At 41.3% G+C, this 72089-nt stretch overlaps 2 protein-coding genes across 2 annotated transcripts; one reads left to right on the top strand and one right to left on the bottom strand.

The window, feature by feature from the left end:
* Window positions 1-29275: 29275 nt before the first annotated feature.
* st3gal2 (ST3 beta-galactoside alpha-2,3-sialyltransferase 2) lies at window positions 29276-51895 on the top strand. Its single transcript, XM_020653067.3, has 8 exons — window positions 29276-29297; window positions 30159-30835; window positions 39699-39758; window positions 40188-40321; window positions 42585-42764; window positions 43379-43424; window positions 45047-45166; window positions 45314-51895. The coding sequence occupies exons 1-8, from the start codon at window positions 29276-29278 to the stop codon at window positions 45485-45487; spliced, it is 1413 nt and encodes a 470-aa protein (XP_020508723.3). The 3' UTR covers window positions 45488-51895.
* A 2254-nt stretch (window positions 51896-54149) lies between these two features.
* aars1 (alanyl-tRNA synthetase 1) lies at window positions 54150-72065 on the bottom strand. The gene is given in 19 exon segments (XM_065956565.1): window positions 54150-55296; window positions 56330-56443; window positions 57388-57594; window positions 57678-57791; window positions 58397-58505; window positions 60034-60218; window positions 60315-60521; window positions 60694-60807; window positions 62989-63167; window positions 63257-63401; window positions 64676-64800; window positions 66478-66628; window positions 67801-67909; window positions 68236-68381; window positions 69563-69707; window positions 71875-71936; window positions 71938-71964; window positions 71966-72013; window positions 72015-72065. Coding segments are annotated over 19 exon segments (2418 nt in total). The 3' UTR covers window positions 54150-55116.
* Window positions 72066-72089: the final 24 nt, after the last annotated feature.

The raw sequence follows: 72089 nt of genomic DNA, 5'->3' as shown, positions 1-72089 counted from the left end.
AAATGTCAAGGGGCCTTAAGGTGAAGAGCCTCCAGTCAAGTAGAGTTTACAGGACTATGAAATAACTGAGAAATCAAACGGAACCAGACAGATTTTTGCATTGTTGTACTGAAAATGTTAATAATGATGCAAAAGCCTGGCAGCTTGTGAATCTACACGCTGGACGCTCTGAAAGAAAGAACACAACAACTTGACATGATGCAGAGCCCACGGTAGGAAGGCACCCATACATACAAACCCACACATAATCCTATCATTTTCAACTACTTAGAGTAACTGTATTGCTCTCCACACACATGAACAAATAGAATCCTATTAGTGTAAACTACTTAACCTTCTCAACACACATTTAGCTCTTTTATCTCTGCTGCTTCTTGAAAGCAAGCCAATAGGTTCACTGTAACAGTGAAGAAAGCCATGAACCTGGCATTCAACTGAACTGTTTATGATATAAATCACTGGAAATCAATCCACTCTGTATCGTTTGTGTTAATCTTTTGTTTGCCATTGGCATTGCTATTTATCTGGCACTGCTGTTTATCTTTAATCATTTCTCCAATAGAACATTGCACGGTAACTCAGACCATCAGTTTAGATAACACAGGCAGTATCAGTCCATTTATTTCCACACCGTTTGCCTAGTAGTCACTAATCAATGGGGTCTGACTGTTACCACTGATAATAGCCCCCAATCACAGGTGGATTAGCAAGGATCACTGTACAGCGCTGTGCTCACAGAGTTGCAAACACATTTTGAGTCAATGTCTCAGGTTAATTCATGTGTCAATCAATCAATCAATTATAATTTGTATTGCGCCAATTCATAACAACTGTTATCTCAAGATGCTACAAAAGAGCAGATGGGATAATATGCAGGAAGGATTTGTAATCTTTGTAATCCTAACGTTCCTGTCCACACTTCCTCTCCGCTGAGGTGGAGGTCGCTGCAGGCCGTGCATGAATGAGGACGGCGTTGGTTGTGGGGACAACACAGTCCGATGGTGGAGGCTGGGCGTTTGTGTCATGTACATTAGGGTTGTCACAATACCACATTTTGACACTATGATACGATACTAGTAAAAATGAAAGAATATTGATACCCGTTTTGACACCAGGGGTACAAAAACACAAGACCAAGGCACCCAATATTTTGTAATTTCTTTTTTTTAATCATCCAAACTCCTGCACTGCTACTCTTGTTGCTCTCTTTTCTTACGGCAGCTTTTGGTTATAAGATCTTCATTTAATTTTTTTTATAAAGCTTTGGTTCTTTCAGATACTATAGATAAAGTTACATTTATAGAGCTAGTATCACTTTAAAACATCTGGTTTCAAAAATAGCTGAAGTATCGAACACTAACAACCTTCAATGAGCAATTTGTAGGTCTGACACCTAGTGTTTAAAATGGGTACTGCAGTCCAAATTCAAAACATTAGCGAGAGCTGTCTCCCCCTGCCCCCTTCCTTCCTAGAGTCGATGAGCAGCCAGGTTTCCATGTCGCAGACGGTCCTAGTTTTATCACGTTTCTGGTCGTGGAGCATATTAAACACAACCCCTCCATTCTGCCATTCTTCTGTGTTATACTTTGCAGTGTAGAGGTCTCAATATCCCCCCTTGAAGTGGCAGTGAGTCACTTTTTTCTCTCTCTCCTATATTTAGACCACAATGTTCTCTAACTTTACAAAATGCTTTAGCTGCCTCACATTAACCAACCAAACTGAAACCTCACTGTTCAAAACCAAGAACACTGTGTTACAGAAAACTTATTTTCTCTGTTCCTTGTTCTGTGCTATTTACCTCCTGCTGCCATTTGTTCTCTGGGGTTTTCTTGAAGAGGGAAAAAAAGCTCTCACAACTAACAAGCGTACTTGAAAAAAACAAAGAGTTCTTCCTGCCTGAAGTGTGTTAATGCAAGGATGCACTCTACCCTTCCGGCATTAAAATGACAAACCTTTGTTCACAAGACTGTTTCATGGTGGATTTTTAAAATATGCACATTGCTGAAATCACTGAGTAGCCTGCATCATACGGAAGAAACAAACAGATCTTAAGCTTGTTAGCATGTTTGCTAACCCAACAAAATAATATACCCCGAAAACAGATTTATCCGACCCATCAACCACTGCCTGTTAATTGATTCAAATGTTCCTCTTTTGTTGAGCAGTTTACTTCACCGACAGAGCACCCCGCCCCCTCGTCTCTCTAGAGCCAATGTGCACACAGGTCACTGAAGCTTCAGTGTTTAGCCAGCTCTGCATCGGTCTCGAATCCTTTCTGTGTTTTAACCTCTCTCTATTTTCAAAATAGTGATGTGTAGATCGTGAACGATTCGTTCAAAACGAACGAATCATCTGGGTGAACGAACTGAACTGAATCACTTACTAAAAAGAGTCGTTCATTTCTCAACTTCAGTTGCGCTCTCCTCTCTCCCGTCTCGTGTCTCTCTCTCTAGACGTAAGAGTCGCTCAAAGCCCGCTCTCCCTTTCATGTCAGTGATACGTACTGACTGAACCAACAGGAGGAGTCGGTCGGGAGCTCTGTGTCGCAAAAGCCCGCCCCTACTTCTCCCTCTCATGTCTCCAAAATTGAGGAAGTAGCAAATATATTATTTAACATTTAGGTGTCGCGAAAATGTATGTAATGTATGAGCTGCTGTCAGTTTGCAAACGGCTTTTATATCCAACTCAATTTCACTCAGCTGACTGTTTTAACATCCACTAACGATCGTGTTTCAGTCAGTACAGTGTGTGTGTGACTGAGGCTGGTGACTCGCAGTCTCGCTCGTTCACGTTCAGTCAGTGTTTCGTTCACTGAACGTACTGAGAGGAAGAGAGTGACTCGGAGGCGGAGCTCTCGTTCAGTTCGTTCATTGAACGAACTGAACGAGAGCTCCAGCGTGAATCACTGACTGACTGAGAGGAAGAGAGTGACTCGGAGGCGGAGCTCTCATTCAGTGAACGAACTGAATGAGAGCTCCGCCTCTGAGTCACTCTCTTCCTCTTATTGTACTGAACGTACTGAACAGAACAGTCGTAGAAACTAAATGTGATTGCTTTAGCAGCTTTCAGTTTGCAAACTGTAGCTTTATCCAACTAAATTCTCAGCTCATTGGCTTATTATTCACCACCGGCTGTTCTCAGTACGATCGCGAGCAGAACTAAACGTTCAGCCATGTTTCAGCTTATTAAATTCTGATTCACAGGCAGAGCTGCGGAGAAGTACTGAACGATTCAGTGAATGAGTCTTTTGAACAAATCACTTTACTAAACTGATTATACTGATTCAGTACCCTGAAAAGAACTGCTTTTCACATCACTATTTCAAAAGCATCTTCAATATTTATCCTAGTTTGACCACGTTTCTGCTCGTGGAGCATAGTGCCTCATGGCTTACAAGCTACAATAGCGTCCTAAAGTCCTGTTCCCCTTCAAAGATGAACACTGTGACGATGACTTGCTGTTTGGTCAAGAATATTTCACAGAGTAAATTTCCCTATATTGGAACCCCTGGCTCAATGGAAATCAAAAAAGAAGTAGCTCATGGTCATTTGTCTAAAATGAATGAAACCAGTGTGTCAGTGCTGTTCTACCAAGCTGCACTTTTCCAAACAGTGTTGTGAATTAGAATTGCATCAATGGGTTTTCTATTTGCTCACATCCCTCTGTCTCTCTCTCTCTCTCTCTCTCTCTCTCTCTCTCTGCCTTTTATAAACAGACTTGAGGAAACTGCAATGTTTACACTGTGATGTATTTCAAGTAGGTGCCAAAAGCACCAGTAAATACAATTAAAAGTCAGTCAATTTACAGCCGCCCCCGAAGACCAAACAACACTGAAACTCTCAGCAGAAAGCATTTCAGCATTTCTGGCTTTCTAAAATCAATACCCAAAAAGCAGATTAGATTTCTGGGCAGTCACATGCTCTGGACTGCAGAGGGTAATTGGAACACAGCTGAGTAATATAATTATAGATCAGTGGTCCTGCTCTAGCGTCTAAATTTGAGAGTGGTGCCGTTGATGTTCATCATATCAGTAAGAATCTGCAGTGGGAGTTCTCAGAAGCGCTGGCTGATTAATGTTGTAGGGAAATCTTTAACTAGGTTAATCTGGTACCCGGGGAGCCGAGTTTTAATAGAGCTCCACAAACCTAACTGGCTTAGCCTTTTTGGTTTCACCACTTTTCTCCTCTGTATCTGTTCTCTGAGATTATTTTGTGATGCTACAGCTCCTGTCACTTCTGGTCCAGGGGGACTTCAAACTGGGATAACACACAGGTCAATTCCTCTACCATTCGTTTGGATTGGTGGCCTGCCACCCCAACGCGACCTCCCGCCCCTCCAAAAGAAAGGGACGACATACTTTATTAGGGGAATTTAAGTTATATATGTGCACTCGTTTTGTTTTTGCTGAGCATGAAATTCTTCTATGCATTTCACTGTCCTGAGCAACATCTCTGCTCTGCTCACGTGTTCCTACTTAAGATGAGTTTTCCTCTTTGACGCAATCCTACTGACTGACACATCTCTTATATGGTTTGTCTTAGACTCAGCGCCGGGACATAAATCTTGGCTGATCTAATTACCTCAAGAAGAACTCTTTCCTTCTCATATACCATATTCTATTGGCTTCTTTCAAGATATTTCTCTGAAACATTTACGATACCGAGACAGCTTTTATTCACCCACTGACTTTTCATATTTTAATTAACAAAGTATAAAGCGTGCTGCTCTTATAGTGCAAAAATGGTATAGTCTTCACAGCACTGTCATTTGATTTCTGTGTAAGAAAATCCCCTCTTTTTAAAGATCTGAATTGATGAATATTGGTTTATAGCTGGGAGGGAGATAGACCGTTGTTGAGCATTGACTTTTAATGAGAGGGATTCTTAATGAGAGTCACTGTCTTCTGCTTTGTTAAAGTCAAGATTGTAATGTTTGAGGAGTTGTCTGACTTTTACATGGGTGAAAGTTCAGTACCCGTCTTTGCCTTGTTGCCCTCTCTCTTAGTGGTATTTAGTTTTGTCTTGTTTTGTTATTTAACCAGGTAATGAACCCATTAAGAACAAGACCTCGTTTCCAAGGCTGACCTGACCATTAGGGCAGCAGCACAAGTCATAATAAATATTACATGATTAAGAAACAGTTTACAAACAGTAAATTAAGAGCAGACAAAAATTTCAAAGTGCAAATCAGTTTGCAGATGAAGTGAAGTTCAACCTTCCTAAAAGAGCACATGTCACTCCGCTGTTCATCTCCTTACACTGGCTCCCAGTTACAGCTCGTATCAGATTTAAAACTCTGCTGCTCGCTTACAAAACAGACACAGAAACCTCTCCTCCTTACTTTAACTCTCTGATCCAGGTCTACACTCCCTCCCGCCCACTACGCTCTGCCAATGAAAGGTGTCTGATCCAACCTTCACAACAGGGTCCTAAGTCTCTGACTAGACTCTTCTCCTCTGTCTCCCCCCGGTGGTGGAATGAAATTCCACACTCTATTCGATCTGCAGAGCCCCTCTGTACCTTTAAGAAAAAGCTAAAGACCCAGCTCTTTCATGAATACCTACTAACTTAATGATGATGGTCTCCATATTATTGATGATGATGATGATGGTAATGACGATGGTTTTTGTTTGATAACGACGACTTATAAGATGGTTTCTATACTGATTAGAGCTCTCAAGGACTGTAGAATTGCAGAAGTGCAGAGTTGTGTTCAAAAACACAGGCACTGTTGATTGGTCTCGCGCTTTTTGTCTTTAAGATCGAGCCAAAGGCTTTAAGTGAAATGAGATCTGCCAGTTTCAAGTCAGTGTTACGAATAAAAAAGAACAACAACCTGCGAGACAGTTGGAGGGGGTGACCAGTGCAATGTCCATTCATGTAAACTGCATTAATTATGTTCATAATGTTTTCTGGTGGCCAGCATGTTCTTTTAATGCTATTTACCTATTGTTGATACTGTTAATATGTCAAACTACACTTACCATTGATATAATGGCTAAACAATTCAATATAATGCCAGCTTCTATTGCTTCGTCTGCCGTGTCCAGGTCCTTCTTTGTACATCTTGTCCTGCCTTCTCAGATCATTCATACTCCACTGAAGAATCAGCAGGAGCTGTAATTCGGGGTTTAGTGTCTTGCCTCAGGACCCATCGGACATGTTGATGCAGGAGCTGGGGATGGAGCTCCCAACCTTCCTGTTGAGAGACGGCCTACTCTCAACAGGAATGTAGCTTCTGAGAAAGTAGCTTTGTCCGAGAAGCAATGGGGGGAAAATTAACTCTTGTATCAGTTTACAGCTCAGCCAAACAAGCCACACATAGAACCTCTTATTTCCCCCAAATGCTTTCACTGTAATCTAATCTCATGATGGGCATGAAAAGTATGTTCTCAATAGAGTTGGGCATTAATGTTTTCCACACGTCAGCAGGGCATTAGCAGGGCATGTCACAAGTTGTGCACGTTGTAAAGACACAGTGACAGTTTTTCATATATTATGTGCTGTGTGATGGGATTTTTTTCCCACTGATTATACTTGTCTGTCGTTGAAATACTGTTGTGGCATGGCAAAGAGAGGAAAGTGACATTTATCAAGATGTTAAGGACTGCCCTTGGCTGTGTGAGTCACTTGTGGTGACAGTCTCAGATTGCCTCAGGTTGCCCCTGAGAAAGCGCAACTAGCAACTGTGTACCAAGCAGCTGAGAAAATCTATTTTCTGTAGTATGTGCCAACATGTCACTAGATGAATGTTCTCTATAGAGTCAGGAGATTAGGCTCTTTTTAGAGGGGCTGTGTAAAAGGTTAAACAGGACTATGCATCTCCATTTTGGCGTATGTAGCCTCTGGCATATCTTTCAAGTTTATGCTTATATGAGCATGAATGAAGAATGAATGAGCTAACCTCTATTTCAACCCTGCTCACAACTGTTTCTGTGTCTGTACCATTAAATGCAAATGAGTTGTTTCTGACCACGCCCCCTCTCTGGAAGAGCTTGAGTGGCTCGGGCTTTCTTGCACCATGCCCTATTGTTTACGATTAGAAGGCTAGAGTGTCATCCACATGGGGGAGGGGTTACTACCGTTTGTGATGTCACAAAGGGAAAATCTCCAAACGGCCTGTTTGAGCACACATTTTCTGAAAAGTGGAGCAGGCAAAAGACGGAGAGGATGGACTTTTCTTATAATTGGGGGGTTTGTACACAGACTAGAGACACATATTAGTGTTAGAAAAAACATAGTAAAGTGTGTCTTGCCTTATGTGTGACTTTTAAGGGAGGTAGACAGAGCAATCCTTCACATTGTTAACCGGCCACCTGAGAGTTAAGTTCTTGCAGGAAAATTCTGCCTTCTTAAATAACCTGTCTTCACTTGGGAACACACGCACAGAGAGCCATCATATCTCCTTCACTTCACAGATGTTCAGATTCAGAGGCTTGAAAACGCCCCCCATCCTGCAGCTCCAGCTAGCAGGCAGTTGACGTAGCTGTTGCTATTTTGGTCGCAGATCTACCGTGGCAATCATCACTGGTACCATGAAACTCACTGATCTAAGTTACATGCCCTGTAATGCTCATGTCACTGATTTTTCATGCCTTCTTCTACAGTATTTTTCACTCTGACTCTTAAAGAACAGGCTCCTGTTCCTCAAGTTTAGAAAAGTCTGTTTCTGTCTGTCTGTCTGTCGCTCTGTTGTACGGTAGGAGCAGTCCCCCCAAGCTGCTGTCTGTCAAGTGCTCGATTCATCTCATCTGTCTCCCAGAAACCATCTCATCTCGTTCTCTCTTCTCACACTCTCGTCTCTCTGTGGAGCGGGACACAGCACCCAGGGGAGAGTGTGAGGTGGAGCAGCTGGATCTCTCCTGCGCTCTTTTTAAGAAACAAGTAGGGCTGAGGTCTACTTAATCAACTTCCCCTTGAAAACAGAGAGACTCCACACCCGGTCTGAACCTCCACCTGACTGGAATATAAGCTGCACTCATTTGTTGACAGCTCGGGAGCATGCACAACATGAAAGCTGTAATGGTTTTCACCATGTGTCATTGGAATTAAAACTTGCAGAGTCTACAATTAACTTTTTGACACACTACCAAGGTGGTTGATAAATGAAAAGATCCACATTTCTTTAATTCATCGCTGGCATTTCTTTGTGTGCATGTGTTTCAGATCCCATTAACCGAACATTTGGCTTTAACATGACGGAAAAATCTGAAGGCTGTCCGTCATCATGACGCGACTGTGGCTCAGTCTGTAGAGTTGTCTTGGTCGAGGGTTCGATCCCCGGCTCCTGCAGCAACATGTCCGATGTGTCCGTGCACAAGACACTTAGCCCTGAATTGCTCCCGCTGCTTCGTCTGTGGTGTATGAATGGGATTAGTTACTTCTGATGGTCTCTTTACATAGAAGCCTCTACCATCAGTGTGTGAATGGGTGGGTGTGACCTGCGGTGTAAAAAGCACTTTGAGTAGTCAGAAAACTAGAAAAGCGCTATACAAGCTCAAGTCCATTTACCATTCACTAATAGAAAACTGAGGTTGATCCACCATAACGTTCTGTTATTACAAAAAAGATTAGAATGCAACAGAATGACACTCAGCAACAACATCTGCAGACCTTTGTAGCCTCGATACAGGACGACCAGAAGCTGCATGAGTCTGGATCACTTACTTCCCAGCTCGCCTTCTCCTTTTTCCGACACACGTCAGTGTTTCGCCTACCATTATATTAGGGGGCAGGCTGCCCCCCTAATATAACGGCCCCAACGGCCCCCTCTGCACCCCTTGAAGGTCAAGTTAATAAAAAAAAATTGAGATTTATTTTTGTGCTTTTTGTGCCTTTATTGTAGAGATATGATATCATTTAAGGATACCTTTCCGATAGAAAAGGACAGCTGTCATTAAAAGTAACACATGAACACCAAGATTCCTTCAAGTGTTTGTGTCAGGGTCCGTCTGCCCGCACCTCCCCCCCCCCCCCAAAAAAAAAAAAAAAAAAGCTGTAAACCTAGGGGAAACACTGCATGTATTTGGGCAGTTTCGACGGCAACGAGAAACATGTCGTGTCTGTCATGGCATCCGCCGCGACAAGACACATTATATTACAAATATGAAATTAAAGTTTTCTCTGGGTCTGATAACTGTTGGAAATATTTAAGGTAAAAAATATATAACATAGGTTAAGTCAATTTGAATTAATTTAAATAATTTTGTGTTTGAATTCTGTATATTTTGTATCTTTTATTTGGGACCCTGACAGGTTGGATTTTCTAGACTTCACCTGATTTAAACTAACCAAGACGTGTTTTACTTAACCAACAGTACATTAAAGCAGTAACTTTACTTTCTGCAGATTAAAACCCATATGGTGTGCTGAACGTAGCTTCCTTAATGTCATATTGTTCATCAGAACCCAGTAGTTAGGGTAATGACACCCTTTGGGAGCCAGGCACCTTGTTCTTTCTTTGATGAAGCTATTACTAAATAATGTTAGACATGCTTTGGTGTATAATCCTGCAGTTTGCCTGAGGTGCATGTTTTGTGCATTGCCCTCTGTTGACACCGGCCTTTGAAATGTGTTCTTTGTTCAACATGCACACAACAAAATGTTGACTTTACCTCGTCAGCTCAGGTTGGCAGATATTCTGTCACCAACCAGCGCTGCTCCTGGCAAACACAATGTATTCTTAGTGAATTACAGAGGTTAAATCGAAAGCCGCTTTACTCTTTTGTAATCTGTTTACTGTAGATTGATCGTATCCAGCTGAGCTTTGTTAACAGCTGTTCTGTTGTTACCTTGTAACAGGGAGCTGACAAAAGATGATCAACTTGAGTAAATACCGAACATGGTCACTGGTTCTTTTTAAATGAATTGTTGTTTGGACAGGATGTGCCATGCTGTGTTACCTAAAAGACACTTTGATGAGTTTGATGAGTTATGCATCAGTAGCCGTTTTCACATATGCACTCTGGATAATATCTAGATATTTACAGGAGGACTTCTCCGGAGATTCTCCCGACCTAGACATTCACATATGCTCCTCACAGCGGGGGACTTTCCCTGTCAGAGGGGAGGGGGGGGGGATTTCCCGACGTAAGACGTGACGTAAATAAACAACGCGGAAGTAGCGGCCGTAGCAACAGAGTCCGCTACACAACATTATAATGAGAATATTTGACTTTACATCAATGCTATGTGTAATCCAATGGAATGACAACATCCACAAAAGAGAGGAGAACAACATACTGATGAACAGAAAACATAATGCAGCCGTTTAATTAGAGCACGGAGATCGTAGTGGTCGCGTGCAGACACTTTAGCCGGTCACTGTATATAGTACTGTATATCTGCCTCAGCTCTACCTCTTTGCCTGTTTATCGATTGAAAGTTAGCTTGAGATCGTATTTCCAACATGGCAGCTGCCATCGTAGGGCTTCATTACACCTCTTTAGAAAACAATCGGTGATGTCACTGAGACTGTATGTCCATCTCTTATACAGTCTATGGACTACAACAGACCTCTTGTAAAATGAAAAACAAAAACATTGTTCCATTTACTTCATTGAGCCACCCAGTACTACCAGTACATGAACTCCATGCTCCATGCTCCAACTACATAATATACTAATATTAGTTGTTACATGAAGAAAAAGGGAAACAGGGTTTAGCCTTTTGAGTCGGGGTTGTGTTATCACATCTTCTGTTCTGACAGGAGGAAGTCAAAAAGAGATAAGATAAAGTTGTGTATGTTGTAGATAAGAGACAGCTTAACTTGTAAAGTTAAGTGTATTTATGGAGTGCAGACTGAGGTACCTTCTGTTATTACTATTGCAGAGCTCAGAGTGTTATAGAGGCAGGCCCACCGACTGAGTTAGCATCAGGGCTGAATTCCAAAGCAGTGTCATCTCTGCTTCCCTGCGTTTGGATGGATAGTCTCTGCAGCAGGAGCAGCTGGCACTAGGCCTGAGGACGCAGGACTCTCCCTCTCGTCTACCCTTTTGTATTCCTCTCGCACTCTCTCAGGACTTCAGACTAATGGAAGAAAAGGAAGTGAAGGAAAAGCTCCGAGATACTAGCGGGGCTGGCAGGGAGACGGGAGGGGAGAGGAATAAGCGGTCGGTTCATGCTTTCTGTTAGTTAAATAAAGAGACTTCTTAAAAATGCAGACATGTCATGTGTGTACTTTGGTAGTCTCGTTTGTTGCACCACCTTTGACTGAATGCTTAAAAACGTAATAAGTACGTGGAGTAAGTCAATTCACTCCTGCACGTCCTGCATCTAATAAAATCATCAAACATGCACTCGGCTGAAACACTCATCCGCTACAGTTCTTGGACCTGTCAAGCTTTGTGCTCTCACACATAATTTCTAACCAAATACTGAGATTTTGAAGACAAAAGTAGGCTTGTCATATCATATAGAAATTTACAGGTTTAACACACGGTCTAACGCACGGTCAAAAAACTGTGTAGCTTCCATCAATATTGGACTCCAAACTGCTTACGTCACATCCGTCACAACTTTAACTACGCAGTGCTGTCATAACATAAACATCCAAAAACATAAACAATAACCTTTTTATCATTTATAAATGACTAAATTATGCCTTTAAAACAATTTTAAACATTATGAATTTACATGAAATTACTGTTATTAGATTTTAATCATTTTTAACTAGATATTTAGTATTAATCAATAATTTGCATATTGGCTCTTACAGTAACCTTTATGTTTTGTATGCCTGTACATTAGGGACCGACCCATTTGAGATTTTCAGAACCGATATCGATATCAAGATAGGGGAGAGAAAAATAAATCAGTTCATGCTATATCAGCCAATATGTTTCTTAGATCTCTGTTCCATCTGTAGAGATAGATTATACACATTTATTGCATTGGTCATGGTCCCCAGAATGAAGTTATCAAGCACTTGTGGAAAAGAGATACGATAAACAGTATAACGAAGACAAGATGGTCACTCAACTGGAAAGTAACTGTGCATGTATATGAATCACTGTTTGACACTCTGGAGAGTGATAATGCTTTTTGTGATTTGTTTGTTTACGAAAGTAAAGTGTGAATGTGAGCAGTGTTAAAAAAAATCTCTAAAGACAATATATGACAGATGAAAAAGAGATGGGTAGGTAGCAGAAGATGCAAGAAAGTTGGCAAAGGAAAGACAGTCATAGTTTTTCTGTAGCACTGTTGATTTATGAAGCATACTAAACAATAAACCAACTTAAGCTCATGTTGATATACGGCTCAGTGGACTTTCCATATATGCTTACAAAAAAACTCTATTTGTGTAGTATTTAAAGTCCTGCCATATGAGGCATCAGACGAATGAAAGGTGTTATGGAGCAGTTATGGGGAGATGGATGATAAAAGGTGGATGTGGTAAAAAAAAAAAAAAAAATGGAGGGAGGAGATGAAAGCGGGAGAAGGAGGTGATTGTTTCTGGTGATAGGCTACTTCACTGCTTCCTTTATTCACCTGTCGGGAAAGAAATATTGTAAGTGCTCTTTAAGTGCTGCCATTTTCTTCCCACAATGATTGGACAAAGTGATGCTATCTCATTCACATACAGGATGTTAAGACTCATAAATCCAAATAAAAGAAAGTTGAGTGAACAACTTAGGTGGGAAATGCGGATCCTTTTTACCCCAAAGTAATGACTTGGTGGTCAAGTATATATTCTGTGCCATCAGATTTAAGACTGTGAGAGGCAGGAAGGAAGGAAGGAAGAGAAGACGAAACTTAGACCAGAGTAAGAGGTGGTGAGGAGGCAGCCAGGCGGACACATTTCCCCTAAAATTGTTAGACTGAATAATGAGAATTGATGATTGTTGAAAGAAGAGAGATTGAGACGGGAAAGATCTGAGAGCTTCAGAGTAAAATCCTTGAAATAGACGATTGAAGTTTTTCACAATAAAAGGAAATTAGGAACCCTGAATGATATGTAGCTATCTTTTTGTTGACAGTCAGTCCGGTTATAACTTTTGTTGTGTCATGTAACCTCTTTCTAAGGTCTTGATAACTAATTATTGTATAATTAATTAATTCAAACTTTAATTGTCTCCCATGGAAAGAAACTAATTTTGGCCGCTTGTATCTTGTTCTTTCGGTCACTACCCATAGCTTATGACATGTTGTGAGTAACGTGGATGATAATGTCTGGTCTGACTTGCAGATGAAAGGATTCTTTGTGCACATATCAACAATTAATTTGAGCAACTTATCCCTGCTTTGATTGGCACAATTAGTAAGATAAAATACCTCAATATGTCATGACTTGGAATTCAAGAACTGATTAGCCAAGCTAGTCAAGTGAGCTAGCTTTGTGTAAAAATTGTTCCTCCTCACTCTTTCCATTCATGCCTTAGAGATGTGAGGATCCTGTGTTTTTGGCTTTTTCTTTTTTTGCATTGTGCCTGTGCATGCAGTTGATGCAATCCAAAGTCCTGTCATCTGTTTCCTCCACTGACCAACCACACACTAGTGTGCTGTCTTAAAATTGGTAGCTTGTAGTGAGTTGATGGGCTTAAATCAAAGCTTATTTGAAGACAAACTTTCAATGTAAATAGTTTAATCTCCTTATCTCTTAGTGCCAATTCCTTTTTGTGCTGCAAAATGATGACGTGTGACATGACAAATAATACAACAAATGAAGACAAAAGTCCTTCTACTGCTGATAACTGACTGGTTGTACTGGGCTTACCTGTTTACTGGCATGCCTGTAAGAAATGTAACCAAGCTCCTGCTTTGTTTGCCTTTACAGACTTTGTCGTTTGTTGCCAAGTCGCCTTGGCCAGCAGACCAACTGTCCCTTGATGGAATAACTTTCAACAGTGAGGAACTATTCTGTAAGTACACATCTCACTTAAAGAGCTCGTTAAATTTTTAAAAACACAAACTAAGTGTCAATTTTATTGCATTCATTAGGCTGCACATAGAGTTTCAGTTGACAGGTGCTGCTATGTCTCATCACTACTCTGCATGAAATTTGAGTTGGACTTTATGCAATGCTGACACAGAATGTGATGGAAACAGTATCTGTTTGATGTGAGCAGAAAACACTTGAAATGGTAGAACGAGTTGATAAAAGCAAAGTGGAGAGAAATATTTCATCCTATGTTTTCTTTTCTCGGGCACACTGCAAAATAAAGGAAGCAGCCTGTTGGGTTCTCATTAGGTTAATATGTTGTTGGTTGTGTTTGTTACCTTTGATGAGGCAATCCAAAACGAGCCATGATGCAACCGTTCATAACACCCAAACTACAGATCATTTCAGCACAATACTTCACCTTGTTGAGCCTGAATAATTCACCACATTTCCATTCTTTAATCATCAATTAGTAATAAGACCTAATTCAATTTAATGAAAGTCTCAAAATGCATGCAGGTGTTTGGGGATGAAGTTCTTCGTGCTGCACAGGTTGGGTGAAAGTTGCTTGGGCTTTTATTTATAGATTATTGTGTGCAGAAAAAAAAAAAAGAAATCCACTATAGTGCAGGCTCAGGGCGGCTGTCTGCACACAAAGGCGACTGAAGCTATAAGACTGCAGGACCTCATCACAGCTTGTGTTTTGAGGAGGCCAGTGAAATGTTCTTGCAGTATATATTGGGAAAAACTTTTTTCATATTTTTGAGAAAAGTTAACTGTTCACCTGCAAACAAACTGTGCTGCATTGATTATGTATCTTACAGTGTGCCAGCTGTTCTTGCGGCAAGTTGTAAACAATGTTCAGTAAATGGGGCATCGCCTCAGAAGAAACATCTCATATTCAGCAGCATGAGGCATAATTGTGGCCTAAATTCAAACTTAGTGTGTAAATGTCTCCTGTGTTTCAGGTCTGATGTGTGTGTGTGTCGGTATGAATTGGCTTCAGGCACGCAGCCACAAGCTCGTCCTTAAAGGGATATGAACAAAAAATGCTGATTTAAAAAAAAAAAAGGTCTGTCAATGCTGTGTTGGTCGCACAATTTATCCTCCACTTCTTGATTTGAATGTTCGATTTCCAAGTGTGTAAAAAGTGCCACAAAGAAGATTCTCACCAGAATAAAAAACGTTCCATTTTCATTTTACCTTCATTTTGAATGAAGCCCGGAGATCTTCCAGTGAGAAGCTGAGTGACATGAACACCGTGTCTCTTCCAGTTGATCCCTACTTAGCAGATACTGGTTCTAAATTTGAAATAAGTCAGCACCTGTCACACTTTGGCTTCATCTTGCCTGCAGGAAGGAGGCTGAGGCATGTTGCCATTTGTATATACAGTGTACGCTCCAAACAAATTGCTATCATCAAACCTTGATATAACATATGCTGATGAGAGGCCTGTCTGTGAATTTTCTTTTATTTTCTTTCTTCATAATGTGTTTAGATTGAACAAGAAAAGTTCAGTTGTGAAAACAAATCCAAAAGAACGAACAGAATGATGAGCAGAACCCTGCAGAGTTGATTATCATGGCCGTAGGGTTTGCAATACTCAAAGTCATTTGACCCCTGGTTGTCGTCAAGATTATGATTTGCTAATTGTTGTTAATGCGGATGTTTGCCTTCACTGTAGCTTGTAGTGACCAACATCAGACTTACTTCACTGTCAGCCTTTCGGAGAACACCCACAGATGACCCAGTGGTCCAGTCACTACTCTCAAAGTAAACCCCACAGTCTGAACCCGACCTCTAAAACAATCCACCAGTGTGTCTCGGAGCCACCATAAGTGTATTGTTGTCAGCTTTATGTCAGCATCAGATCCTGTTAGCTTCTATTGGCTCGAGGTGAATTCTCCGGAGAATATCCTGCTGGGTTCTCACATCAGCCAACTTCCACTTGCTGTGGAAAAAATACTAGGGGTCTGGCAGGAGAAACTCCGGGTGAAGTCTGAGTGAAAAATGTAGCTGTTTGCGTATCAGCAGTTTTCCAGGAGTTTTCTGCAAGTGTGAAATATAAACACATTCTGTTCTTGTCTCTGCACTGTTTGGCACCTTTTTATTGATTCACAGTTTATTTTTTCAACTGGTGAAGGATCAGTTCCATTATTTCTTCTTCTCTAAAGTGGCTGCGATGTTATAACTGTGCTAGTAGTAAAAGAAAAGCAGCAATAGTAGAGGCAGTGTTGTCACCATAAAGTTGAGTTTAGTCACATCAAGGCTGACAGAAAAATGCAGGGCTTGGTTCAGGGATTGGTCCCTCGTCAGTCGAGAAAATGAATGTGTGACCCCCTTTTGCACCTCGTAGCTGCTCAGCAGGGGATGCGAGGAGTCGACTCACAAGTCAGATCACACATTTATTCTCACTCGCCCTGCTTTCCCTGCTCGTCTTACTCTGGCAAAATTACAGATAAAGCCAGCTTATGATCTCTCTGTTCTCTCTCTCTCTCTCTCTCTCTCTCTCTGTGTACTTCCTTGTCTTACTCTTTCTGTATCTCAGATTCTTCTCCCTCACATCTTATATTCAATATCTCTACCTCCCACCTCCCTCCGTGTGAATACTGATTAAATTCCAAATGTCGGCGAAAACAAAGATTTTGGATTCCGACTCACCACGTGTGATTCTCCCCTGCACAACAACGCATAACACAATATTCAGAATAAGCTGACATCTTCAACTTAATCATTTGTGGAATTTCTCCCTCACTTTTCATTTAAATATTTCACTCTACATTTTACTGGAGCTATGTTAATATTTATCTCTGCACAATATTTATTTTAGACCCGACCTGACATCCACTTACTCCATCCATGACTTCAAAGCTTCTGTGAGGAGTTTTAATCTTATGAAAGAGACTGCAATCAGTTTAGATGTCTCTTAATGACCTTAAAAAGCAAATAAAACCAACAGCATAAAGATGGAGTATTTCTATAAATGTATTTTTAATGTCAAAGATTTCTGCCGAGGGCTAGGTGTCAATTTCAACGTCAAAGATTCTCGGGCTTCTAAAAGGAAGTAGGATGAGAGTTTTGTTTTTTGCATTCGAAAGATGGAAAAAATTTGGGGCTGCATAGACAGGGCAATTACAGAAAAGGGGCTGTGATATTCCCTTCTTCCCAAAGGGTTCAAGTACTCCAACACCCAGAATGCACTGGGCTCGTATCCTTGAATGTCTGAAGCCAGCACTGCAGTGTTAAAATAGTTTTCTTCCAAATCCACAGTGACACTGTTTTCTGCCATGTTCTTTCAACGTGAGAGCGGTGATGCTCCTTAGGCAGGCACAGACAAGATGCTACAGGTTGTAGTTCAACAAGCATCTGCAAACTCTGCCCAATAGAGTTTTTCTACATGCAGGGAGCTTTCCTTGCACACACCAAGGGCAGTGAAACCTTTTTTAAAATAATATATATACTGTACATTGTAGCCATAAGCACCTGATGAAAAATCAACAAATTTTGCCTTTTAAAAAAAAAACCCCTACTTATACCTGGACAAGACAGAATCAGCAAAAAATAATTTGTCCACAAGGGGGCGCTAAAATCAACACAGCAAAAAGTTCCTCACAGGAGTTTTAATGAACAGACGCCTTTATTTTAAGATAAGATACACACATTGAATTTGTCTCCTCAATATATCAAAGCAGATGCATCTTTTTGTAGAGGTCAGAGTACTCTTTCAGTGTTCTTAACAATGCTTTGGTGCTGTATCAGGTGCCCTGTTTGTGATGCTAAGGATCAGAAACCTCACGGGCAATTAAAGGAAGTAAAAGCAAAGTAATGATGGTAAGGAATCAATGTCAGCAGTTCAAAGTGCAGCACTACTTTTGGTGTTGACTTTAATCTGAGGGGACAGAATCTCTCCTAATGAACTAAATGAATGACCCTTGACCCCTGTTATAAAAAGTAATTAACTATGTCATTGTTGTGTGTCCTCCCATTCAATAATTTGCTATGCTGGGAACATGTCTTATGAACCTCTTGCATTATTCCTCCCAATGCAAATTCCCATCTGGTGTGATTATCTCTGTGAGTCTTTGTCAGTTTCTGAGACCTCTGTTGGTGCATTCATCTCTTATGCAAAAGAAAAAGTTTCAGACTTATAACCTCTAAGAACCCGAATTAAACAGCCCTGCCGAACTGTATAATAATTCCTAATTATAAAGTATATCCACAAAGTTTCCGAAGACTCAAGGAGTGTGTTTGAAATGACAAAGTTCAGAATATTATAGTAACGTTACACAATCTGATTGACTGTACATTTTGTATGATGGTATAGCACGTTGGAATTGGCTGTTTGGCAACATTCAGATTGAAGGCAAAAGGTCACATGGTAAATGTATATCGCAGTCTGAATAGGGCTTTAGAGACCATGTAACACCCGTACTCCCTGACTTCTACTGGTGTCTCTTGTGTCAGATAGTTTATTTGGAAGTCCTTTTATCTGTGAACATTTTAGAGGATAAACTTTCGTCAAAGATTTGTGACTTCCTGTGGTTTTATACCTCAGGTCTCCCTCTCTTTGTACCCAAATGGAAATTGAAAAACCTGAATCCATTTCTCTTTTGGGAATAAAGCCACAACACTAAAGGAGTGAGGCAGACACAGTTTATTGAACAGCTTTAATTGAATTCAAAATAAACACAAGATGCTTGTTCCCTAACGAAAAGGATAAGCCCTCTGTAAGGTCCCACTCCCCCAATTCATCCCAATGTTCATTTCCTACTGATGAGCTACATGAGTAAACACACAACGTGTCTCTAACATCATGGAAATAAAGTCTAATAAAACTCTGGTCTTTCAGGTCATAGTCTAATGTAAATAAGGCTTCAGGAATGCAGACAGACGTATCGAGTTTGAGGAACTTGAATTAAAATTGAGTAATAAAGCTTTTTTACAGTTTCTAAGGTCTAGATTTTGACAGTAAATTGAGAGTGTTCAGACAGTCTTAGTGACTTAATTAACTAAACACAGGAGTAAAAGAATAATCTCTTTCCATGGGAAACAGATAATGGGTTTCCATGGTTACAGCCCTGTTGCAGAGCGAGGCTTTTTCTGCTTGCAGTTTTATAAAAATGAAGACACTTGAACTCAGTGATAAATAACCCATTATCTTCTTTTGGAATAGGCTGCTCTTTGACTGTGGCTGGGATTATTTTCCCCTCATGCTATATTTCATTTCACATTTTCATTTTCTCTCCTTGTCGTGTCACTCCATGCTGGTCAGGACTTTTTTTCCCCCTTGTTTGCCATTTTTGCAAGTACAGTCAAAGTTGGGGGTGTGTTTTTCTCTGATAGAGTCGATCATGATTGTGATTCAAGACAAAGCGGTAGAGGTCTTACTTATATCGGGCAGTAATAAAGAATCCCTCATTGTTTAACTTGAGCAAAGGGATCCGTTTCATTTTCAGAAATATTTTATTAATCCCAGGGGGACGTTTGGTTATACAGTTGCTCTAAACAAGATATATCAATAAGAAATATAGACAGAAAAACAAAACAACTGGTGCCTGGTTTTCTTGTGCTTATGGTAGCAGTTTCAGCGGCCAGGAGGGTCACAGACCAATGCATTCTTCCAAAATCGTCAAATGTGACGCTGCCCAGCCAATCAAGTTAAGTTAAAACAATACTTCCAGCATGGCGACCGCCACCGACCAGCTTCCAATACCCTCTACAGTAACAGATGGTTGATGCCTCTCAGGCCTCGTCCTTTAGTATTTACAGTCTGTGGTGTAAGCTCACCTCTATCTTTTTGTTTCTCTTTTTCAGCAGAGCAGTAGTTTTTCTTATTACTTAAGCTGAGGTTGTTAAAGCTGCAGGGGCCCCGTGGGCAGTATAAAGGGATGTGAGAAAAAGAAGAAGTTGTCACATTTCTAAAACATTAGATAGCTGCAGCTGTGGCACCGTTGTTAAGCGGTTACACATTTTACTCAGAGTATTGATGAACAGCGACAGAGGAGAGGTAATGCTCAAACAAACAAACATTTGTAGATGGAAAGGAGACAAAGAGAGAATTTGGTAAACAGACTGTGTGGGCTGTGTAGGTGCAGACAAGGTTGAGAAGTGAGGATTGTGTAACGAAAACTATGAATCACACTTTATACCGTGTGTGTGTGTGTGTGTGTGTGTGTGTGTGTGTGTGTGTGTGTGTGTGTGTGTGTGTGTGTGTGTGTGTGTGTGTGTGTGTGTGTGTGTGTGTGTGTGTGTGTGTGTGTGTGTGTGTGTGTGTGTGTGTGTGTGTGTGTGTGGAACCTGGGACAACCAAAATGGCTGCAGTTTATTGTGTCTGTCTGGTACCATCTGCAGCGATTGAAATGGAAAGTGAGCAAGGGCTGATGGAGGGGAACCGTGAAAAACAATGACAAATGAGAGAGCGAGGTTAGGAGAAAAAATGGAAGATAGCAAAGAGAGAGGAGGGATGGGAAATTATCAGAACCTGGTCGAACCTTTTAAAAAAAAAAAAAAAAATCAATGACTTCAACTGTTATCCACAGATGCCTCGACTGCAGGGATGGACGCTGGGGAGTGAATAATAGAGACTGAATGTCTCACAGTGCGGGCGCTACACACCTGTAATGTGGACATCAAACGTTCATGCTCATAAACACACTCTTGTTATAGTCATGATTAGAAAAAGAGGATGAATGAGGTGACTTCAGGAGAAATAATCTAATCAATGGAAAGTGCAGGAGATGGAGGGAAAAGCAGGAGGTGGGGGGAACAGATTATGAGAGGGTGATTGAGCAAAGTAATTGAAAAATGCTCGGTACAACCGTGACAGCTGCTAATAACAGATGCTTTCGACTGCTGGATTGTGCTGACGCTTCATTTTTAAAAGTGATAATGAGAGAAAAGGAGACAGGAGACGGGGGAAAAAAAAACGAGACGCAGGTCGACCGGAACGAGCCTCTACTCATCCAGGTGGGTTAATGGCATGCTGCTGAGTACGTGCTTTGTGACAGCAGCAGTTTGGGAAAGTAATTAGAGTAATGAAACATGGAAATAAAAACCTGGAAGAGGGGTCCAACAGATCTAATAGATATGCACCCCGACACAGGCTGGCTGGAACATAAATTGCTGCTGGAGAAAGTGACCATGCAGAGACCAAAACAGTGGATATTTCCTCTCAGGTTGCATTCATCAGGAATATGTGCTTGCCTGTATTTGATTGATCAACGCAGCACCTTGTCAGGCACAGTTGTTTTGTGAAGCTGCCCCCACTGTGCCATTGGTCAGGCCTCAGTCAAATGAAAGAGAGGGCTGAATTGTTGTCGTGCAGGGCTGAAGTCAGTCTGAATGTAGCTTTTGTCTTGTTAGAAAACAGTGGAGCTTTATGGCACAATGGACAAATAATCTTACTCATACATTTGTAACACAATCTTTAAATGTAAGTTCAATTAATTCATCATAAACTTTAGTCTTTTCATTAGATGGGTTGACATGAGGACGTGGTGCAAGAAGTCATTCTGCATTTATATATTTACAAAGTGTGGTTTCGTCTCGGGGTGTAACAACAGTTTGATGCATTTGAATACTGAATCAGTTCCCTAAAAACTATAAATGGGCAATTTTTTTACGCCAATTGAAGAAGACAGTAAATGGACTTGAGCTTGGATTGTTGCTCAAAGGCACCTTGAAAGTCCTCAGGAAGTGAACTGTCACCTCTAGGACTACCAGTGTAACAGAACCACAGGTAATTGAACTCAAAAGCACGACTCAAAACACAGTCTTTGGTAAGGGAAAAAAACAGTCTTTACTTTTGACAAGCAGACAGAATCCAAAAAAAGGGAACAGGCAAAGTCAACGTCAAAAACACAGCAGAAGTCGAGTCCAAAAAGTGATCCAAGAGGAAACAAAAGGCTTGTACGCTTCACACAGAGGTCAAAGATGAACCGGCACAGAAGGAAGGGAAGCCACAGACTAAATACTAAGGTGAGGGGGAAATTAGAGGAGAGGTTAGTGACCCAAAACAGGAAATAATACAAGTAGAAATTAAAACATAACTTAAGACACAGAGCTGGACATGACAACCACCCCAATTTCTAGTATTGGTCTTGGTTCGTAACAGGACCGGCGTCCCTATGGACTGAGCTGCCGCCATCTGGACCGTACAAAAAGCAATGAAAAGATGTAGCTTGTTACTGTGTGTGATGAGTTCAAACACTGATCTCGTGGTTCTGATTGTAAAAGAAAACCGATGTTTGAGTTTGGCAGTGTCATTCATTTGTATTTTTACAGTTTTCCTTCAATACAATTTAGATAAAAGATATTACAGATATATGATCTGGCTTACTTCTAACTCAGTTAGTAGCATCAAACTTTGTTCTGTCGGTGTTTTATTATGAATGATTAAATTGGTACCCAGCATTGTGATACACACAGCCCTAATGACTACACCCCTCATTAAAACAGATTATTTGTCTGTGCCTGTGTCAGTGATTGAAGAAGTAAAACTCTCTTTATCCTCATCCTGCTCTTAGTCTGACAAAGGACACTATCTTTGTTCTTTTCTGTGTTATTCCTTTATCTCTGCACATTTCCATTTATTTGGTTATTTCTTCTTACATTTTTCACTTTGCTCTTTTATTGTTGTTTTGAAAAGCACATTGTGTTTCCCTGCATATGAAAGGCACCATACAAAATAAACTGTCTTGGTTCATCATGTTGTGGAGTGCAGACCTGTAGCAGTGCTGTCAGTTTCTAAGGGCATGTTTCTTGTGTCAACAGTAATAATCGTACTCACTGCAGCGAGGAACAGAAATGTGAGGTGAAAAACTGCTGCTTGGAGTGTCAGAACTGTCTTGCCATAGACGCAGACTAAAGCATGAGGTCTGGGTTTTAAACCGAGGGGGGGCCTGAGAGCTGCTCGCTTGGGGATGGACTTGTACTTGAGTTATTCATTGTTTTGTTCACTTTTTCTGACACAATGAAATGTGGAGGTGAGACCAGACAAGAGCACTCAACAGGAGGCTGAGTGAGAGAAGATTGAAATGTTCCAGCACCTGTTAGCGCCTTTGTTACAGAAAGGAGACTGGCGGGGGGGGGCTACAGGTTGATAATTGCTAGTTGTAAGTATTTGATGGTATCAAACTTGCAGAAGAATGACGGGATAATCGTTGGACCTGAGGCACCGAAATGGAGAAAGCAAAAGGTAGGGAACATGGGGGAGGTGATTGGCAGTTAAAAGTGTTGAGCTCCAGTTAAAGTTGGACTGTGAACGGTGCAGGAGAAATGTTACAATGAGCAGAATACAAAACCTTTGCTGCTGTAAAAGTGATCTCTTGGCTGGTGGAAAACATGTAGCATTACAGCTGCAGCATATGTAGGATTTTGCACTATAGATTAACTCCTGCCCCGCAAAACAATGAACCGTAATCTGTGTAGAAATGAGCTTTGATTGGTGGAAAAAACCTGATGCAATGAATCATTTAACAGAAGATTTCACTGACAGCTGTGTGGACTGTAAAGGACAGTTAGGATAACAGTGGAAAATACTGACAGCTGTTCCCATAAACAACTCAAATGATCAACTGTGATCTGCATTTGTCTTTGGCTTTCTTGAAAAAGACAAATGAATCTGCCCTCAGTTTGCACTGGATGCACTTCTTATTATATCTGAAGGGACAGAGACTGGCTTCATGCTCCAATTAATAATACCCTTTGGCTTTAATGACAACAAGAAGAACACAGAAGTTTCAGTTGAAAGAAGTGCAACTGTGTGGAAAAACCGACCAGCTTGTAAATCTGCAGCTTGTTAGGCCTCAGATGACAGCTGTAGTAATGTCACAAACCACTGTTTGTTACTGTGGTTTTTATACCCAGAGGACAAACATCCAGTGACAAACCGTAAGAGTAATGAGAAACCACCAGGACAGCTCCGGGAGGAGGAGGACATGTGTGTCTTGGAAGGCATGATATGTTTGCAGCTTATATAGAAGCCGAGCATAAAAATAAAATAAAAAAAAGACAGAGAAAGAGAAACAGTTCTCTCACTTTGGGTCAAGGTTGGGAACTCAGTGGTTTGCGTTGCCGTAACAACCTTCCATTGCTTGCTGGCTGCCATGGCAATGTATCAGAAATAGATATGCTGGATGGGTTGGTTTCTGGGGTGAAAGCGAGGAATGAAGCAGATTATTGATGTATTTAGACAAAAGATTTCTGGAGCTTTTTGTCACTTGAAGCCTAAATTGCTTTTCACAGAAGCAGTGAACCAAGGTTAAAGCTCCGGTGAATAGTATTTAGTGGGTTATGAGACAGACTACAATCAATACAGATGAAAGCTTTTTTATATACTCGAGGATATTTCACAGACACAATATCCTGGTACACTTCAAACCATCCAACACCTAGAGGCAGAAGTTGGTTCACCCCAGGGACAGAATGCCCAGGCATGAGCAAAGCAATGTTGTTAAATGCTATCCAGCGAGGAATGCAGAGATTTATACATTTAACAACCACTACACAAACACATTGCACAGCAGAGGCAAATAACTCTCCTTTGAAGATGACAAAGTGCACATCCTGGCCTCAGAGGGGGTCTCAAAGAAGCCATCTGTGTCAAGGTGGAAAATCATCCCTTAACCAGTCTGTGACAACATCTAGCACCAACCTACAATGCTGTTAATTCTCTTTGAAAACAACTAAAGTCTCAACCCAGTGGCAACCTCCGGTCTGGAAAAATGAAGCCAATGCGGAATTGCAAAGTCCTGCAGTTCGTTGAGTGTCTTGAAGCTGCTGCAGAAGCACAGGAAGTCAAATACACACCACATGCCAAAGAGCCAGTTTTTACAGCATAAATAAACATGTTTACAGCCTGATACAAGAAACAAAATAGGTCTGATTAGTTATTGTCTTCAGAAGCACACACTGTATGGGGTGATTTTGACGCAAAGCTGACATGATTGACAGGTGGGCGCCATGTAACGGTTCGACAAGGGGCTTAAAACCTGCCTCAGCTCCAGCTCTCAGTCTGTTGTCAGTTTGACTGAAAGTTAGACTGAAACAGGATTTCCAGCACGGCGGCTGCTGTCGATGAACATTCTGAGCCATAACAGATGGCTGGATGTCACTCAGGCTTCGTCCATTAATATTTACAGTCTATGTACACCGTGGAACATGTGACCCCAATGACCCACAGACGATGGGATTTTAACAACTGTAGGCAAAACTAGTTCTACAACTCAGCCAACGATCTTCAACCAAGTCCAGTTGCCTTTGGATCAAGCGTCACAGCCTTTTTAAAGGAAAGCACCATACAGATGAAGAATCTCTTTTTAAGAGTGTCCTGGTCAAGACGGTCAGCAGAACAATTGAACTAGTTACAGACGTACAACACAGATCAACCAATCCTGAGTCAAAGAGCAGAAAGTCATTAGTCAAAGCATCTACAACCGGATGCATCTTCTTCCAATGCCTTCAATCTACTTTTACCATCATTTTAATTGGTGCCTGGGTAATTATTTGAGTGTCAATTACAATTTGGCTTCCCGAGATCATGAAAACAAGATAATTGAGACTTAATGACTACTGTGCAGCGTGCCGTGCTGCGCTTGTTTTGTCCGAAGGTTTTGTCCTGTGTGTCAAACGTTTCAAAGCATTTATTGTTTTATTTACGCCACAAGAGTACATCAGCACTACCTCAATTACTTTTTATGTCATTACAATATATATATATATATATATATATATGTATTTATTCAGTTATTTATTCAGATGCATTTCTTGTTCTTCAAAGTGTTCAGTATGTTAAAGGGTTTAAGTTCGATCAACGCAGGTGATGCGAAAAATCAACGAGTAATCATGTTGAATATCAATCAATATCTATCAAAATAATAATACAATTTTGATTTTTGCCATAATTGAGCAGCCCTAATTCGAAGATACCAGCTTCCCCAGCATACTTTTCAAACCTTTATTTATTCTCCCTCATTCCCAATGCAGTCGAGGTTACAAACATAGTAAAACAAGCAAAAATCACAACAAACACTCAGAATCAGTGACATTATGCACTGTGATTCATTAAAAACAGTTAGACTTCGAAACAAAGTGGCTAAAGATCTATTTCCTAAATTCTGGAAGAGAGGGAAGAACTCTGGTTCTTATAGTTTTCTGGAGGACGTTTTTATTGAGTTTGGGGCATCAAACACAAATTCTCCTGCAGCAGATTCCACGCTGAAGGAGCAGCGGACCTGAAGCTGCTGTTACACATTTCAAGATGCACTTTGGGTAGCAAAACAAAAGTCTTGTGAATGGGTCACATGGTGAAGACTGTAACTTGTATTATATATGATATCCAAATGATTTAGTCTACGAGTGGACAATGCAGGCCAACTGGAGCGAACTGAGTAACATGATGTGGACTTAAGGCCTTAAGAGTAGTAATGATGGGGCATGCTGGTGGCGCAATGGTTAGGGCGCGCCACCAGCAAGTCCCAATAATTGGGGCGCTGAAGTTCACATGGAGTGAGCTTTTGTTTAGACATCTTCACTGAAAGGATTCACCATGAGTGAGACCATTGATAATTATAAGTCAGCAGGAGGATCTTTTTTTATAACAGAATACTACTTCCACACAGAAAAAGAACAGAGACGAGATAAAAGGTAACGTCAAGTCCACACGGGATGCCAAGCATGACACAAAATTAAAGTTTCTTTAAAGTAAAAATAAGGGGCTTGTAAAATGGAAGCAAAGGGGGGGGGAGACAAAGTCTTAAAAGTAGACTATTTTCATTTATTGATTGTTTTTACTCTTGATTTATTTACTAATATAGGAGAAAAATAGAATCATTGCTGCTCTGATCACCTCAAAATGTTCCTTTAACTTCCAAATTAGAGCAAGAGAAGCAGCATGGCATCCTGACAAATCAGAAGCGATTATTATCTTTGGACATTTTGGACATTTTGGACTTTGGACGTGCTAAAAAACTCAAGCAAGCCCAAAAATATTTACCTGAAGATTGACTAATTCAGTCTTCCTTACCTCACTCTTCTTCAATCATTCAATGGGAATAGTTTGACGGATAAGTTTAGGAAATTAAAGTTGTATACTGACAGCCAGAAAGACATCCGCTGCACAAATAAAGACGTCATTTATAGAGACCTCACAGTCACACTAGAACTTATAAAAGTAGAGTATGTGAGAATAAATAACATCTGCTTACTTTTTATCATTTATCATTTTAAGATGAATCACTTTCTGTCTTTTGTCCAGTAACACAGTAATCCATTCAACAAACAAAAACACCTGTTATTTTGATTTAATCCGCTAACAGTCTCTATCGCCATGGCGACAAAGCTTAAAATGTCATAACCTTCCTCTAATTTAATACCAGATGTCTTGTTAAAGTGATGATATTTTCAGAATGAGTACAACCTTGTATCTCCACACTGGCTCCACAGTTGTTGTTGAATTACTTCTCACACTTTTGTAAGCATCACAACAGCAGGACATCAGATCCTAATAAACAGCCCTTAATACATCAGGAGAACTTAAGCTAAACTTGTTTACACACGTAGACAAAATAAACACTGTGGTGATACATAATATAGCAGCAGATTGTGCAGCGCTTACAAAATATTCCCCACAGATGCATCATCGTCTCGAGATGTGAGGCCAGTTTGTACGAGAGGTCTGCTCAGCACTCTGCCCGAAGCTTTCAATCTGGGTCCTTTACTTCAATATTTACATCTCTGCAATGAATTACATTTTTTTTAAAGGAAAGAATTCAATAAAAAATCAATCTACACAAAAACAGGACAAAGCAGAAGTGGGTTTTTTATGTTTGACCTTGTCTGTTCTGATGGACTCTCTGAAAGACAAACTGAGAACAAAGTGAGATGAGATGAAAACAGGAAAGAAATGGAGCAGATATTTACTGAAACAGCAGCAGCAGAGAGGAAAAAGGAGCTGCTGTAGACAAATAAAAACTGAAGAAAGAGACAGTTTGGGGTGAGCCAGAACAGTCTGCCTGGAGATAAGAGGGAGAAAGGATCAAAGTGGAAAAGGAGAGGAGGATTAGAGATGTCAATATGGTCAATGAGGCTAATGGCAGTAAATGACATTCTGTCTGTTCTCTCTCTCTCTGTGTCTCCACAGTTTCTTCTCGGAACAGGAAGCCAGACTTTAGGCCAGACATGGCTGTCAACCCCCTGAAGGGCACACAAACATACACACAAACACACACACTTATACACTTAATCATGAAGTAAAAAGCTACAGGGAGCAGCTGTTTGTGCCTTAGAAACACTCACACGTATTTCCGAGCTGCTTGTTAATGCAGCAGTATCACAGTGAGTGTGTGTGTGTGTGCAGGTGAGTAAAGCAGGTGTTTTATCAGTCATCAGATGAACATGTGCATCGCAGACAGCTGGCATTAAGTGGGTGCTGCAGGGGTCTTACCCTGGGATTACACTTTAGGAGATTAGAGCTAAACAGCAGTCACCTCAGGCTCTGCAGCCTCATGAAACTTCTGCCGCAAGCCAAGAGGGCACGCACACCCACACACACACACTGCAGCACAGCTGTAGAACACAATTAAATTAGAGCAAACTGGCAGACGGTGTGCAACCCGAGCTTAAAACCATACACACATTAAATCACAGGGAGCGAAAACAAAAATAAACACACACACACACTCTCCTGCACTGTGGGCCGCAGTACTAGCCCCCACCCTTTCCTCCCATCGCCCTCCCAAAAGCCAGCTGGAAAGAAGATGAGATTTTGGGGCTGATTGGTTTAGTCTTTTTTCCCTCCCATCACATCCTCTGGGCATCTCTACAACCACCACTGTCGCCTTCTCTGAGCACAGTGTCACCTCTGGATAAACCATCATCATAAAAATCTTTCCCATTGGACGTGAGTTGTACAATCCGCTTGTGATGCTTTGATTACACCTCACAGTTTTTTTTTATTTTCTGTGATCTTGTTTTGTTCTTATTGTTTTATCTCTATGGCTTCAGATTGGAGCAAAGAAAGGACTTCTTTGGACTTTTTTTGTGGACGGTGTGTCGGCAGAACGCACAGCTACACACCTGACGTGTGGACGGTCTGAGCTGCACATCATCGAAACAGCATCAGGAGCATTTGGATTTTCTTTTCGCTCGTCATCCCTCTAAGATTTCATCCTTTACCCCAAAGAATTATAATTTTCAGTCCCAACTTTTTTGACTTTGTGTCACTGATAGTGTGGAGAGGGACAGCAACAGTGCAGTGCTTTGAACTTGACACAGCAGCTTTTTAAACCGAGCAGGTCTCAGAGCCTCTGTGAAACACGGAGAGAGGCTGTGTGAGGTAACCCTGGAGAGGAAAAAAAAAACCTGAGAACACCTCACATATCTGTGGAAACTTACAGAAATGGAGAGAAGTGACAAAATAGGTATGTTTTGAGTCTAGGGTATCTAGAGATGTGATGGAACACCGGTCAGCGTAGACCACCTCCCTTCTACCGCTCCTCCTCCTCCTCTCTTCTTCTCTCCCTCTCTCTGCTGCTCTCAACTAGTCTGCCAGCTTTCTCTGGCTGCGTCGCTTCAGTGCAGCGAGAGAGACAGAAAGAGAGAGAAATCGGAATGCTAGAGTCGAGCGCGACAGAGAGAAACATGGAGGACCTGCTGCAGCCATTCACGTTGTGCACTTGGTTTCACTGAAGATGGACGTTGCAATTAATCTGAAAAAAAAGAGAGGGAAAAGAGAGAGAGAGAGTGGGAGCCAGAGAAGAGAAAGTTAGAAAGTGAAGAAGAAGAAAATAAACACAGGATTGAAAGGTGGAGAACGCAGAGAGTAATCACAACTGAAGGAGGGATCACCTCTCGTTGAGGGTAAAGGACTTCCGTGGCAGTCAGAGTACAGCTGGGTGTAATTCAGCTTCGACTCGTGTGTGTGTGTGTGTGTGTGTGTGTGTGTGTGTGTGTGTGTGTGTGTGTGTGTGTGTGTGTGTGTGTGTGTGTGTGTGTGTGTGTGTGTGTGTGTGTGTGTGTGTGTGTGTGTGTGTGTGTGTGTGTGTGTGTGTGTGTGTGTGTGTGTGTTGAAACACTTGTTTGTGATGTGAGACAAGCACATAACTGTGAGAAAGAGGGAAGAAGAGGCTCCAGCCAGAGACGGAGAGAAAGCGTAGGAGCATCGCTGAGCGCACAGCTTGACTGTGAGACAAATTGACTCTGACACATTGTCTTCCGTCAGTGTGTGTGTGTGTGTGTGTGTGTTTTTTACCAGTCTGACGTAGTGAGTGATTTTATGTGAGTCAGGGGGGTTGTACCCATCACACTGACCGGGTCTTGGTGGTTGCTGCGTGGGGTTGGAGTAGGCAGAGGAGGAGGTGGTGGTGGTGGTGGTGGAGTAGGGACAGTGGCAGGCCTAGGTTTGGGGTCATGGCCATGGGGGGGCCGCATCCCGTCCTCCACTTTGCAACGGGAGAGGCGCTGGGGCTGGGGGTCTTGGGGCGGAGGTCCATTCAGGGGAGCTCCCCGACTCTCCGAGCTCAGGCCGTGGCTAAATGGAGGCACGGTCGGAGCGGCAGGAAGTGGAGCTGGTAGTGGTGGTGGGGGAGGAGGAGGCGTGGAGGAGAAAGGAGGCAAGGTGAGATGTTCCCGCAGAGTCTGGGTCCTCCTCGGCTCACTTGCCGTCGTCTTCCTCACCTCGCTCTTCTTCTCCGTCTCGCTCCGTGGAGGCGTCGGCTTCAACTACCTGGAACCGCCGGGCTGGGAGGAGTCGAGACGGGTGAAGCTGGTGCCGAGCTACGTGGGTGCACACAGGCAGTCGCCACCAGACACCCCGCAGCAGAGGACATGTGCCTGCCCACGCTGCGTCGGAGACCCTGGTGTTTCTGATTGGTTCGATGAGAGCTACGACCCGGATATCTCACCTGTTTGGACCAGAGACAACATCCAGCTGCCGTCTGATGTCTACTACTGGTGGGTGGTAAGTAACAACGTCATTTAACTTAAACATTCATCTAACATTTACACCAGGGAATTTTGACCAAATAAGGTCGCTGGATTCAGTTTGGTTGAATCAACTGTTCAAGATAATTTAAGAATTCAGCTCTGATAAGAACAGTTCCAGTAACAGCTATTAATGAGAGGATGAATTCCATTGTAGAGTAAACACGTTACAAAATGAAAAAAGAAAGCTTACGCACTGGAAAAATACATCTCTGAATTTTTGATGGAGCCGTGCCATGCGGGCTGTTTTTCTCTGCTTCTAGTGAATTAGAAGCTAATGTTCCCCATGATTGTAGTTCAATGAATTGCTATAGATTTTCTTTCATCTGATTATTGAACTCTCAAAATTTATGTTGATCAGCATGTTTTCACACATCAGGCATTTTCAAGATCAGGATAAAAATACTAAAAGATGATCTATAAAAAGCCTGTCTGTATACAGTCACCTTTTCTCCTGAGCCTGAACTGTGGAACAACTTAATAGGGCCTTACCTTAGGACCTTAGTCTGCGAGTCGGCTCATAAAAAGTCAAAAGGTCAGTGATATAACCAGGAGCCAGACCCTTCTGTGCCTTAAAAGCTATCAGTGAAATCTTAAAATCGACTATAAAACTTACAGGTAGCCAGTGCAGGTTTTGAATTAACTGGAGCCTTTTGATATAATTTTGATTGTCACTGGAATAGAGAGAGTTAAGTAGTTTAAATGATGAAATATAAAAGCATTGAGTGACCTTTTCCAGATCTGCACAAAATAAAAATGACTTTATTTTGCAATACACCTAAACTGGTAAAAGCATGACTGGTTACTGCCAAAAAAACGCTCCTTAATTTCTAGCTTTTGGTACTACATAATGTGACAAAATACGTAGGTCCTCTAGCATTTCTGTTTTGTTGTTTAATAGAAGAAAGTTCTTTGACATCCAGTTTCTGATGGCCTGTATACAGTTTCTGAGTGGGTTGAGGTAGTTGGGATGATTATTTTGTGAGTGGTAGTCATAACTTTGTATCATCGGCATAACTATGGAAAAGGACATGACGTTGAGGGATAATATTACCTACAGGAAGCATTTGAGGGAGAAGAGGAGGGGTCCGAGAATTGAGCCTTGGGGCACCCCTCCGATGATTTCTACTATGCACGAGGAGGATGTGCCTATATTCACAGAAAATATCTTATCAGATATATACAAATTAATCCAATTTAAAGCCAAGCCAGCGATTTCAACCCACTTTTCAAGGCTGTTAATTAAATTTGATGATTTATTTTTTTAAATGCTGAGCTCAGGTCTAAAATAATTTAAACAGAGCATTTGCCTTAATCTGCTGTGAGGTGATCATTTGCTACTTTAACGGAAAGTCTTCAAAAATAATGTTTAAATTAGGAAATCTTGTTCACAACACAACAAAAAACCTTTTTCCTAAAACTTTCAATAAAAAAGACAGTTTCAAAATAGGTCTAAAATGAGTCAAATTGGATGCATCAAAAAAAAAAGAAGAGTTGGGAGGAGAGAGTGGGGGGTGACATGCAGTAAAGGGCCGAGGTCGGATTCGAACCCTCAGCCGCTGAGATGAGGACTATAGCCTCTCTGTACAAGGGGCGCCACATAACCACTTGGCAATCAGCACTCTGCATCAAGCTTTTTTCAAAGAGGCTGAACTATCAAAGGTTTGAAAGTAGATTGGAACAGTTCCTGTGCAACTTTATTAAAAACATGTTCATTTTTTTGTTGGAACAACATTCGAGCATCGTGTTGTAGGCCTCATTTTGGAGACAATTTTCTTTAAAAGCAACGAGGAAATACATTTTGTGTTATGGCATGTGATTCAAAGTTTGTGCTGAGATTTGGAATCTGTTTATATCAACTGTTTGTTTAAAATAGATATAAAAAATTGCTCACCTTTTTCTTTGGGGGGGCTTAGCAGATGTGGCTAATGACAGTGTTAAATAACCTGGAAACTATTTTTGGAAACGAGGTCTGAGAAAAAAGTATTTCTTGCCTGCTTAACTAACCTTTGATAGTGAAGCATTTGACTTCTGAGGATGTCATGGTTAATCTGCATTTTGTTTGCCCTCCAGTTGCTGCAAGAATTGTGTCATTGAGCCAAGGCAATGTTTGGGTTTTGTTTTTATGTTCTTGAGAGGAATGAAGCACTGGCACACACTTTTGTTAAATCGAGTGAGAAACTAATCAGTGTTTAAGGGGAACTGTGTCAGATTCATTGCTATGAGTATTCAGGAAAGCCTCTTAGCATTTTGTTGTAGAGATATTATGAAAAACTCCAGATCTGACCAGGTGGGAGGGCTCTCAGAGGCTGGATGAGGTAGCGCAGTATCAAAAATAATCGCCTTGTGGTCGGATACACACAAGTCTTTGTCTCTAAATTACTAAGGGACAAGCCAAGTGAAAGGACGAGGTCAAGGGTGTGGCCCTTGAGCTGGCCCATTTCGTGGACCAAGTTGTAGGTACTTGTCCCCTGGGGACGTTATTCAGCGTCGGGAGAGTCTACTCTGGAAATGAAGTGGTTATGGCAGGAATGAGCGTGACATGACTGAGTAAAATATGTTACAGGACAGATTTTGAGAGCCATGTTGGTCCAGATGAAGACCATCATGTCTAATATAGATTGAAATATATTCCTACTATCACTTCCTGTTATGCTTTTAGTTGCTGTGGTCAAATAGATAATCTGTAAAATTGACCATCTTCACAAATCAGGAATACAACATGACGACCTTAATGAAGCATTTCTGTCTCCCAACAAGACAAACAAAAGAGCACATATGCAGTTTAATGCAATAAGTGAATCCATGGTCAGTAAAATGTAACATGAAGTTTGGCACCTGGAGGGTCTAATTATATCTGGATACTGACATTTAAACATCTTTATTGTCTTCTTCAGTCTATTTATCCATTCACACTCAAGTCAGCTGAAGTCAATATGTTTGTCCTGGTCATTTCTGAAAAACAAAAGTACAAACAAAGAAGCGTCTCTGAGATTCAAATGTTATTTGATAATGTTGAGAAATATGTGTGGTATGTACCCAGTTGTGTAATAAATTGTATATCATATGAGTAGTGTTCTGTGTTGTTTTGTGCTGAGCAGGATATTATTCCATTACAATGTGTAGATTTCTTTATTCCATCATTTATTTTTAAAGTGAATGCATCACCATCAAACACTTTCTGTGAGTGTATGTTGGGTGTATGAGTCAGTCACATGTGAGATTATAAGGACAGCAACATACAGGGGAGTGATACATCATAATCATAGATCTCTCCTTTTACAACCAATCCCATCCTCTAAATAATTCATGTTCTGGGTGCCAGTCATATGACGTTGTGGAAACATCACATGCTTGATCACTGAGCTTTTCTGAAACCAATGCCCATAATGTCTGTAATCACTGACATGAATGTCTCCTGAGTCGGTGCACGAGAGAGACAGGAGGAGCTTTACTAAGGAGTGGATGCATTAAAGCTCCATTAGTTAGTGTGTATGTGTGTAGCTGTGTATCTGACTGATTGTGTTTCTGTGAGTCTCCAGTCTCAGGTGTACATTAGGAGCAGGTCCAGGAGCCGGTCTCAGAGCTGTAGGCTCAGGCCAGCTAAACTGCAAACGCAGGAGTGAAGGAGGCTGCCAAGTCGTTAGGTCACACCACAATATGGGAGTGATGAACTGGGAGAGAGAGATACAAGGAGACATGAACGAGAGGAAGCAAAGGTGGAGAGGACTGAGATATAATGCAGAAGGATAATCATACGAGTCTCTCCAGACCTTGATCGAAGGTTTATCTGTTTTCTTGTCAGGGATGCTTCTCTGTTGTTCTGTATCGAATGGAACAAAAGATCCAATTGCACAAGACACTCTGACCTTGCCGTTAACCAGCTCAACCAGGTTTCAGACTCTCTCTTTTTTTCCTTCAAACAAACACCAGCCATGAATGCGTCATGTAACCATAATTTTTTTAGATGTTCGATAATTTAACAACTTAAATAAACACTGCTGCACCAAATAAACTGAAAATGTGCATGTTATTCAACTGGAATATAGCAGACATTCTGAAATATGTAAGAAATGGACAACATTGATTAAGAAACGACATGCTTTGAAAAGAAATCAGGAACAAGGGGGGTTTAGCTCTTTCTATCGGGAACCTGGAGACAGAATAAATAACTGTTTTCTGTTAAAGAGTGAAGGAGGCTGACTTCACTGGCATCCCTATTCCAAGAAGCCGTGAAAGTGCCTCCAGTAAATTGCTCGCTTTTAGCCCGTCTGGAAAAAAATCCTTCGTCACAGTTGTTTAATGTCATCGCTGACTGTTATTGCGTCCCTTGATCTACCTCTATTTCCTAATTCATTTAAAGGTCACATATTCTCCTCCGTTTAAATAATTCTCAGAGCTCCCCAAAAACATGTCTGTTGAGTTTCTTGTTCTAAATCCATTCTGATCCTGTATTTGATCATGTCTATAAACCCCTCTATTTCAGCCCTGCTCAGAACAGGCTGTTTCTGTGTCTGTACCTTTAAATATGTAAATGAACTGTGTCTGACCACGCCCCCTCTCTGGAAGGGCTTGGGTGGCTAGGGCTTAGTTAAGTCCTATATGGTGAGAAGGCAGACTCAGCGTGCAGAACAAACACCTAGCTGTGGGAGTGTCACCCAGCTGGAGGAGGGGTTACTGCCCTTTGTGATGTCATGAAGGGAAAATTTCCAAACGGCCTGTTTGAGCACACATTTTCTGAAAAGTGGAGCAGGCAGAAGATGGAGAGGATGGACTTTTCTCATAACTGGGGGGTTTGTAGACGGACTAGAGACACATATTAGTGTTAGAAAAACATGGTAAAGTGTATTTTGCAGAATATGTGATCTTTAAATAACCTAAGGAGGTTGGACAACAAACATTTACATTTTGAGGTCAGAAATTTTGTTTTATTTTAAGATATCTGGTTATTTAAGAGTTTCGGAGTGGTTCTCTCTGCTACTCTACCCCTACCCACGATGAAAATGATCTCAGAGTTGACCGTAGTTAAGACGAAGGAGGGAAACAGACCTGAGGAGAAGAATATGTTTACCTACGAGCTACAGTAACGTATTCGAGTATAATTTACATGACATTTTTATCACATCAGCACATACAGTATACAGGAACAGTACAGCAGTTTTCAGTCACAGTTCCTGCTTCCTGGTGTTTGACGTTACATCATGGCAACAATAAACATGTTGTGTCTGTAAAGGGTGGCCGCAACGACACGTACCGGTACAACTATACAATTAAGTATTTCTCTGGCTTTGATGACTGTTTGAAATACAAGAGGTAATATAATTACTCAACATCAACAGAAAATAACATCGGTTCAGTCAATTTTTTATTAATTTAGATATTTTAGTGTTAGAATTGAACCTTAAACTGTGTAATTAGCAAACCAGAATGATATCCTTATAAGAGCATTTGCTTAATTTTGTATCATATAACTTGATTACTGTTCAGGTTTCACAGATCACACAGCTTGTTAGCAGGCTAAAGCTAGTTCAGAGTAACCAGGTGGTAAATAAAACAATATCTGCATGTGTGGTCCCACCCTTCTTCATCAAATCTCCACATTGTTGCAAAAGTAATTACATTAAAACTCCACATTATCTGCTGCAGTGGCTCCTGGAAGTATTGGATGTCTGCCAAGTTGAAATATAACTTCAATGCAGATGCCAGAAGCGTTCTACTTTTAGAGTCACAAGACAGCAGAGAGGAAGAAGCAAGGCTGCCAAATAAACATCTGCCAAAAAATTAGTATCCCCTGAACAACAGTGAAGCAGCGTGCCAGGCTGGCTCCGGCATCATGCAGGGACTCAGAGACAGAGGAAGGCAAAGAGATGGAGGGATCAAAGAGAAATGAAAGCGAGGGAAGGTGGAAAGGATAAACTGCAGAGAGGTAAAAGCATGAGAAACAAAGAGAGCGAGAGTAAAAAGAAGGATGGCAGGGTCTCTGATCAGCACTGATGAGCTGCATGGTGCACAGGAGTCCCAGAGAGATGAAGAGATGAAGAAAGACGGAGGAGGAGGAGGGGGAGAAGAAACAAAAGAGGGAGCCAGGGAAATGAAGGAGGAGGAATTAGACATGAGGGCACAGAGATTGCAGGAGAGGACGTGTGAATGAATTTGTAAGAGAATGAGATCTGTGTTGGGAAATGAGAATTAAGGCCGATGGTGGGTGAAGACGGAAGGAGTGACAAAGGAGTGCAAAATGAAGATTACTGTGTGGGAGAAAGGGGGAGAGGTGGAGTGGAAAAGACGGTTACAGAGCGAAAACAAGCATTTAGTGAGTGCCAGGCTCCTGATGAGACTTTGTGTTTTTAGGGTAATTTTACGTGTTTGTGCAGGTGCTCACTTTATCCTACAACCATGAATGCATGTTTGGCTGCTTTTTTTGGAAGAGGTGGAAACTGGAGAATGCTTTTTGTTTTCCTGTTTAAACGTATTCTCTCTCTTTCTCAGCTCGGGTGTCATCTATCTATAAAAACTGCATCAACCCTAACCCTAACCCATCAAAGTCACAGGGATCTCTAAAACGCCACCTGTGACTTATAAATATATAAAGCCAAAGATAGACTCATTTTAACTCTTGATTCTGAACATGTGGCTTCACAAATGTTCCTACTGTAAGAACACGCGCACTCTGTCGATCTGAAGTGACTGATGTCTGCACTAGAACGCTCCGCTTTTAAAGGATGATTTCATGATTTACTGAAACCGTTTCCCCTTTTTAATACTTGGAATTTAATTTAGTCTTTACTGGTGTAAAAACTGTCTAAAGCACACTGCTTGGGGCGCAGGTAGCCTAGTGGTTAGTGCTTATGTCCCGCGGTCAGCCCGGGTTCAAATCCGACCTGTGGCTCCTTTCCTGCATGTCATTCCCCTCTGTCTCCTGATTTCCTTCTCTGGCATAAAAAGCCAAATAATAATAATACTACAGAAAAGCCCCCAGCTTTATTTAAAAACAAAACATAATTTCCAAATGCAATGAGCGACATATCATATATAAATACAAAACATCCTTTAACTTACTAATAATCTAATTATGCCATTCTTTGAATTTGGTTTAATGTACTGTTGTTGTTGATGTTGTTGTTTGTGTTCAGAAATACAAAACAACATTTACAAAGTTAAAGGTCCTCTTAAACTAAAATAATAATAAAGTGAAACACATCCTTGATGCTTCTTATGTATCTTACATACATAAACATCTTATGATGAATAATATAACACACTTTCTATGAATTACACATTCTGACTGACTTAAGATATTTAGTAAATTGTCCCCAAACCTTTGAAAAAACTGTGTTTTCCTGTTTGTGGCATAAAGTCAGTTTTCCATGGCTGGACAGTCAGAAAGACTTTTAAATAAAAGTTCAATCTCTGTGCTTTTTCAGGCTGTTGCAACACAATGTTTAATCTGAAGGGAGCATAACGTACCTTTCATTTGAATTTCTGCTCAATTCAGGCAGAAATAGACAGAGAGTAAAAGCTCGGCAGCGGACGGGCAAACCTGGAAAGAAAATATCAGATATAGAATAGTTGTTTCTGTAGTTTGACCAAGTTTATCTTAAGGGAATTTAATGATTCAACAGACTAAGTCACTGGTCAATGTTTTAAATTAAATGTTGAAGGAGCTTGTCATTAATTCATGAGGTTTCAGATATTCAATTAAAACAGATGTATAGAAAACAAGCAGCTATACATGTGCTTTACAAGAGCTGAATCTACTAGGGCTGGGAATCTTTGGGTGTCTCACGATTCGATTCAGAATCTATTTTGGATTCTGGATTCACGATTCAAAGTCTATTTTTGAATTAGCACATACTTCAGGATCTACTGTGAGACTGGCTGAATTTCTTGTTGCTCCATTTGTCATTCTGAGTCAAAGAGCTAGCCTTATCACTTAGCAGGGAGTGACTGATCAGGCAAAAAAAAAAAGAAGATTTTTAGAAGTTATGAATCTATTTAAAATTTCAGAAGATAAGAATCTCAGACGGACTTTCATTGAATATTGCTACAGAAATAAAACCCAACAACTCTCCACTTTTTTTGATTACTCTCCATGTTTTTGACATTTTATCTGGACTTTCCATGTAGCTGAAGAAGAAATAGATCGCATAATAAACTGAAAGCATCACATTTGAGGTGTTTCTTACACGATAAGTCTTTGACAGTCAGGACCTGAAGTATAGTTCAAATATATTCCTTCCTCTTTTTCTCTTCTTTCACTCATCTCAGTCTGTTAACATTCAACACATGACGTCTTCTATTCTATTTATTCAAGCTGTCTTTGTCTCAGTCATACAGGAGATGCTTGTTGTCATGTCTGTTGTCACTTCTGTTTTTTCCTTTTGAGCAGAAGTGTACGACCTCTGGTCATCTCACTGTTGTTGGTGAAGAGCGGTGTAAAAGTCAACTTTCTTAGAAAGACATGTGGACTGACTCTGACATATTTCATTTATAAAAACTGTTTTATTAATTAGAATTCCGCTTTCTTTGACAAGTGGATGTGTGCCATGCTGCTGCTCCTCCGACCACGACTCGCCCAGACTGACTGCATCCTGTCAGTCTGTCACATGGCTGTTACCTCAACACACACACACAAACACACACACACACACTGACACAAAGACACCCGCAGGCACAAGCACAACCACCTGCTTATTTGCACATGAATGCTGCCAAGTGCGTGCGTGCACATGTAGACGGGCGCTCAGAACACATCTGAATATAAAGTCTGTTGTCTCATCGTGTTCGTCTGAAGAAGAGAAACTGCACACCCTGACAACACCTTCTCTTTCTCTCTCTAGATGTTACAGCCCCAGTTCAAACCCCACAGTATCCAGCAGGTGCTCCTGAGGTTGTTTCAGGTATTTAATATTATATTAATTCATCTTTCCACTAGGGCTGGTACTTTGAAATCAGCTGAGTCATTACTCTACACTCCTGGGCAAAGGCTGACAGGAACAGATTGTGTTTATTAGTCATGAGGTGTATCATCTCTTTTTAATGTTTCTGTATATGTTTTTTTCATTCTGACTCTCAATATGACGAGCATTGCATTCACATAGGTGTGCATGTTGAAAAACCCTGTACTCTGACTCCCTTGTGGGCAGAAGGGGCTCATGTATTTTTCATGAAGAATTCTGTCTTCCTCCTCTGGGAAGCAGAATGTGTTTCTACAATCAGGCCCCGAGCTACATGTTAGACTCCTTCTCCTTCGGTGTGTTGTGTTTAATTTCCTGTGTAGCTTGAATCTGCGCAGCGCTCGTTTTTGATAAAAGCTTCTCTTGTCACAGGTGATTCCAGGAAGGTCCCCGTACGGCTCGTGGGACCCAGGACGCTGTCTGCGCTGCGCCGTGGTGGGAAACTCCGGAAACCTCCGAGGGGCGGGATACGGGGCGACCATCGACGGACACAACCACATCATGAGGTGAGAGTGCTGGAAGCAGACTGTGACATGTGCGTTTAGACTGGGGGGGGAGGAGACAGCTGGAGAGGACAGAGTTCATGTGAGGAGGAAAAGACAACATCACACAACACAGAGAGATAGATTGTGTATTCTACGTTTGCTACGTTAGTATCTATTAGAAAACAGCAGCAGATGTTGGTGTCTTATACTATATTTAACCTAACTGTGTGATGCTGTTATCCATTCAGCTCCCCTATTGGTTGACAGCGAGGTCACATGACTCGTGTGAGGTCACCGCAGGCAGCTCTATGTCCTAAGAAGCTTTAACGTATAGATTGTGTCCTACACATACACACCCGTGCAGAGACAGTGCACATAAATCCCTTTGTCTGCTTAGCGTCGTGCAGCAGCACTGAATCACAGAGCCTGATTGTTGTCAGCTGGCATGAACACACAGCTATATGTTGTTCTGTGCACGGTCTGTGTGTGTGTGTTGCTGCATAAAAAGCCTCAAGCAGGAATGACAAGTATTTGGTGCGTCTCTGTGTGCTAACCAGAATTAGCATCCATTAGTGGTACTCTCTCAGCGGACCTGTGTGGGCAGCCTCTAACAACCAGCTCTCATTTGTGTTTCAAACGAGCTTTGGCCGGCAACAATCATCACAGAGCCGCACCACCCACCTCCTGTCTGTCGGCCTTTCTCTCCTCATGTCAGAACAAACATCTGTTTTGTTTTCAGACATATGGACGGATATATGCGGTGCCTTTTTTTTTTTTCTTCAGGTGCGTTTTCCTGTTTTATATAAACTGTTCACTCCCTTCAGACAGTGAGTCAGACCCACTGTACAAAAGTCTGAAGAACACAGACAGAGCTGAGCGGCTCACTTACTGTCTGACTTAAAGTTACACAAGAAAAAAATCGACTTTGATATTATAGCATAAAAAGTGCGTCATGAAAACTCTCTGTCCTGAGACTTGTTGAAGCTACATGAATTCATACACTGTCAATAAGTTAGGTCAAAAATAAACATAATGGGGCGCGCTGGTGGCGCAATGGTTAGTGTGCGCGTCCCATGTGTTGAGGCTCTCGTTTCGAGCGGTAGGCCCGGGTTCACCCGTGGCCCCTTTCCGCATGTCATTCCCCGCTCTCTCTCTCTGGTTTCCAACTCTATCCACTGTCCTTTCTCTGCATTAAAGGCACGAAAAGCCCAAAATAAATCTTTAAAAATAAATAAATAAATAAACATAATGCTGCGTAGAAGAAGTCTTACTGAGGTACAAAATGAACAGAAAAAGGATCATTTCCTCCTCTGCTTCTTCACAATCACTCTTCTTCACAATCACTCTTCTTCTTGCTTCTTGTGGTGTCGCTTCCTGTTGGCCATTAGAAGAAATGCAGTTAAAGGTTACTTCCACATCAGTTAAAATTTTAAACAAAGATGCCACATCGAGGCAGGACAAGTTTATTTATAGAGCATCATTCATTCATAAAGCACTTCAAAGTGTTAAACCATGAATCACTTTAAGAACGTTCATCAACATGCGATATCGAGCAAATATATGACAATAAATACAAAATAACATTTTTAAAAGATCAAAGAAAGAAAGAATTATTTAATTTCTTTTTTTATATCCTTTATTTTAGCAGGGAGGACCCGCTGAGGATGAGGTCTCTTTTCTAGAGTTGCCCTGCATCAATACAAAAATAAAAACAGAACAAATATAAACGGTTAAAAATAAAAGCATAGACACTGAAGCATGTACATTTCAATGATTTCACATTTTAAAACAGTTGCAATTTCCTTCCCTAAGTAGTTCAGACACTGGCTCTTTAAAACGCTGTATGAAACAAGAGAGCGCCGCTTAGCTGTCCTCTGAAAGTTATTCCATATAATGGGTGCAGCAACACTCAAAGCAGTCTTTCTCCATTTTCTCTTCACTCTGTATTTTCACAGTAGTTTTGAGATATGTTGAATGACTTGAAATGTTTATAGAGAGGATATTAAGTCAGGTAAGGAGGTAGTTTACCTGGGAGGAGAAAAACTGTGAGGTCCTCTCCAAAATGAAACAGTCAGTTGTTTGAGTCACTGATATGTTCACAGCTTCCTGCAAAATGTAACAATTTTCTAAAAAGACAAAATGAATCAGTCTGACAACTCAGCACGAGATTTGAAAACATTTCTTTTTATAGGTTTGTGACCACAGTTTGAAAGTGGATGCCACACATGTTGTTTGCTAACAAAGCACAGCCCCCCTGAGTAATGCATTCCTCTCTTGTTTCAAGGATAAACCTGGCCCCCACGGTGGGCTACGAAGAAGATGCCGGCAGCCAGACGACTCACCACTTCATGTATCCAGAGAGCGCCAAGAACCTGGCGGCAAACGTCAGCTTCGTCCTGGTTCCCTTCAAAACACTGGATCTAGTCTGGATCACCAGCGCCCTGTCCACCGGACAGATTCGATTGTAAGAAGGGGGACACACACTCACACACACACACACACACACACAGATATGCATAAACACGGATTAACACATATGTGGGGGCACAAAAAACATACACTGAACATAGAGTGCCCACGGTGCAGGGGCATGACTGTTTGGATCCAGAATAACTTTTTTAAAAGACCACAACACACAAGTATAGTTTGTGGGCACACACACACAAACACACACTCACACACACTCACACACTCAGTAGAGTGACAAGGAGTCAGAGAGTCATGGGGCCGTAACAATCTGTCAGCTGTCAATCATCCAGAATTCACAGCTGCAGCATCACATGAAGAGTTGATTAAATGTATTAAATCAAATTTTCTCTCTCTGTCTCTCTCTCTCTCTCTCTCTCTCTCTCTCTCTCTCGCTCTCTCTCTGTGTCTCTCTCTCTCTCTCTCGCTCTCTCTCTCTGTCTCTCTCTCTCGCTCTCTCTCTGTCTCTCTCTCTGTCTCTCTGTCTCTCTCTCTCTCTGTCTCTCTCTCTCGCTCTCTCTCTCTCTCTCTCTCTCTCTCTCTCTGTCTCTCTGTCTCTCTCTCTCGCTCTCTCTCTCTCTCTCTCTCTCTCTCTCTCTCTCTCTCCATCAGTACGTACGCTCCAGTAAAGCAGTTCCTCCGTGTAGATAAAGACAAGGTGTGTATTATTTTTTGCTTTCACTGCAATTACTCTCTGCCAGTCTCACACACTCACATACAGAGCCACAAACACACACACACACACTCCCACACACACACACACATACACACACATGCAGTGACCCCCCCATCACCATTATTGATGGATTACAGTGAGAAAAACTCTTGCTTTGTTTTCATAATTTTCTGTTCGATCTTTAATCCTTGAAAATCAAAAAGTCACACTAATCCCTCCCTTCACCTGGTCAGAAACACGGCATCTTTGGAGTCGACCCAGAAATATAGATTTGTAAGATTCTCTTCTCCACTGTGGCTCTCCAAGCAGCCTACAGCGCTTTATTGGGTTTATTGGGCCTGACTATCACCTGGAGGGGGAGATGATTCATATGTAATTACTATTCATTTGGTTAACGGTGCTCTTAGTGCCTTTAATCTTTCACAGCCATCACAACCTCCCGAGGGGTTTTGAATTTAACTCAGCAAAATCTTTTCTTCTTTTGTTGGACCTTTTGAATATGCAGCAGCCGTGATTGCATGAGGTTATTTTGCCTGTATTACCGTGTAAATCATTTGAGTGAGCGCTGTTAAACTGAATTCAGGACAACTTAGATTTTGTTCCAAACATAAAGTGTGAGGCACCGCAGCAAAACAAAGTGTTTGTATTGCACTAAAGACAAAAAGATGCACATCTACAATGCTGAAGCAGAAAAACAAAACAAAAAGCCATCTCAATAGCACAAAGTGTTTTAGAGAAATCCTCCATGAGAAAAGCCGATGTGAAATATGTTTAAAACGAGCCCCCAAATATGTTACAGCTTCCTGAACAAATTGAGGCTTTAGCTGAGGAGAAACAAAAAACTGAAAAGTGCTGCATTTGACAGTCGTACACAGCACTTCCTACTAAACTGGGTGTTGGTAGAGTCCATCGCCTCTCAACCTGAAGGTCCAGGGTTTGATCCCCAGCTCCTGCAGTCACATGTCCGATGTGTCCTTGGGCAAGACACGTAAGTTGCTCCCGCTGCTTCATCAGTGGTGTATGAATGTGTATGAATGGGGTAAGTGACTTTTGATGGAAACTTTACATCGCAGCTGCGATGCTTGGAGGAGAAAATAGAGGAGTGTAAGAGGACAAATGAAGCCCGATCCTCACCACATCATAATTCACAGGACTCCTTCACAGAGGCAGAATCCAAAGATAGCACTGGAGCACACGAATCACTTACGATTCAAAACGTTGACTCTGAGGAAGAACCAGTGTTTCCAAATCGTAGTCCTATGCATCTTAATAAATTTGCCTTCAGTGATTTGTGCGCTCCAGTACTTTCTTTGGATTCTGCCTGAGTGAAGGAGCCCTCTGAATGATATTTTAATATATCTCCTCTCTGAGAGCACTGACCTCCGTCTACCTCACCACATAATGCGTGTGTGTGTGTTCCCACCCTCTCTCTCTACCCCTCCTCCTCTCTGGGCACAAATTGCGCTCAGGTGCGCAGCAGGCAGAACGCTGTGGGATAACAGAGAACAAGGGATTGAAAAAAAGGAGGAAAATACTTCTTTTCTACTTTTGTAGCTGTAAGTTAATTTTTCTGATCTTTTCTGTGCTTCTCTTTACACCACCAGGTTCAGATCTTCAACCCAGCGTTCTTTAAATACATACACGACCGCTGGACCAGACATCATGGGCGCTACCCCTCCACTGGCATGCTGGTGCTCTTCTTCGCCCTGCACGTTTGTGATGAGGTCAGCTTCTTACAAAACACTGTGAAACATTTGCATCATGCTGAGACTATCCTTACATCATATCATCACACACACACACACACACACACACACACACACACACACACACACACACACACACACACTTCTTTCTGCACTCTCCTCTAGGTGAACGTGTTTGGATTCGGGGCGGACAGTCGAGGAAACTGGCACCACTACTGGGAGCAGAACCGCTACTCCGGAGAGTTCAGAAAGACCGGCGTTCACGATGCAGACTATGAAGCTCAGATCATCCAGCGGCTGGCCAAGGCCGGCAAAATCACTGTGTTCCCCGGGAAATAACCAGCACATTAATATAATATCTAATGTTTTCAACACCTGGTACAGCAGCAGATACTGTAGAAGCTGCTTGCGATGTGTTTGTATTCTGGCTTTCTTAACTGTACCTGCACCAGTTTTGGGTTTCCCAGCTGAAGTTAACCAAATGCTCTCAGAAGGCAGGACAAACTGTGCACAAAATGGTACCAAAAAATATAATCCCATTCATTTCCCCTCATCTTCGGGAGGTAGCCAGAGGCGCTGATTGGAGAACATGGTGTACACTCACTCAACAAAAAACCAGGACCAAGGAGCATGTAGATGAAACAAACTCATGTTAGAGTAGGTGTTGAGCCTTACATTTACAAGGGGAACAAACAGACTCTTTTCTCAAGGTTTTCCTCTGTGAGAGTATGTTTAAGGATGAGAGAAGAGATGGGACAGCTGGAGAAATAGAAAACTAAACCAATTCACAGAAATACTGCACAGAGGAAGCCAGAGAGGGGAAAATCTCACATGCAAATTCCCCTTGTCAGAAGATCCCAAAGTTATAAAACGGCCACAGAAAAGGAACACCATAAATGTATCTATTTCTCCTCTAAGCTGTGGATGGATGTCAGCACTGTACAGCAAACAGCATGGACACTATGGACACTAATTGCAGTGCTATCAGATGCGTACTGTTGGCATTTGAAGACTGAAGGGCTGAGTTCCCGTCTCCTACAGGACGCGGGGCCATGACTCCTTTTAGAAAGATTTCTTCCTATCAAACATTGCATGAGGCAAAAACCCTCACGTTGACACGTTGCCCCTTTTCTCCGTCATAACTCCACTTCATGTGAGCTCTGCCTCAGATGACAGTGTGACAGGGGCCTTGTCGGACTATGACGGGATGTGAAATGGTTGCTTATAAGACGGAAGGTGATGCTGTGAGTTTATATCGTATGACTTTCCTCTAAATTCCCCCCTCCAGGTCAGTACCACAGCTATGCAGGGCCTCGACTGTTTCTGCCATTCTGACTCAGAAGGCCCACTGCAGCACTGGCCTGAGCCTCAGCTTGTGTAGAGCTTTGCTTCAGTCTTTATTCACTCATCCCGGCACGAGGAGAAGAAGTGTTCATGGGGAGCGCAGGTTTGGCTGCATCAGATTCTAATGAGGCCAAAAAGTCCATCTCCTGGGATTTCATGTTTGGAAGGAGGCATGCTGGTTTCTGGACTAGAGTTTAATCCCCATGTGGTCTGTCAGAGTCTATTTTGGGAGAGGAGGACTGTAGAGCTCGAGCGTGAAGAACCAGTCTGACTAAAGGCAGCATGAGAAATGCATTAAGTTTCTCCTGTGTTTTTAATGATGAAACAGAAAGACGTTGGTTCCTCAGCTTGCTAGAGTGAAATACAAACTGAACTGGGTTAACCACTTTGGTTTGGGACTGAAGTTTAAAAAGATCTCGCTCTTGCTTTTTTTTTTTTTTGCCCCGACTGAAACTCCAGCCTGACTCCCCGGATCCCAGAGGAGTCAGAGACTGTCCGGAGCGTTTGGCTCCTGATTAAAGCTCAGATGATTGGGTGAGAGTAAATCCCATTGGATCTGGGAATTCCTCTACCTGTCAGTAGATCGGCTTCATTAACCACTTGCCCTAGTCCCTGCTCAGCCAATTAAAAATTCAGCTCAGTCTTAAGGGGACGGAGCCACCAGACGCCTTAGACTCCACCTCTGGACCGCATCATCTGCACTGTTTGTTCTGATTTTCTCACTGTTTGCATATCTCCCTTCAGACTGCAGTGTTAGTTTCAGGTACTGTTTGAGTTTACACTTACTCATATTGGATCATCTTTTCCACCCAGGTGCCACAGTCTTTGTTCTTAACATGATTTTCTATCATCACATTTGACCCATATACACATTTACAGCCTCCATATCAGTGAGGGAAGAGGTGCTAGGCTGTAAGAGAAGAAATGTGTGCCACAGAGAGGAAGGAAAGTGTTTCTCAAGATGCAGCTGTTGTCTTACAAAGACTGCTCATGGTTCTTACGCAGGTCTTTCAAAATATTGTAAAAAATGTATACGAGACGTATGTAGTTATGTATTGATTTGAAAGGTAATTGACGAGTAATAATGTCTCAGTAGATACCTCATGATCAAAAACTCACCTTCCAAACTAACTTCAAATTACCGTAGTAGTTATGTCAGTTACAATAATGAAAGTCAAAATACAATTACTTCTTAAAACGTAATTATGAATTTTAAACATGTCTAAATTATATTACATATTTCTCAACAGGGTGCCGGTTTAGCTCAGCATGTGCCTGATTTATAGAAGGGTCCAACTTTGACCCTCCACACCTTTGCAGCATGTCATCCTCCAGTTTCTGTTCTATCTATTACAGCAAAAATGACACAAAAATATTCCCAAATAAGCAACAGTACAGATTTAAAGGTGCCCTGAAGACTGTTTGACCACTATTAGTGCTATGGAGCACTTTTTTATTTTTTAATGCATGTACCACTGCTAGGGTGAGTCAGCATTTCCAGCATGACGACCACCATCAATGGGACTCCAAAGCCCCCCCGCAGTAACAGATGGGTGACATCACTCAGGCCTGGTGCATTAATATTTACAGTCTGTGGTGTAGTTTAATAACAGTGGATGATAATGAACGATTGAATGCTTGTCCTTCCATGCCACTAATTGTTTCCAGGTATGGCTTAAAAAACATTCACAACTTCAAGTGTATTAGAATTGGTCTAACCAAGTTTTTTCTGTCTAAGCCCCGCTTAGACAGCTTAGTCCCGCCCACTTTGAATCACTAATACGAGCACAGACGTATGAGACAAAATCCATGAAGAACATTTTCACAGAAGTTAACAAAACTTTTGTATTTTTTACGTAATATCCCAACAGTAACAAGCAGGCACAGAAAACTATGTTTTCAGGGTCTTTGATGCTCCTTTAAAACTCAGAAACTAGTTCAAACTTAGAGTTGACTCAGAACTTCTCCAAGGTTGTTTTCCTCTCAGGAGTCTGTGTATCGTTCCAGTGACTCATTATGAAAAACCAATCTGCCGACTAAAACGTGGTGAAGAGAAGCTGCATAGGAACCATGAGTGCCAGCTGCTGGAAGTTTAATGTGAAAATAACATATGTTTATGTGTGAGAAGAGAAACTCTGTGTGTCGTTCAAAGTGAAGGATGTCACCACACAGCATGTAAAAACCCATTCTTGTTGAGATGACACACATGTGGAGGAGTCGGGGCGTCATTCTGCCCCCCGCAGGCGATGTGAAGAACTGTTCCTCCTGTATTGATTGAGTTATTGTATTTAATTTGAACAAACTTTTGAGGATTTCATTTAACCACTCTGGGCTCTCATGTGTTGCCACTGTTCTTTCTTTTTCTTTTTTTTGTTGCTTTCACTGTGTTTGTCCATCTTTGCACATAACTGACATGATATGATGATGTAGTGCCCGAATCTGGACATACTGTTTGTGTTTCTCTCTCTCTCTTTTGTCAAACACTCAAACACACACACACACACAAACACACACACATTCATGCTTCTGTGCCTTGTCCTGCTGCTGCTGAACGCCTCCCACCTACAGCTGCTCCATCGGCAACACACACACCTGCCACCTTGGCATATTTTTAGCCACTAACACACACACTCACACACACACGTCTTCTGGCTGAGAGCTGTGCCTTCTGAGCTGTACACACACACACACACACACAGATACACACCTACACACACTGTCTGCCTTCTGCTCGGGGTGCAGACGCCTCCCGCTCTTCACTTCTTACTGCTTTGTACACTGATGTTGTTTTTTTAAAGATGGCTGCAGGCTACAGAGAGGCTGTTAACTCGTGATGCAGAGTGACTTGCTGTGGACTCATTAGGACATTTGCTACTTTTCTGAGCATATCGTGTGTAGTTTGAAGACATTTATGCTTTTTTTCTAGATCATGTATAGTGACATGGCAGGAAAGAGGGTCAGCTGCCGGACTGATGCTGAAAGTTACAGGTACCTGTCGTATCTTTATGCTTTAGTTTTAAAATAAAAACAGCGTGACTGTAGTTTAACAGCGATTGATGATGACAAAGTGTGTAGACATATCAGTGAACTGCTGTTAACATGGTTCACTGTTTTTATGGAGTGGTCAGCTAACGTGGTTCCTGTGTTTTTAATGTTTGTTTCTTCTTCCTGCTTCAAAATTAATGTGTTTCATTTTTGGAATCAACTGGTAGGAATATAACACAGTCACATCCTGTTCATGCAGCCAAGCTGTGGGTTGAAAGATTTGACAAAGAATCCAGACCCTTATTCTGTTCCAGCATTTACTCTGTTATATCTCACAGCTGGAGACAGGAGCAGACAGGAGCAGGGTGACCCCTCCCCCCCTCTGCTGTGAGTTCCCCTAAATTAGAGGGGTTTTTTTTCCTCCTATGGTGCTCGTCACAGATTTGAGCGTGTTCTCTGGAGCTTTTCAGACATAAAGTAGGTCTTTCCTCCTGTTGCTGACCCAGTACACGTCTTCTTTCTCATCTGGAGACGAGTCTTTAAATAATTGGGAGCACACGTTTATAGGTCACACTGTCTCTGTTTTTCTGCTGTGTAGGGAACTTTGATAGTGAACAAAGATCTGTGCTGGAAATAACAGTAGTTAAATGTGAAAACTTAAACTTGAAATATTTCACTTTTCATTGGATATTATGCAGAATGAGTTTCGAAACCAAAACAGTCTAAAAGTACGGAAGCCCTAAGTGGACATACAGCCATACATTTAATTTAACTCCAGTGATGAGCAAATGTGTTTCCTTGAGATTTCAAATTTATTATCTTGTTATCTGGAGATTACAATGCTGGCTTCCTTCTGATAACAAGTTAATTTCTCTTGATATTGAGAAAAACAGCTGGTTTAAAGTTGTTGTAAGAGGAAAAAGGAGATAAATAAAATGTATGAATGCACGTCTCTACTGGGCGTCCATATGGAAACACACCTGTCCAGGCTAGAAAACGCTGATGTTTCACTCTGAAGGCACATTTTGGTTTTTACATTCCCTTGTATATGTGAAGAGATAGTTTGACATCTTGGAAATGTGTTATTTAGCTGAGTTAGGGAGGAAGGTTTATACAACCGGAGTAAACGTGTGGTCATTATCAGACAGTTAGGTGATAGCTTAGCTTAACAGGGACAGAAAATCAGCTAGCCAGTTAGAAGCAGCTACTGGTAAATACACGGTGTGGCACATATCCCAAAAGTGAAAGTAATTTTTTTAATACTTCTGTGTGTGTGTAAATTACACAAATAAGATAAACCATATTAACCAGTGAGTTAAGGAGTCCATAAAATGCTATTAAACTCTCAAAAGCTAGCTGTTCGTATTCTAAGCTAACAGTCTCACGGCTGTAGCTTAAATTTTAGCGTACAGATATGAGAAAAGTATAGTTCTTCAAATTCAGAGAAAAACTAATATTTTAAATAATTATCAGGGGAAATTAAGTGGTTTTCTTTCCTTTCTTTTGTACTTTACATTTTAGTACCTATTTATTAAATATCGGTCAGCACCATTTTAATGAACTGAAATTAACAAAACATTCGAAATTTTGATCTATTCGTGGCCTGGTAGAGTTAAAAAAAAAAAAAAAAAAAAAAAAAAGGAAAACCCATGCAGCATCTCCAGCTGTAAAAGAAGACACTGTGAAAGAGAGAAGGAAAATCACAGCTCTTGTTGGTTTACATTTACTTCAACACAGCTCCCTTCTCCTCAAACGGTTTCCTTCTTGTTGCTATGGTTAAGGTGTCTGCAGCTCTGTCTTTGAGAGAAAAAAAAAAAGAGGTTTCTGTTGCAGGGATGGAAATGTAGAGACTGTTAAGAAAACAGCTTTGAGGAGCAAACGCGTCCTGATCAAAACGCCACGGGTTCAGACAGGACGTTTCAGTAGTGACACCGCCTGGCGCCTGGTGATGGGTTTCGCTGTGGTGTTTGAGGCTGAGATGAGAACAGTTCACTGGTCTGCTGCTGAACAGAAACAACTCTGAAGCTGCAGTTAGTGAGCTGAAAAAGCACATATCAGACTGTCTCAGTGGATTGTGAAGCTTAAACTCGTACCACTGTCTGCTATTGTGCCAGAACTCTGCAAACAAAATATGAACCAACACATAGGATTAAAGACCACTTTAGTGATCTAACAACAAACATCCAGGTGGCTACTATGAAACATGATGTAGGAAATAAAGGAGTAGTTTGAGGGTTTCGTGTGTCTGTGTGTGGATGGTTTCCTGCTGTCTGGATCTGTTGTCATCTAGTCACAAGTAGCGCCGCCTTTTGCACAAGGTGGTACACCTGTATTTACTCCATTGAAACATCTGTACGATATGTGATCAGCTCTTTGTATCTTATGATCCTGTATGAATAAAAGCGTCATTAAACAGGAGTCTAATGTGATGGTTTGTTCTTTTATTGTGGCTATTATCAATACGGGCTAACAGACCGGCCTGTCACTATGATTGACTGTACTATGTGTCATTATAAAAAGTGAAAATATACCTGCAGAGAACAAGGCCTGGTGATTTAGAAATGTGCCATCAAAATGTGTGTCCAGAAGAATAATTCAACTCCATAATGCACTCTCAGTTGTGTCTGCAGGACACGACATCACTACTTCTCAGGTGCTGGAAAGCCAAGTGGTTACTACGTGCACCCCATGTACGCAGGAGTCTATAGCCGTCGTCACAGCGACCATAGGTTCTGCCCTTTCCTGCATGTCGTCCCCCACTCTCTCCTCCCAGCATTTTCTCTCTCTTCAGCTGTTCTGTCTAATAAAGGCAAAAATGGCCCAAAATATATTTTTAGAAACCAATGGTCCACACTAAAATTGACTCACAATAAGTGTTAAACTAATTATTTTATATACTAGCCTTCTGAGTACATTTATCAATTCAAATGGGTGCAACCCACAGATGATTTTCATGCCAGCTCAGTGATTGTTGTCTTGTCTCCAAACTTGGTCATCACTGATTATTATTTCCCTCAGGGATTAATAAAGCATTTCACAATTATAACCCCTCAGAAGTAGAATAAGGCCCAAAATGACTATTTTAATGCTGTAGCACCATGTCAATGCATTTAGCTCTTAATATTAGTAAACACTTAAAGGAGGTTTAATCTTTATTGTAGGAGCCAATTAAGTGTGTATTGTGTGTATATGTTTCTTTACTTAATTTAGACACTAGATGGTGATCACAGATGGTGGGGGTTAATTGGTGAGGTGGTAAGATCAGGTGTTTATAATTGACAAATGAACAGGAAGTCTGTTGGCATAGGTGGTGGGTGGGAACATGGTTTGTACGATATCTATTATAAGTAAAAGCATTTCTAAAAAATCAGATTTTTTTATAATTTAATGTTACAGTGAATTGCGTCTTTACTTTGAAACATCATTGGGGCGGCTGTGGTTCAGTTGGTAGAGACGGTCGCCTCAGCCGGAAGATCCAAGATCCAAGGTTAGATCCCCAGCTCCTGCAGCCACATGTCCGATGTGTCCATAGGCAAGAGACTTAACCCCGCTGCTTCATCTGCAGCGTGTGAATTTATACAAATTCAATTTCAATTTTCAATTCAATTTATTTTGTATAGCGTCAAATCATAACAAGTGTTATCTCAAGACACTTTACAAAAAGCAGGTAAAATACCTTACTCTTTTGTCTGTTAACATTACAAAAGAGCAGGTAAAAAGACCTTACTCATTGTTATGTTACAAAAAGCAGGTAAAAGACCTTACTTATTGTTATGTTACAAAAAGCAGGTAAAAGACCTTACTTATTGCTATATTACAAAGACCCGGCCTATCCATCATGAGCACTTTAGCAAAGCAGCAAAAGTTACAGTGGTAAGGAAAAACTGCCTTATTAAAAGGCAGAAATCTTCGGCCGGATCCCCAGCTCATGACGAAGCAGCTTTCACAGGCCTAGACTGCACCAGGGTTGGAAAGGGATAGGGGGAGAGATGGGATAAGACGAATCGATTAGTTACTGTAATACTGATGGACACTGTGTGACCTGTGTTGTAAAAGAGCTTTGAGTAGTCAGAAGACTGGAAAAGAACTATACAAGCTGAAGTCTATTTACCAAAGTTATTTCATTTTGGACATTTGTTTTGGATAAGCGTCAAGACCTATCCATAAAAAGTAGTTACTACATTTATTATGCTAATTGCTTGATCTATTGAGCTCTTGTTTTTAAAAAATATATATATTTAGTGATGACAAAATTCTATCTTAAATTGGTGAATATTTTATAGATTTAAGAAAGATACCATTAGCCATAAAGTACTGAAAACCATTGCAGGCATGTCATTAAAAAAAAAAAAAAAGGTAGTGTGTACCTGTTAATCATCCTGACTGACTTATTCTCCGACACTGATACTTCACAGACATCCAGCATGAAGAAACTGCACATCACTTCATCTTTAAATCAACACTTGTTAACACAGCTAATGAGTTTTACACCTCAATCATCTTTTGCTCAGTGATCCACATCTAATGATCTCAGAGTGACTTTGTGGTGTTGTTGATTAAATCTGAACTTTACTGAAGTTAAAGGTAACCTGTCCCTGTCTGTGTCTGGACCTGCAGGAAATCCATCACCAACACAAATCAATCAATGCCTGAGAAGAACAAAGAGGACATGCAGCATTTACCAGTCGTATTTATTCCAATCTCATAACGTGACATTTCTCCGACAGCAACAATGAAGGACATTTTCCACATTCTGCATTCAATCGATTTCAAATGTCAGCGGAATGAAGCGACACTGATTTATTATGACACAAATTAATGATCATTTATTCTATGAATGAAGTATTAATTTACTAAATTAAACCTGGGGACACACATGACAGATAACGGCTTGTTATTTGAAAAAAGATTAATGACACAGCTACAACTCATGGCCGACAAATCAAGGAGAGAACTGAGGCTTTCACTCACACAGACGGACGAAGACACTGTTCAGATTAGATCAGAAGATCAGCCAACACAGGACACACTGCGCACACTGTGCCTAAATCATTTAAGAGCGGGATTTGTGCTTCATTTTTCTTTCCCAGCTAACGTGGAAGCAGAAAATGAACCTGCAGGGGTTTTAAAGACAAAACCAGTGAAATGAGACAAACAGAGACATGGTGGAAGTATTTCATGATCAGGACACCGGTTTGATACAGAAAGTAAACAGGTTTAGTCACTTCACCTGAGCTGTATGGTACTGGCAGAAAGCTAAAACCATCAAAAGTTCTTCCCTTTTATTTTCATTTGTGGTGGGAATGAGATAATGACGGAGACACTACGATTACTTTCTCATCTTCTTTCTGTTAAGCTTTACTGCACGAGAGGATCTTCTTCTATATTCAAGCAATTTCCAAAGTGAATGATCTTACAGGATGCAATTATTGTGTAAAAAACAAGTGGCTCATTTAGTGCTGGCTGAGTGTCAGCGGTCATCTCTTGTTATTGCAGGAGTGGGAAACCAACCTGGAAGTTTTTATCTTTTCACCCTAAGAGAGAAGAAAAGAGGAAAGAGTGGGGAGGCTTGGAGGAGACTTGTTGGCTGGATTCTGACTCACGACTCCTCCGCCATCACAACAAATCCTCTCTCCGCCTCAGTTCTCTCCCAGTTTGAGCCGTGCAAACTCGTTGGCCACATCTAGTGCATCCTGCAGGGACTGTGTGTTCCTGCCCGTGGCCTGGGCCGACATGTTTTTGCCGCCTCCTTTGCCGTCCATCAGGGGGCAAATCTCCTGAACCCACTCGTTGGCCTTCAGACCGCGTTTGGACACTTCCTGAAGAGAGGAGGGGAGGTTAAAGACAAATCCAATACCATAAAGCCTGAGCACTGAGCAACTTAAACGTCACCGTTTCTGGCGTGCAAGTCTGCTGTGATACTTAATGCAATCTAATAAAGTAAGAAATTATACCTGATAAATTTAGTGTGGTTTTTTTATGCACATTTATGCAATTAAAAAGTAACAATCCATTTTTTGGGAACTTTAAGACCATTTCTACTCACAAGACAACCCCCATACTACTTTTTAGAAATGGGACCGATTCAATCTTTTATCGGTATCGGGTCCGATATTGATGTAATTTACATATCGGACTGACAGCGATGATCCTCGTCACCGATCAAGAAAGATCATTGGACACTTTAAACATTCTGAGCTTGCACAGTCTCTCTTTGAAGACGTTCAGACTGAACTGTAAGAAGTGTCCACAAATCGTCTCCATGACGACATTCAGACAAGATGGAGCAGCTCCTTCTAGATGTTAGAAAGTACAACTCTTACAATTCAGTTTGAAAGATTTAATTTGAAAAACCTGACAGCTGTTGCTGCTTCCTGTTTGTATGTGAAGCCAGTACAATGCAATACCAGGTTTACTACAGCTTTGTGGAGTCTTACACATAATACCAACGACAAAAACACTATTAGTCATAATTATAAAGATATCGGACTCAGTATCGGTATCTGTACATATGTATCAGAATCGGATGGGAACTGAAAAAAAGTGGATTGCTGCATCTCTACTACTTTTACTACCTTTGGTTAGCCCTCTGACAGAAACTGTGACAACAACATGAAAAAAAAGTAGAGATATCGAGTAGCTAAAGTGAAGTAACACGTTTCTCTATAACTGTACAAACAGATTGATGAACTGTAAATAACCTGGCTGTATTTGCGGTCACAAAAGTGCATGTCTCAGCATTTGATACTGGTGTATTAGCCATGGGTTTAAAGGAGAAAAAGCTCCTTTAAGTGTGCAAATCCATCTTTGTATAGATTAGGAACAATGTGACTGGACGGGCGGGTGTGTTACCTCTGGGACTTGACACAGGCAGATGATCTTGCTGGCCTCGGGGTCAATGGTGAAGAGCATCGCGGCGGTCTGAGGGGACTGAGTTTTCAGCAGCTTCAGCGAATCATTCAAAGCCTGAGAGGTGGAAGGAGAGAAAAAGTTAAATCATTATTGCAAAGTGTGAAAAAAAAGGATGTGAGAAAAAAAAAGTCTCCTTATCAGCACTATTGATGTCTCAAGGTCAGAAATAATGGGCCACAGAGCTGATTTGGTCCCGTGGCGATTACACAATGAGATAAGCTATGAGTCTGTCGGAGAACTGTGCACTAATGCAGAGCAACTGAATTTTAATTCTGTTTGTTTTATTTTGGTACAGCATGCTGATGAAGTGGTGGGGGTGATTTAAAGATGTCCTCTTGTCTGTGTTTGCAGGGTCCAGGTTTGTCCCGATGCCGGAATTTTAAATTTCAATATGATGCTACTTAAAGTCTCATGGTATCGATACATGATTTGATACAACAGCAACAAAAATAGAAGTCATAGGCACCCAATGTTGGGTCATTTCTTTGTTTTCAAAGATCAAAAAATGACTGAAAGATTGCGCATGTTTTATTGCAAACACATGGTATCTAAAAATATCAAATAAGCCCGTACTGAATTAGGAAAAAGGGTGTTCATGTATGCTGCTCCCTCTTCCTTGAATTGGTTGCAAGATACTTTAAATCTTCGGGAGCTGGTTTCCTTGAATGTTTTTAAAGATCGTCTTAATGATCTGGAGGCAGAAATATCTGACTATAGATGTGTTTAGCTAACTCGTATTGCCCTTTTTGATCGCTTTGTTGCTGATGACTTATGACAGATTCTGATGAATGGTTCTTTTTGTGATTCCTGTATTTAAGTGTTTTATGTCTGAAACCCTGTAATTGTGCTGCTGCCTGTCTTGGCCAGGACACTCTTGTAAAAGAGATTTTTAATCTCAATGAGACTTTTTCCTGGTTAAATACCGGTTAAATAAAATAAAACAAAGAAAATTGAAATAGCTTAAAAGGCTTTCCGATTGCAGAATTTCGGCCTCTCACCTTGGCCGACGCCCCGCTCTCCAGCACCATGACGAGCAGCGGTTGGTTGGGGCTGCTCGCGATCACCTCCTTGGTCTTCTCCAGGACCCTCTTCTGGATGTCAGCCTTGTAGCTGCGGTCCAGGTCATCCATGATCTTCTTCAGGCCCTTCAGAGTTTCCCTCATCTCGTCCTTCCTCCACTGAGAGATCACTGCTGTGCCTATCATCTGCAGAGAGGACGGACGCGGTGATGCCAGGGCTGAGGTTTCTTTTGGGACATGTTGGGACGTTGTGTCTTTGTTGGTCTTACCTCTGTCATGTCTGCGATCTCCTTCTGGATGTCCTTGTTTGGGGCCTTCTGCTGCTTCACCTTGACTCCCAGGGAGGACAGAGACTGTTGTAGGGAATCAGCTTTTCTCTGAGCCTGAGGGATGCGAGACACGAGAGGCGTGAGACAAGGGCAAACAGAGAAATGTTGAAACAAAAGAGCACAGCATGGGGAGCAATAAGGACAAAAAAAAAGAGAGCGAGAGAAAGAGGAGGCTCAAACGACAATTGTTTTCTAAAAATAGTGCAGATTAATGTGTCCTCGGGCCTGCAGAGAGAGGGAGAATGCAAAATGATTCTTTCTTTCTCCAAGTTCAACAAGTCAAACACAAGCTTCATTAAAGAGTCGGGCTGCTATTTCTCACTGCCGACCCAAAAAGGACAAAGCCTCTCTCAGTCTGAGCACATTTTAATTTGAGAATCGTATTTTTTTCATCACGAGTTGCAAGAAAAAGTCTGTGACTCTTTGACCACCATCAACATGCAATCTCTAAATTCAGTTTTAGCAGAAACTGTAGGAATAATAAATCCATGTGCTTTATTTAAATGCTTTATTTGTGTTAGAAGTGAAAGTGGATTTGTGAATACAAGCATGCTTCAGGCTGTGTGTGTGTGTGTGTGTGTGTGTGTGTGTGTGTGTGTGTGTGTGTGTGTGTGTGTGTGTGTGTGTGTGTGTGTGTGTGTGTGTGTGTGTGTCCTGACCTTCTGGGCCTCTGCTCCTGTCACAGCAACAATACGGCGGATGCCCTTAGCGATGGCCTCCTCCGAGACGATGACAAATGGTGCTGCGTGACCCGAGTTCCGCAGATGGCTGCAGATAAGAGAAACAACAGCACGTTACCAACGGGCTTACACAACTGTGGGAGGAGAGGGAGAGCGGCGAGGAGCAGGAGGAACACGAGCAGGGAGAGAAAAACATTACAGGACATCGGCAGCAGAAACAGGGGATGTTGGAAGTGGCTGCAGAGTTCAAGAACATCAAAGATGACTTCAGGAAGCCAGACAACCGTTCACTAAAATGGAATATGGGAGGAAAATAGGGTTGTTGCCATGCCAGTATTCGGCAAATGATGGGAAAGTTGTTGGTTTTAATTACAAAATAATAATGTAAATAAACTCCAGTGCACTGTTTAAATTACACAAATACATAGGCAATGTTTTTGCACCTAAAGGTCGCCAATGTTTTGAGCAATTTAGACAGCAATCTCTCCTTTTCTCTAGCAGCTTTAAGTTTAAAAAAAGACTGAAGATCTGTAGTTTTTTTTAAAGCTTCAGCACTTTTACGAGGCTTTAGATGACGGAAATGACAGGTTGTAGCGTTTTTAAACAAGTGGTCTTGAAAAGGATCAGTGTAATGACCATTGTGCCAACCAACCATATCAAACAATGTCTCCTCCAGAGATTAATTCAGAACCAGCTCCAACTAATGTACTTGAGCACCTGTGCATGTTATAAAATAATTAATTTCAACCCCAAAAACTACTGAAAAGAGATGAGGAGTGTTGCTAAAATCTACATAAGAGAGAAAGTCTCTGCATTCAGGGTGAATATTAAAGCCAGGAGCAGACAATGTAGAAGTCGATGGAGCAAATCTAATCGCTGGATTAAGCTCTGCACAGTAACACAAGTGTCGCACTGTTAAATCCACAAATCCAATTCATGAGTTGTGCTTTACACAACACCAGGTCTGGGGGGCAGGTCTGACACCTTCCAAAACTGATGAATTCATGCAGTTGCAGATTTTCTTTTCCAACACTTGTTCTCTAGTTTAATTTAAGCACTTTTGCACACGAGACACACGCCTGAACATCGACAGTAATCACCAGCAACACTTTCCATTTCATGGTAAACATATAAGCCCTAAGAGGTTTCCATTTCCCATCCAGCCGTGTTTTTTATTCTGTCGCTTTACTCATTTGTAAAAGTTTACACACAAACACACACATTAAACAAACATGATCTGAGTGTTATGATGACACACAGTCACAGGGCATGCAAGTCTTGAAGCTGTGAGGCTGACTCAGTGCGAGCATGGCCGCAGCAAAGCACAACAGGAGTAAACATCAACATAATAACGTCGAACACAAAGGCAGAGAGCAGGAGAAAATGATTTACAGCTTTTTAAACGTTCTTACAGAAAGTTTGTGAGTCTCGCCCATAACATTGTGGATTACAATGCTTCATTCTTTAACCAGGAGTATGTTTCTCTTTGTGACAGTTCTGCAGTCAGCTTTATATTTTAGTACAAACACAGCAGGGTGAAGGTGACTGAGCTTTCGACTATATGAACTGTGTGCATGCTGTGTCTCATGTAAAATAGAAGAAAGCATCACACTCACGTTCCACCGCAAAACTCGATGGAGGTGAGAGAACCAGCAGCACTCTCTGGGTCCTTCAGCAGCTCCTCCACGGGGATACCAATAGACACAACTCGGACGGGGTCGGGGTAGGTCTCGTCAAACACGGCACGCAGACCCTGGATGGCTTTGGCTTCTGCGAGTGGGGCGTCCATGGCATACACCTCCTGCAGGGAGCACAGTGTGGGGGGAGAGTCAGCTGATGAATATATTCAACTTTAACTGTTTAAACTTTTAACCAGGATTATTGAGAGTGTTTCAACCTTATTATCTCTTATGAGAGCACAGGCAATCTCCTCAGTCCGTCGGACCTCCCCGGTGCTCAGCGCACCTTTAGCTGTGAAGTCAAAGCGAAGACGGTCTGCAGCGACCAGGGAGCCTCTCTGGTCTGCCTCCCCTAAAACCCCCCGAAGGGCGAAGTTTAAGATGTGCGTGGCGGTGTGGTTGCTCATGATGGGCCTACGACGAGCCTTTAAAAAAAAAAAAAGAATATGACAGATCTTTGTCAGGGTTATACATCAGAGGGATTAAAACAAAAAGAGCTCCTAACCAGGATACGTCTATTTTTATATAAAGAAAAAGGATCTGACTGAACTATATCCTATGAGATGGTAAACAGACATATCCTGCAGATGTTCTCACCTCATCAACACGTAAGGTAACGCGGTCTCCAACCTTCAGTGTGCCATAAACTGTCCCCACGTGGAGAACAAAACCGCCTCGGACCTGCGTGTTCTTCACTGTGAACTCTGTCCGCTGCCAAGACACAAAGAGAGGTGGAGACACAGCATGGTCAGACATTAACTGTTTAGAGAAAACAAAGATTTGAGACCTCGTTAGAAGACTTTCTTATACAGCGATCCACCAGAACATTATGACCACCTGCCTAATGTCGTGTAGGTCCCAGAGGTGGGAAAATGTTTTTATTTATGTGAGATTCTTATCTGGCAAGATTTTAAATATATATATTTTTTTGGGCTAATCAGTCACTCCCTGCTAAGTTAGCTCTTTAATTCAGTAGAATGCCAAATGGAGCAGCAAGAAATTCAGCCGGTCTCAGAGATGACTGGAGTCGATCCTGAAGTATGCAAATTCAAAAACAGACTCTGAATCAGGAATCCAGAATCGTTTTCAATCGAAAAAAGATTCAAATCGTGATCCCAAGAATCAAAATCTAATTGAATCGTGAGACACCCAAAGGTTCCCAGCCCTCGTAGGTCCCCTTCTCTTCGCCCACAATCAGCCCTGACCCAACGTGGCACTGTGTGCTCCAACATCTTTCCATCAGAACCAGCATTCACTTTTCAGCAGTTTGAGCTCTTATAGCTCTTCTGTTGGGTCAGACCATAAGGGCCAATTTTCTCAACACATGTTTCAAAGCGCCCATGACCCCTCTTTGGACCACTTTCAGAAGGTACTGAGTACTGACCACCGCAGATCAGAAACACCCCACAAAGGCTGTAGAGTCAACGATGCTCTGACCCAGTCGTCAAAGTGGTTCACATTTTTCCTGCTTCAATCACATTAACTTTAAGGACAAAATGTTCACTTTCTGTACGTTGTTACTATAAAGAGATAATCAAGGTTATTCACTTCACCATTCAGTGGCCATTATGTCACGACTGAGCCGTGTCTGTATCTTGCATGTATTTTGTTTCAGCATTTGGAGATTAAATATACATTTTGTAGAAGTTTTTGAAATGTCTTGAAGAAAAGAGACAGAACGGCTTCCTTCACATCGTCAGTAAAACTGACATTTAACAGAAAACAGCAGTTATTTGAGTCTTTTGTATTTCTGACATTAAAATTATGTTTAAAGACAGATGGTCTTCTGCAAACTGTGAAGTTAAAGTGTTTTCATGCCATTCATTCAGTAAGACAAAGTTGAAAACAGATCTTTTTTTTCTATGTTCCTGTCAAAATGGTTCTTTTTCATTTGGCAGCCTTTGTTGTCTAACAGAAGGTCTTTCTGCCTGCAGGCTTTATTTCCACCTTCCATCAAACACAACCAGCCGTGTTTAAATTAATGTTGAACACCAGCTGAGTCATTGTGTGATTGTCTTGCCTGCATAATTGAAAGATACAATGGGATTTAATTAAAGCTTTGATATAAACCTGGATTTTTGTGTCTGCAAAGTGACGGCTGTGTACTGCAGCACACCAGTTCAGAAAAATACCCTTAAAAGGCCTCGTGTCCACCTAGCGTTTTTTTTCTGAGGGTCTTTTTTCAATTGTTTTCAATGAGTAGAGAGCGGTTACAGCAGTAGACGGCCGCCTGGCGATAAAGCACAGCGCGGAGCTACACAGAATTGAAAATCTTTAAACTTTTCAAAAGGCGCTGTTGACATCACTGGTGCTCTTTTCCAAATGTATGATATTCCCTGTATTTTTTGTCGCCAACGGAACGTGTCTGTTTGCTCAGAAAACATAATGCAGCCGTTTAATTACGTGCACAGAGATCTTAGCGGTTGCATGCAGACACTCTTTGCACCTTGCAGCAGTCACAGTATAGAAACGTCACTTCCCCTCCCATTGGCTCAAGGTGAATTCTCCGGAGAATATCCTGCTGCGGAAAAAATACTAGGGGTCTGGCAAGATGATAACATCAGAATGTAAAGATGTTTCTGTTTGCGTTCACACATACAGCTCCTCCTGGAAATATTAGGAGTTTTTCAGGAGTTTACTTCAAGTTTGAAAGCCCTATAAGAGACAGGACGTGCAGCGCTTTTCTTCTCAGAACACAAACGTTTCATGCAAGCTCACCAGAGCACACAGCCAGAACTTTTCTGACCGTAAAAAACACCATGTGGACGCGGGGCCTAAGGGCTTTTAATACCACAGAGCTTGCAGGGAATGTATTAAAACATTGTTAATAACATTATTGGAGCTCAGTACAAACCACAGACTCTCACACACATCTCTCTTTGTTTCACTTACATCGTCTGTGCTGTCGTCCTCTCGCAGCATGTAGCCCTCGTCAAATGTCTGTCCGCCCTGCTCTGCGTAAAAGGTCGTCTGGTCGAGCAGAACGCCACACTGCTGCCCCGTCGTCACCTCGTTACAGAAGGCACGGTCACGGCGGAGGGCGAGGACTGTGGCGGTGGTCTGCTCGAAGGCTACACAAGAAGATAGGATCAGGGTTAGAGTGAAAAACGTCCCAGAAAAATACAGAAAATGAACTCATGTAGGAAGGAAAATCACTGACCATAGTTTCCGTTTTGGTCCGAGCTGTACTTGTATTTAGGAGAGTCGTCTGAGGCGGGAATCTTTTTGTTTCTCAGCTCTTCAATGGCGTAGATGTCCAACATGATGTGGTCCTCGTCTCCTGCACCCTTACCCTGGGATTTCAACTACACACAAACACACACACTGGGCTGTTATATACTGTAGGTACTAGGGGTGCATTATTAAATAATAATAATCGGTTACAACATTTTTTTAATCGATAATCGTTTTGTAGTCCACATTTTTGTAAATGTTTCTTGTTGCATTGTGGGTTCTAGGATAGGCCTAATTCAAAACAGAAAAAAGGAGCACACTCAAACAGAAATAAAACTTCAGGTGCACGAGCGCAAAAAGAAAATAGATGACAAACAAAGCAATGATAAAGGCTCTGTGCTGAAACGCGTCCATTGTTGATCCGTATGCTGCTACCATAACGAAAATATCCCTTTAATTTACCCCTTTATGAATTCACAATGAACAAAAAGTCCCAAACAAACGAAATATGCAATATGATCTAAGAAAGTTCAGTTGAAATTGTCTTTTTAGTCCACAGAAAAAGAAGGACTTTCACTTTAGTGATTACCGCTTTACCCTGCCACACCAAAGACCGCTATAATAACGGTCCTGAACAGGCCAGAATGGGAACTCTTGACTGTTGTCTAACTCTGTTTGTTTGTGTTATTCTCTGTTTTTCTGTGGATAAATGTTCTTTGGTGGGACTTCTCTGTCGGACAGTAACAGTGCTGTGAAAAAGAATTTCCCCTCTGGGACAATAAAGTCTAAAGTCTAAAGTCTATCCAGGACAGAGCAGCATAACTAGATGTTTTCCTATATTTTGGAACCCATGTCTGTTGAAGTAAGAAATTTCCTAATTTGAACATTAATACAAAGTAGGCCTATTACTAACAATTATTAAAATCCTGAAGATTCAAATTAATCAATAGATACAGTTGGCATCGCGTCATAGTTGGGGGCGGGGCATCCCGTGGGGGAAAAGAATCACTACAAAACGTTTACTCGAGTACTCGCTTTAACAATGGTAAGAGTAATCGAACATGTTGCATTTCTGCACCCCTAGTAGGTACAGATACAAATAACACCTAAGATGACACTTACACAACCACACGAGCAGAACAGTGGACTCAAATAAACACTATTTATGAAATAAATAAATAAAGTTCAAGGCTGTGAAGTAAATGAAGGTTTAGTTATACATCAGGTGCATGGTCTCTGATTCTTATTTACAGTGCAATACTGAAGAATGCTGACACAAGGTAAAATAATATCCCCGTGGGAGAGGACACAAAACAGTGTTTCCCCTCACGGAGCAGTGAAATCCTCATTTAAACAATCTGTAACTTTAAGAAGTTTTCCTCCATCCCTCCTGTCATCTTCTCACCTGTGCCGCCTTCTTCTCCTCCTCAAAAGCAGCCAGGTCCACCATCATGCCTTTCTCCTCTGCGATGAGGGACGTCAGGTCCAGAGGGAAGCCGTATGTGTCGTACAGCAGCCATGCTGTGTCACCTGGAAGCACAGACAAAACGAGACGAAATGTTTGGGCTATATGTCCGAGAGGTTTCTGTCTGAAGCTACAATGCCAAAGAAACTCTTAAAGGTGGAGTCAGGAACATTGTTTGTCGCAGTTTGTAAACACAACATTCAAACTGGGCCACCAGGAGCTCACACTCACTGAAGTATGTGGTCTGTAAGTTTACTGCTTGTACCAACACTGCATGCTACCGCATACTAGCACAAGCTAATCGCTGGTGTGTGGTACCTGCCTGTCCAACAGAAAGCAGGCTAACTCTGCATTTGCACTTGAAGTGCACATTTGCACACCTCCACTTTGCACTTTAATAACTTGAATTTCCATTCTAGTATGGGCTCTTGACTGATTTTATTGCGCTGTTTTTATTTGGTTTTATATTTTGCTGTGTAGTCTGATTTTTTTAAATGTGTTTTGGTCCATGTTTTATGGCGATGTTGTCCTTGTGTTTCTTGTCTTCTGTGTGCTCCTGTTGCAACGCAAATTTCCCCTTGTGGGACAATAAAAAAAATCTGAATCTGAATCTGAAATCTGAATCCTCAGGTAAAAGCCAACACAAGGTTCACCCTTGCTTTGGAACAAGCTGGGTATCGCCTCAGTGAGATTATATTTTCCTCTTTTTTGCCGCTACATCCACATCCATCGTATTCGCTAGTTTGAATAACATCCAATCACTGTATTGTATGCACCCTTATACTCACCTGCGTGCCGTCATTGGCTGGGGCAAACACATTTGGCTGGGGCGATCCACCAAGAAACGTCCAAAATCAACGAAAAAAAAACGTTAAAAAACCCAGGCAGAGGACAGAGTCTCTGCAGACACAATCACCACCACACATGTATCGAGGCCCAGAAGTGATGATTGAGTGGCTTTACTTTTAGGAAAAGTCTATATTCTATTTTTTTTAGGAATAGGCGACTGACACTTCCTTTGAATGAAACTGTAATAATGTTATTTTTGACCTATTTTTTTTTGATAAACCAGTCAAAAGTTAAATGTGAAAAACACAATATTTACAGTGTCTGTTCATTAGTCTAATCTTTCTTAGACTTAGACTTTCTTTATTGTCATTCAAACTTGTACTTTACAATGCAGATAAGAACGAAATTTCGTTGCATTTGGCTCGTTGTAGTGCAGGATAAGAACAGCAGCATGTATTTACATCTAAAAATAAGGTGCAGTTCAGCAGTCTAAATGTGATGACACTGTTTTATTGATTTGTATTTTATCTTTGCAGCATTCCTGCTTTTTCTAGATGAGTGCTGCCATAAGAAGCTGCCACTCACTGGGACAGAGAGGAACATGATTTACAACCATTTAAAATAGATTTAAAAAAAAAGGTTGGACATTTTGGATGTTAGTCAGATTGATGACTGAATAAAGGAATCCATAAAGGAGGGGGGATTTAATTAGGTTCAAACTATATAGGTAAGAAACGAATGAAGTTGTGCAAAGAGAAATTGTTGGGAAAATAAAGAGTAAATAGTGCACATCACCTTTTATACATCATAAACATACAATATGTTACAGCAGGTTCGATGTCAGTCAGAATGGCTTAAAGAACGTCAAGCTGTGAGACAAAAGGAGTCCTCTTTAAAGAAACTGAAGCCTCAACGCATGAGACATTATCATCATCAAACTGTTCGTGTCTCACCTGGGATGGTCTTGCAGTCTGCCAGGCTCATGATCTTCCTATCGAGGATACGGCGCCCCCTGCTGAGGGTTTTCAGGAACTGCGTCTCCTCCTCATTAATAACTTCCTTCACCATTTCTGGGTCTTTCTTCAACTCGGGGAACGCATCCCCCTGGAGAACGTGAATAAAAGATGAGGATCAGAGAGAGCACGAGAGAGAGAGAGAGAGAGAGAGAGAGAGAAGGGCAAAAAAAATACAAGATGGAAGAGATGTGTTGAATAGTGATGGATCCTATATGCCCGTGCTGCAGTAAATATAGGAGGAAAGGGTATCTGCACACTTTTTGTATTCAAGTTAATCCATTTTAAATGACAAAGTCAAGTCTAAACCTTTCTCTCTACACAGCAGAGGAATTAAAAACCGCCACACGTCTTAGCCAAAAGTGTGTTTTTTTATTTCGTTTTTTGTAGCTTGATTGCTAAATAAACAAATGCACATAAACAGAAACAGGCCATGAAAACCATTTATGCAACCAACTACAACCAAGTGGCAAAAAACTAAATGATGTTGAGACAAACAAAAACAACAAACATGACTGAGGGGTTGGTTAAATTTAGCAGAATGTCAGCATTCTGTATTATTCAACCGTTATTAAAGGATATGTACATAAGATATTGATTCCGTGATTAAAGCCATACATTCACAAGATTTAAGTCGTTATTTTTCGTCTTTAGTTTTTTCTGTAGAGCAGCAGCTGCCTGTACTAACATGAGAAACGTGGAGCATCTTTTGAAGTTATACTTTAGTAAAAGTTTCACAAATAAGGAAATACTTCCTCGTGTAGTCTGTAACATTGACAGAGTGTGAACTCTCTGTGGAATGAGCTGCTTTAAGGCCTCTAAATATCTGATTAGTTGTGTTGGGGCTTTACTTATGCAGATATGAAACTACACATTATTTAGGCACATCAGTATCACATTCTCATAACTATCAGGACCCTGAAAAGATAAATAAACCTCTCTGAAGAAAGAACCACACTGACTGAGGAAAAAGTCTCTTTTGTGGCAGAGGAAGGCTTTGAGGGTTCTCCTTTCATCATTTTCACAGGAGGATGGCTGCTCTTCTGATACAACCTTTCAGAATAATAATTTTAACACTTTTTTTCTTTTTAATCACACTACTAGTATTAGAGGAGTACTGGGGCAAGAAGTAGGGTATTGAAACATCTCTAAATTTAAATCGGCTTGGAAATAATTGTATCCAAAACGACCTGTGTATGTATCTGGCACTTTAAGGTGAACAGTCTAAAACTGCAACAATCAGTCACCCTAAACTAAACTCACCAGGGAATCGACCACCACATCAACCAGAGAGGCGAAAAAGCCTTTCTGAGCCCCCAGCTTCTCATGGGAATAACGGACAGCACGACGCAGGATCCTCCTCAACACGTACCTTAAGACAGTGCAAACAAAAAATTACAAAACAAGGCAGAATAAAACATACCAGAAAAACATTGCATTTGGCATTCGGAGGCACGCTTTATAAAACCTCCTTTTATTTGGAAGATCTAACTTTTATACCAAACTCACCTACCGTGTTGAAAGCACCAAAAAGAACAAAGACCAACTTTGTAAATACATTTCACTTAAAGGACGAGCAGCTGAATCAATGGGAAGCATTTCTGAATTCTTGAACTATAATCAGAAAAGTCAAAGTTTGCTACAGATACTACAGATGCTTTTTCAGCTCAGTAATTCCATCGTCTAAGGTCATCTCACCCTCTTCCTGTGTTGTCTGGCCGGCCTCCATCTGAGAGGGCGATGGTGATGGTGCGGGCGTGGTCAGCCAGTACACGGTAAGCCATGTCAATACCATCAGCATCCTCAGCACCTACTTTACCTGTGTAAGGTCGAGCACCTGTACCCTAAAACACACACAAGTTATATTAGAACTGAGAATTAGATATTATCTCAAATACCATCTGATCTACCTACATGGATTTGTGTCATAAATGTGTCAGACCAGATTTATAGATTACATTATAGTGAATGCTGTTATTATAAACTGTGTTCTTCCTTAAGTTTTAGTTAGGTGTGGGGCGCGCTGGTGGCGCAATGGTTAGGGCGCACGTCCCATGTATTGAGACTCTCGTCTCGACCGGTAGGCCCGGGTTCGCTTCCACCCATGGCCCCTTTCCGCATGTCATTCCCCGCTCTCTCTCTCTGGTTTCCGACTCTATCCACTGTCCTATCTCTGCATTAAAAAGGCACGAAAAGCCCAAAATAAATCTTAAAAAAAAAAAAAGTTTTAGTTAGGTGTGAATTAATACTACACCAGCATGTGACCAAAATGACTGTTCAAAGCATACATCCATTACCTGAGACCCTCTACACTATTGTTTAAATATCTGTCAGCTTTCTTACTAGTTTGAAGTGCTGGCTTCTCTGACAACAATGCAGCAGCCAGTATGTCCTCCTTCTAACTTTAGATTCTGGTCCTGAATGCTCTGGATTTGTTTGGACCAGATAAGGTAGGTGCTTTTAAAGCACCCCCACACCTTGGACATACCTAGGTTTGTCAGGCAAACAGCAAACCAACAGGTGTTGCAGCGATGGAAGCGGGCAAGAGAAGTGGTTGAGATAGAAGTGATTGTACCCGACCTAAAAAGCCTCTGCATGTTTCTAATAAGCTCCACAAGCAGAAACGTGCTCAAACTAGGATCAATATTTGAGATGCTTTTGGAAAATGGAGAGAGGTTAGAACGCAGAAATGTTTACAGACCCATGCAGAGCTGGATAAACACTGAAGCTTCAGATTCTAAAACATGGCAACCCGCATGCACATTGACTCTAGGGAGTAGGGGGCGGGGGGAGACAGCTCACTGCAATGTTTTGAATCTGGACTGCAGTACCCATTTTAAACACTAGGGGCCCAAGTTACAGATTGGTCCTTTAAGTAGCTGATAGTTTATTGAACCAAAGATCTTCCTCAATTCTAATTTACTTTTCCCTCATTAAATGGAGGATGTAGTTAATTATTGCTTTGCTCTATTTTCTGCTTTGTGTTTTCATTCTGTTACACATCAGGTGTTTTTTTTCCCTGTACCTTCTGAATGGCTTTGAAGTAAGGGATGAAGAGGTCAGTGTCGTAGTTCGACATCTTGTTCTGTAGCACGGACACCAGCCGCTCCAAACCCATCCCCGTGTCGATGCTCTTTTTAGGGAGGGGCTTCAGCTCTGTTTCTGATTCTCTAAAAAAAAGGCAAGACAGGAAACAGAGACTGATTTAATGATTGATTTGTGTGTGAATGAACTTTTAATTGAAGAAGTTTTGTTCTGGCACAGCACACGTTTCTTACTTTGTGCTTGAATTGTGTTTGAATTTCATAACAGGACTTTCATTCTACAGTGGAGTTGACAAGTTCTCATACTGCTAAGATGAACAGCTATAACATCAAAACACTTGATAGCAAAAAAGCTGAACACGTCTGCACAGGTGACTGGGTGTTCAGGAAGCGAGTGCACAACACAAAAGAATAAAAGGTGTGTACAGATTCTTTCACCCTTAATTTAGGATTAGAGAAGTGTTTAGATTTGTTGTTGTAAAGCCGACTGTTGCTTGAACACTTTTTAAAATCAGTCAGGAAAGCCAACAAGTCGAGTCAATTTGTTTGTTTTTTGCTGAAAGAGTTGGCGGACAGTAATTCGGAGTTTGTGGTGACAGAAAGATGTTCAGCCCGTTTTGTGGAACTCATTTGAGGTAGATTACTCAGTTTTGGTTTCTGTGGACATTCTCTTGAACTTTTGAAGTATCCAGCATCGTTGAGGTCTGCAAATAACTCCATCCAGAACTGAGACCTATATAAATCAATAACATCTTTTATGTATGTATATATATGGTTAACATAAATATTAGGGCTGGGCACGTTACGCATTAACTAATTAATTAATTATCACCGACAATTATTTCATCTCGCATTAACGCAGTTTTTATTATTTATTTTCTTTTTGTAAAAGTCTGTTGCTCACTGGGTTTTATTTTATAAAATTCCATCGTGAGTGAGCCTAGTATGTTGCTTACTGCTGCGGCGCTCACAGGAAAGAGGAAACAGTCAGAAAAGAATTGGCGGATAATCAAGCATGGAGAAATGTACAAAACTTTTACATTCCCATTTGCATTTTAAAGTTCTTCCAGACGGCGCAGTCGACAGAGCCGAAGTTATTTGTAACCACTGCGAAGTTGAATTTTCTTATCACCGGAGTACTTGATAAGTACTCCAAAATATGTTGCAGCCAGAAACTCAGGCGGACGCTGAAAGGTCGTTTCACTTGTCTTCACTTTATTTAAGCGTTTAACAAAGACCCAGTACCTTCATTCACTCTGCCTACGAGTCTCTTCAGCTGCTGAATAATAACTACAGCTTTCTTGCTAACTCCGGAGCATCACAAACTCAAACTGAACTCCTGCATGGCACTGTCACTCACAGACTCCACCTAGTGGTGTAGATTATGCAGGCGCATTTAATTAATAACATGTCAACATCAACTGCTTAACATTAGCAACTTTGAAGATGAATTCAAAAAGATTATAAACTAAAGAATTTCAAAATGACAAGTACAACAAACATATGTTTGTGGGGTTCCCGAATAACCAAACAATAAACATCAATGTTCTCAATGACCTGTCACACTCTCCCCCACTTGTCCTGACATTTTCATTATACCTCTTAGCTTAAAACCTTTCTGGGCATTTTTTTTTAATATAACAAACAGGATGACATTATGCCCCTTGCAGTGGCAATAAGCTTTAGTTTTGTATTTATTTGCTTTGATTACATTGTTTAAGTTGAGAAGCACAATAAAAGTTCATTATGGATTTTGCGTACAAGTATAGTAGTTGTATAGCAATTAATCGTGATTAATTACAGGAACTCATGCGATTAAAACTTTTTAATCGTTGCCCACCCAGCCCTGATAAAAATTAATTAATTCATTAAAATTAAACTATCCGCCAAGTCTTTCTGCCAAAACAAACAAACAAACCCCTCACTCAATCACTGTCAAGAAACAGTAGTTTGTAAATATGTTAGGGACTCCCGTCTGGCATACATAGTCTACCACTGTGAGGAGCATATGTGAACAGACAGGTCAGGAGAATCTACACAGCAGTCCTCCTGAAATGATCTAGATATTTTCAGGAGTGTATGTGTGAAAACAACTTAAGAGAATCAAGATAATCGTCCACATTCAGATGCTCTCATATCTTACCTGCTTGGTTAGGTTTGCATTCGCCCCCTTAGTGTTTTATTGTTTCTGCAGATGTCTGTTTACACTGATAAATTAATTCAGTAGATAAATATACCATCCTGCTCATGTTTTTTAAACATACTCTGATCAGAATGTGTTTCAGTCTGTTACCTATTGAACTGGATGAACACCAGGTTCCAGATTTCCAGCACGTTGGGATCGTCCATGTTCACCCAGGTGAGAGGCGTCTCTCCCTCCGATAGCGGTCGTAGTGGATCTCACTGCAGGGACCACAGGGACCGGTGTCTCCCCATCTCCCAGAAGTTGTCCTTCATGCTGCCGGGCAGGATGCGAAGCCTCATCCATCCTGAAAGAAACACACAAGC

This window comes from Labrus bergylta, chromosome 7, assembly GCF_963930695.1.
Source record: "Labrus bergylta chromosome 7, fLabBer1.1, whole genome shotgun sequence".
Lineage (NCBI taxonomy): Eukaryota > Metazoa > Chordata > Actinopteri > Labriformes > Labridae > Labrus > Labrus bergylta.
The sequence above is the reverse complement of the archived record's forward strand: the minus strand, read 5'-3'. Positions and strand labels throughout refer to the sequence as shown.

Coding starts and splice junctions, on each gene's coding strand:
- st3gal2 (XM_020653067.3), top strand. CDS start 29,276: ATGGAGAGAAGTGACAAAATAG. Junction 30,836..39,698: donor ATGTCTACTACTGGTGGGTG/GTAAGTAACAAC, acceptor TTCTCTCTCTAG/ATGTTACAGCCCCAGTTCAA. Junction 39,759..40,187: donor TGCTCCTGAGGTTGTTTCAG/GTATTTAATATT, acceptor CTCTTGTCACAG/GTGATTCCAGGAAGGTCCCC.